Source organism: Acomys russatus, chromosome 8 (genome assembly GCF_903995435.1).
Source record: "Acomys russatus chromosome 8, mAcoRus1.1, whole genome shotgun sequence".
Lineage (NCBI taxonomy): Eukaryota > Metazoa > Chordata > Mammalia > Rodentia > Muridae > Acomys > Acomys russatus.
This window is the reverse complement of record NC_067144.1, coordinates 20,600,985-20,669,096: the sequence shown is the minus strand read 5'-3', so window position 1 is coordinate 20,669,096 and position 68,112 is coordinate 20,600,985. Positions and strand designations below refer to the sequence as shown.

Genomic DNA, 68,112 nt, shown 5'->3' with positions numbered 1-68,112 from the left:
TTTTGGATATTAGACCTCTGTCAGATGTAGGGTCTTTTCCCAGTCTGTAGGCTGTTGCTTTGTTCTGTTGACAGTGTCTCCTGCCTTACAGAAGCTTCTCAGCCTTATGAGGTCCCATTTATTAATTGTTGACCTTAAGGCCTGGGCTGTTGGTGTACTGTTCAGGAAGTTGTCTCCTGTGCCAATGTGTTTCAGGCTCTTCTCCACTTTTTCTTCTAACCGATTTAGTGCCTCTGGTTTTATGTTGAGGTCTTTGATCCACTTGGACTTGAGTTTTGTGCATGGTGACAAATATGGGTCCAATTGCATTTTTCTTTAACACATAGACATCCAGTTAGGCCAGCACCATAAAATTATTTTTATAAAATTGTGTTTATTTCTCAGTTTCTCTCCTAACCAGGCTATCACCCGAACAATTGACACTCTTTTATATTATTTCTTAGGCCAGCTTTACAGCACAACAACTGAGCAGTTTTCATTCTATTCTTAACTTTCTAGGCTAGTCTGGTTTCCTCCCTGCATAAATCCCAGAGATGCTTGTACTTTATGGCTTTCCCTGCTGAGCTTTCTCTTTCTTGATGTCTCCTGGACCTCTGCCTCTGGCTGAGTCCCCTTCTTTCTCCTCTAGGTCCTCCTTCCCTGTCTCGCAGGCAATCCAGCCCTATTCTCCCCTCTGCTCAGCCATTGGCTGTAAGATGCTTTGTCATATAAGGGGACAATTGGAGGGCAGCGTTTATACAACGTCGAGACAGGAGATTCTCAGAACAAGGATTGCAACCAGAAAAAGGGGGGTGGGGGGAGGTACAGAAATCAGCATTTGAATTACACAATAACCTTATGCCTACAGAAATGTCTCATAGAAGTTTTACAGTTGTGTTTACTGTATCCAAATCCTAGAAACATCCAGATGTTTTCCAGGCCATAAACAGTTAAGTAAAGCATATCACATATATACTTAGCAATAAAGAAGTAATTAACTGTTGTTACACACAATAACCTGAGTGCATCTCAAGAGAACTATTCTGTGTGGTAAGTACCAACCCTCAGAGGATACGTAGCAATTATTCCACTTGTAAAACAATTTCAAAAGCCAAAAACTGAAGCAGAGAGCAAACGGGAGGCTGTTAGGGCTTAAGGAGCTATAAGGAATTGTGGGCAAGCAGGAAATAGTTGCTGTAAGAGATCCAGTGATGTCATAAATCGTTGTTACTGTACCAATGTCAATACCCTAACTTTTCGTACTACACTGCAGTTTCACATAAAGATATATTAACATAAAAATATGTGCTGAGGATATATTTAACATGCGTTTTCATACAAAACAATATATTGTCTGATCTTATATTTTAAATGCAACTACAGTCACCACATCTGCCTGTGGCTTGCCTGTTACTCTCTTCAGTATAAACAGTGAGTACAACTGAAAAATGGGCAAAGTAGACAGATGGATGCTTGATCCCATAGTTAGAGACCACTACACATTGATTAAAACATTCAAAAAACAAAACCAAAAATTCAATGTCACTTACTGAGAGAACAAAGAGCAACAGAGTGTTCCTTCATTGCCCGTGAAAGAGGAAAACAGTGCAGCCGTGTTCAAGAACACTATGTCAGTTTCTTAGAAAGCTCAACTTTATAAGTATGTGCAGCACACTCATATGCATATATTAATATTCCCCATAAGTTGCCTAGTTGTCTTCTCAAGAGATAGGGAACTTGTGTTCAAAGTAAAACCCGCACATAAATGCTTATAGCAACTTTTCTTTAGCCCAAGCTGTTCCACGTCAATTGAACTGATGAACTGTGGAACTTTCATGCGGTGGAACAAATAAAAATAAGCAACCCCCCCCCCAGATTTTCATAGGGAGACATATATATTCATAACAAATAGATGAATGATAGCTGCATTCTGCTAAGCAGGAGAAGCCATACCCAAAGACTGTGTACTGTTTAGTTTGCTCCTATGATAGCTGGGAAAGGCAGAACTACAAGGTTAGGGAAAACAGATCAGTGGTTGCTAGAGGGCTGAGACAGGGGATCCTGCTGACTATAACAGAGAAGCACAAAAACCATGCTGCGGCTGATGGAATTGTTGTGTGTGATGGAAGCAGGACACTGACTACGAGCCTCACACCCCAGGCCACTAGGGCAGCAGAGTTGGACTCAGGGGGTTAAAAGTAACCAAAAAAAGCAGGGCATGAAGTTGGAAGGAATATGTACTGGGAGTTCTGAAGCAAGCTGGGCGAGCTGTAGAGGCATTGATATAATCAAGATACACTGTACGCATCTAGTACATTTTCAAAGACTAAACAGAAATATTTTTAAACCTCGGAAGGTCACACAGAGTGAATAGTAGCATGTGAAGAACAATTTAAATCAACCAAAATGTAAAAAAAGAATCAACTAGATATGGACATAAAGTACAGGCCGTTTCACAGTAAACATCAACGTCATTATAGTGAGTGTCTTAATCAGAAAGCATGACAGACTTCATCATGTACTTAGTGTTTTCTTTTTCTTTTTAGTTTCTTCCAATAAAGCTCCATAATATATTCCACAAGATCCTTTCACACATTTTCTTATGTCTCTCCCTAGGTTTTATTCCTGTCTACACTAGGGTTTAGTTTGAAATGGATTTAATAGCCGACAGTCCTATTGCGGGGTCATTAATTCATGCAAACATGTCAGCTTCCAGAACACGTTTCCAAGTGTAAGCAGGGGTGTTGGCTTCTGGCCAAGCTAGGAGATCAGGAGTTGACTTTACCACCCTGCCTCAAACAAAGCAACTAGACGGAATCCATAACACTGGATTCCAGGCAACCAGGACACTGAGACGGGGAGTAAGAGAAAAGAGCCACACAACCTCTCAAGTCTACAGTCCCTTGGCTCTGGTCCTCTGATCTATGAATTCCAGCTGCCCTGGTATTTTGGAACTCCTTATTTCAGTGTACCCACTAGGCTAATAAAGTTCTTGTCACCTTAAAAATCAAAAGCTGTCTGCTCTTTTGTAATTCTATAGAACAAAACAGAACTCTGCACCTTGTGGAATTTCATGGAGGACAAGGCTTCTAGAACTCCCTGTGAGCCCAGGCACCTCAAGACATGAATTAGTTAATCATCTTAAGCATAGTTCACAATGCTGAACAAACACATTGGTTTGCACTCAGGGCAAGTCTTTTGGCGGTTTGACAGCATACGAGCCTTCAGTTCTTCAAGCTGACTGGCAGGGAGGCAAGCAGAGACAGACACACCGGGTAGGTTACGGTCAGGTTTCATCATCTAGTAAGTTCGTCTGTCCCTGAATTAGCAAGTAAACACAGCTCTCTTCAAACAGCTAGCTCAGAAATCTACAGCTCTACCTAGATCCTATTAACAGAGGGAGAGAGAGAGAGAGAGAGAGAGAGAGAGAGAGAGAGAGAGAGAGAGAGAGAGAGAAGAGAACAGAAGAGAACAGGAGGGAAGGGAAGAGAAGAGGAAAGGAGAGAAGAGAAAGAGGGAGAGAGACAAAGAGAGAGAGAGAGAGAGAGAGAGAGAGAGAGAGAGAGAGAGAGAGAGGGAGGGAGAGAGACAGAGACAGAGAGAGACAGAGAGAGAGAGAGACAAACAGACAGACAGATAGACAGAGAGAATTACAACATAGTACCTGAATGAAAAAAATTTTTTTAGTAAAAGTTGGAAAGATGTCTCAGTAATTAAGAGTGCTTAGGCTGGAGAGATGGCTCAGAGGTTAAGCACACTGATGGCTCTTCTGGAGGTCTACAGTTCAATTCCCAGCAACTACATGGTGGCTCACAACCACCCATAGTGTGATCTGATGCCCTCTTCTGTACATGCAGGCAGAGCACTGTATACATACACACACACACACACACACACACACAAAAGAGCACTTGCTGGTGGCTTTACTTTTTAAAGATTTGTTTACTTCTATTTTGCCTGCACATATATGTGTACAACATGCACAGCAGGTATTCACATAGGTCAGAAGAAGGATCAGAATCCCTGAAATTGGAGGTATGGAGGGCTGGGGCCACCAAGTCTCTGGGTCCCCTGAAGAGCAGTGTGTGCTCTTAGCCACTGAGCCCCATCAGTGCTGGAGAGCGCAGCCCCACCAGAGCCTGCTGTTTTTCAAGAGGACCATGGTTCAGTTTTTATGCAAGCAGGGGGACTTGAGTTCAAATCCCTGGCACTGATGTGGAGACCTGGACATGGCCATGTGTGTTTGTGAACCCAGGAGGCAGTAGCACAGGTGAATCTTGAGAGATCATTGGCTGTCCAGCCAAGGCAAAAGGGTGAGCTTCTGAGATGCTCTCTCTCTTAAAGTAACATGGAAATGAGTTATAGAAAAAGGCAGCAGACATCCTCCTCTGGCATGCACATGTGTGTGTGTACACATACCCACGCTACCGTGTGTGCACTACACACATAATACACACACACACCAAAACAAAACAAAACCAAACCACTAACTATAGTATTAAAAGACATATGTACTACTCTCATTGAGAATGTGCAGAGATAATGCTTCTTAGGATATTCATCTAATGACATTTAAAATCTTCATTGAAACAGGGAGAAAAATATAAATTAAACAAACAACAACAACAACAACAACAACAAAAAAAACAGGGCTGGGAAGGTGGCTCAGTGGGTAACAGTGCTGCTCTACAAATCTGAGGACCTGAGTCTGAACCCCCAGCACCCACATAAAAAGCCAGACACGGTTACACATGCCTGTAACCCCAGCGCTGGGGGAGTAGACACAAGAGGGTCCCAATAGCCCATTGACCAAACAGCCCAGCTGAAATTGTGAGCTTCTAGTTCAGTTTGAGACCCTATATTAAAGGAATAAGGTAAAAAAAATAAATAAATAAAGGTAGATGATCCTCCTATGGCCTCTACAGGCACTGCGCCCCAACACACACACATACACACACACACACACACCACACACACACACACTCAAAGACCTCAACAATGACACTCGTTAAACTGAAGAAATTGAAGACACTAAAAATTGGAAAGACGTCTCATGTTCATGGGCCTGGAAAGTTAATATAGTTAAAAAAAAAAAAAAGTCACCTCACTGAAAACAGTTACAGTGATCACTGATACCAATGGCATTTTCACAGAAATAGGAAAAAAAAAACACTATTCTTAAATTCACATGGAAGCACAAAAGATGCTGAATAACTGAATCAATACTGAGCAAGAAAAAAAAAAAAAGAGCAATATTGCGGATATCACAAATTACACCACCAAGCCATGGTAACAAAAACACCATGAGGTTGGCACAAAACCAGGCATGGGCCCAGTGTAATAAAACATCACCTCTTTAAACCCACACAGCTATAGTCAACTGCTTCTCAGCTAAAGTGCCAATCAAGGAAAGGTGAAATGGACACGTAGTTCCCAAATGGGAACGTTCAGGCAGACAACAAATACGTGAGACTGTGCTTGGTGTCCCCATGCCTGCCATCGCAGTAACCAGGAGAAGCAAGCAGGAGCATCACCAAGACAAGGCCGGCCTAAATAGCAGGACGCTGTCTAAACACTAATTCAATCAATCACCAACTCTTTCATCAAAGAATTTACGTCTTTGTTCAGGAGAGATGTTGCAGCCTTGTTATGTCTTTTTCTGGCTTTGTTCTGGCCGGCTAATTGGGGTGAGGGATTTTTACCTGCTCTTCTGGTTTTTGCTTACTTGTCTGTTTGTTTTTGTTTTTGTTTTTGGAAGAGATTGTAGAAGGCTGTTGGTAACTCCCTCTCAAAGATTTAGCAGAATTCTTTAGGGAGACCTTCAGGGCCTGGAGATTTGGGGGAGTGTTTCAACAAAACTTTAGTCTCCTTAGTGATAAAATGGCTGTTTGGGTTATATATTTTATCTTGGTAGTCATAGTTCTCAAGGCATTGGTGCATTTCTTCTAAGTTGTCAAATTTAGAATTATATGTGGGATGTGGGATACTCTTGTTAGCTACCCGTGTGTGTGTGTGTGTGTGTGTGTGTGTGTGTGTGTGTGTGTGTGTGTGTATGCATGTTTGTCAGTGCCTGCAGAAGCCTGAGGAAATTTGAGTCTTGTTATAGGCTTGATGTGAGTGCTGGGAATCAAACTCAGGTCTTGGGAAAGGGTAGACAGTTCTCTTAACTGCAGTGACATCTCTCCAGACTCCATAATTTCCTTCTCTAATAAAAAAAAAATTCTGAGAGTTTTTTACTTTTTCATTTATTTCTAGAGAAGTTGTAGTTGATTTCTGTAGCATTTTGATCATATTTGCTTTAAAATTCTTTTCAGATAATTGCAACATGTGGTTCACCTCGGTGCTGTCATTAGCTGGTTACCTTTTTTATTCAATTTGTCACTTTCTTGCCTGTTGGTGCGTATTTTGGATATTTTGTCTGAGGCTGTGGGTCATATCGCACAGAGTCACCTTGTTCTGTTTCCTGTACTCTTTGCCTACTATCTTTTTCCAAGATCCTATAGAGTTGTTTTTGCTCAGCTTGATTTATCTATTCTGCTTTGTCTCCAACTGGCATCTGCTGGTGCTTTCTGAGAGTCTGAAAGGACTTTCTCTGGCCAAGTGTTGCATATCTCTTATGAGGGAGAGATGTGAGAGAATTTTCTTGATGGTGTCCCCTGCTGCCCTAGCCAGCAAATGGGGAGAGAATCCTGGTGCTTCAGAACATCCCCTTGATGGGGAGGCCTGGTAGCACTCAGAGGAAGGATAACAGGTCACCAAGAAGAGACTTGATACCCTATGAGCATATACAGGGGGAGGAGGTCCCCTTCAGTCACAGACATAGGGGAGGGGAGTAAGGGGAAAATGGGAGGGAGGGAGGAATGGGAGGATACAAGGGACGGGATAACAATTGAGGCATATTATGAATAAATTAATAAAATATTTTTAAAATGTCCTCTAGGACCAGGCTGGCTGGTCAGTTTTCCTGGTTATAGCCACCAGCCTCAGTGTCTCTGGGCAGGCCAAGAGTCTTTGGCTTGCAGGGACATTGACACTTTCCTGACTGGGCCTCCTGCTCTACCTATGGGCATTTCTGACTTAACCCTGTCATGTTTAGTTGTGGTCTCTTTTCTGATGGGAGATGGAGAGGGAGTGGATACCAGGAAGAAAAGAAGTGGGGAGAGGAACTGGAGGGAGTGAAAGGAGGGAAGCCTATGGTTGGGATGTATTGCATGAAAGAGAATCAAATACATATGTATGAATATACATACAAATTTATACTTTGCCAAGAGATAAGATGAAAAGTGGCCCTATGTAATTTTTCTATAATAGTGCAACCTACTTAATTTTACATATGCATTAGCTATTTTTTTCCATTTTAAAATTCAAGTTCAGATTTCAAAAATTCTGAAAATAACCTCTGCCAAACACAGGAATTTAGCCTAGTTTTTTTTTTTTTTTCACTTTTAATTATGAGTCTGGGAGAAAATGGTTGCTACAATGGGCTCTAAATTGAGCTCATGACCACACAGACACGGATATTGCTGATCGTGTACAATATCAATACTGTTGGAGCCATCTCCTTCCAGTCTACTCAAAGCCCACACATGTCACACACACACACACACACACACACACACACATCTGTAACACACACATATCTGTAACATATATATACATATATACATATATATATATATATGAAGCAACCATGTGGAAAATGGGAAGCAGATTTAGTCCTATTACAGGAAGGGCACAGATCTTTCCTCCTGGGACTCTGTGAGTGGCAAAGCCTGCCTAGGTGATAATGATTGGGACATCGCAACCCTGAACCATTCAGTTGTCCCAGGAGAATGGTAGTTTGAGATTTACTGGAAGATAGTATTAAATCAATGAAGAAAAAGGAAAAAACCCAAAGTAGAAAAGCAGATATTTATTTGAGATGGAATCTTCAGCCCATTACATTAACTTTTCTTGTTTATACTGTGTGGTGCTTGAAAGTACTTAAAGTGATTTCAGCATTATTATATTATTATATGTAAGAAAATAAATTAGGTGTAGGGAAAGGAAGAAGAAGGGAAAAAAGAATGGGGACTATGGTTGTTGAAAAACTGCTTTCCTGTGGTTTTCCAGCATTGCAATAAACAGCCTGTGAAAGGCAAAGAGCAGTAGAGCTTCCATGCTTACCCATACTGGAAACTCAGGAATGCTCAGGACCACAGGTGGGGTTGCTTAATGTGGAAAAGCCCACAAGAAGTTCTGAGAGAACAAAGAAGTTTCCATTGGAATTTTCCCATAATATTCCATAGGCTTCCTGTTCCTGAAATACGTTTGATTTCTTCTCTATGATGCCTGACTTGTCATTATGAGAGTGTCTTGGTCCTGAGCACCGTGACCTACTTGAACACTCGGGCTACTTTGTCCCCTAGGGATCGTACCCTAGCTAGGGCTCCTTCCAACTCAGAGATCATGTGATAGGCAGAGGGCAGGAACAAAGGGAAAGCTTACTACTAACCCCACAACTCCTGTTTTGAAAACTCTTCTATTTGATTCTTAGAATCTGAGCCCAAACTCCAAGGCACAGGGGTGTAGAGTCCTTGTCAAGGCAGCTGGAAATCTTGGTAATGCTGAGGACACGTGGGATCCAAGAAGCAGTCCAGTGCCTGGAAACTAAATGACCACACTCCGTCCGCTATGAGAGCTCTCTCTCTCCTGAGGAATAAGAACACAAGAGCCACGGTCAACCCAATCTCCAGCCCATAACTGTAATACCCAAGGTGAGCCGGTTCAACCCGCTAAGTGGCGGCTGCCATATTTCTTGACCTTTCAAGGTGTCGTTGCTTTTTCCTCTCAATGACCCTTCCCCGGACAACATCAATTTCTGACACTTGCTAATCTTATATTCTCTGCCCTTAATTGTTGTCTTTGTAATATCTCCAAGTCTTCAGTAGACTGAATCAAAGGCTTGCTTTTCACTTATCAGTTCATCTCTCTACTCAACAGGACAGCCCTGTTCATACTCTGCACCCATCCTCCCTAGCCCTCTCATTCAGCTTCATACTTTAGTATTCCTCTAAATATATTTTTCAGACTTTTCCTGAGCAAACTCAATGGCTTTTCTTCAAAAGACCTCTTGTTGTGACTTCATCTTTCGGTTTTGGTTGTTGTTTTAGCATCCAATGAGGCAAGAATTATGGTTTATGCTCCTCCAACCTCTCTATGCATTTCAAGGATAATTGCATTACATTTTTAAAAATTGACTGCTGGAGTTTAGGAATTAGGCCATTGTCACTTCGGTTGTAAAGGGAAGACACCTTTGCTGTAATGAACAGTCCTATAGATATTGTGTAGGTATTTGCATCATATTGCTTTAAAAATCTGTCTCTTGTTATCAGGAAAAGTGAGGTTTAAGGGCCAAGGTTTCTAATCAGAATACCCGGTGGGTGAATGTTCTCTGCCACAGACGACAACAGCAACAAAAAAAGGACAAAGGCACTCTGTTCAGCAAGACCTTGGCAATATCAAGGGATACTTAAAGCAGAAGGCTGCAGATCACAGTGCAGTAATACATTTAAGTAATAAAGAATTTAAGGCAAAGCCGTAATAGCTGATGTTCACTACAGCGCATTATAGGTGTAGCCCAGAAACAAACACTGTGGCTCTCTCCTCACTACAACGGATGTATACGGGCCAAGTTTAGAAGAATCCAGGGTGACTTGGAACTCATTCTATCGGGGCAAGATTAGAAAGAGAGATATTCTGAAGGAAGTTAGGGACACAGGGATCATTCAGTCCGAAGCTACTGGAGTAGAAAGCTTGAAGTTCCTGCTTTGTTTTGACTGAGCGAAAAGGTCACTGGTAAGCTGGTGCTTCCACAGTCAGCATAAGGCCTGTGTTTTCCTAGGCACTGAGCGGAGGGCACTTCTTACCTATTTTAAATTGCCAGAAGGGTGTGAGCACAGAAGCCCTTGCTTGTGTCTATTTATTAAACATTACTCTTGGGAGAGAAGGCTCCATGTGAGCCTAGGAATAGTTAGTTTCCTATTTCTCTGAGTATTTGATGAGATACTTTAATGCATATTTTATTTTTAAAGTTACAGTAAACCTGTTGCTGATAAAGCCTGACTTCACAGTGATACGCGTTTTAAACCCGAGGAACAGAGAAACCTCAAGTGACAGGCAAGCAAAAGTCACCCTCTAGTGGCCTGTGCACCGTGTTGAAAGCAGCAAGCTCCAGTGCCTTCAGAAACCTGTGTGGGAAGCACCCAGCGCATCACAGAGACTCTTAGTCACAGTAAAGCCACCAAGACAACAAACTGCCCTCTTTAAGTGAGGTAATCATTTGGTCCTGGGCCTCAAGCCACTGTCAGGATATAAATAAAAGGTTGAGTGCAATTCAGTGATATTTGAAGAAAACAAACTTTGACCACAGACAATGGAAATTTTAAAATTATTTTGGACAAAAATCCTTGCTTCTCAACGATAGCTTTATAAATGAAAAAATTGTGGCAGAATTAACTCTAGTGGCACATCTTTGATGATTAAAACAAAAAGGTGCTGACGCTTTGGGGGAATGGGGATGCCATCCGTAGCCACTAGGAAGCTTTATGGGTCTCAGTGGCTGCCTTCTGTCTAAGGAAACAGCACGGGGGAACTGAAAAGGCTCAGAACCAAAAGGCTTCATCTCCGTTGCCATGGGCGTTGCCATGGGTGTTGCCCTTGTCACAACCCTTCTTAGCCCTTTGAGAATGCGGCATGGTTTCCCTTCCACTAGGTGCTAAGGCTTAGACTAGCTACCTAGTTTAACTGTAGGATGAGGAAAAAAAAAAAAAAAAAAGTAACCGAGGAAATTAGGGCTCAGACCTTGGAGCCAAAAACATGAAAATCACATTTTTTTTTTTTCCTGTTAAAAGGAAGAGGCTAAAAGGTCATATGAGAAAAGTCACTATATATGATGGTGGTTCTAGACATCCGGCTTTGACTGGTTCTGTGCTTTCTTCCAGAACTCGTTCTACCGAGCATATCACCGAGAAGCAACTGTGTCACGTGTGGATGAGGTCACGCCTTAAGCTTCTGCTGAGACGGTCAAAGAGATGCATGAGGGACCAGCCCAAGGCACAGGGACAGCCGCAGCTGCTTCAATTCTCAAGGTCCTGCCTGTTTCTAATCTAGGCTGTGGAAATATGGTTGCAAAATTTAAGGCTGCAGGTGGCAGCCGAGGTCCAGCTCCCTGCCAAGGGGTGCTTAGTCATGCTGAGGCCCAGTTCCTCTGCTACATACAAGAACCTACCTCAAGGGACATAGAAAATGGCTGACATGACACTGAGGCAGAGATGGTCCTTTGTAAGCCCTGGACCTTTTCTGCATCCTGCACTGACTAGGCCCTTTTGTAAATAAAATAAAATAAAATAAAATATAATAAGATAGCATGTCCCAGCCCGCTTGGACAGTTATGCAGCACTAGAAGGGCTCTGCTAGGCCTGTGACAGCTGTGGCCAAGGCCACTGGCTCAGAGACCTTTGCCCATGCCCGACCCTCCACAGGATGCCCCAGGCTCACCAAGCGCCTCTCCACACTCCCTTTTTTGATGTTGTTCTTGCCTGGAGTGACATCCAGTGAACGGTAGCTGGGTGGCTTCTCCTCAGTCCAGTTTGGGGACTGTGAGCGGCGACGGCGGCGGTGGTGGCGCTGGGTACCCCGGTTCCTGGGCAGCGATTCTTTCTCCTCTTCAGAACTCCAAGAACTGGGGCCCGAGGGCGGAGGAGGCGAGTAGCTGCGATGCCTGCGTCTCCTGTGTCTCTGGGCACCGCCCCAGGGACCTGGCTGTCTGGGGGGCCAAGGGGCCTCACTGGACGAGGGGCCTTCGCTCAGGCTATCCCAGTCTGACCAGGGCATGGAGGACTCGCTGGGCCTAGAGCGATGGTGCCTCCAACTCCAATGGGGGTCCAGCTCCCTTCTCCCTGGGGCCCAGGGTCTGATTCCTCGGTCCTGGAGCTCTTGGAGGAAATTGGAGTGATGGCGCTGTCTCTGGCCCTCACTCAGATCCCAATGTATAGAAGATGCAACAGGGTTGAGCCGCTGCTGGTGTGAGGAGTAGCTGGTCCTGGAGGACAGCGGTTCTCTGATCAGTGGGGGCAGGCGAATGACTCTGCGTTCCACAACCTGTGCAGAGCCCAGAGAGGAGAGCATGCTGCAAGGGTGGCCAGACTTGCCTCTAAGATCTGGAGGCAGAGGCTGAGCTGGGTTGAGGTTCCGCAGTTCTTTCTCCAAATATTCCAGAACACCATTGGCCACCGGAGGGGGAGCGGCCTTCTGGGTCATCGGCATCTGTGGAAGGCTGGACCGTAAGGACAGATCTGAAGGAGACAAGGACAGAGCGCTCTGAACTGCGGGCCCCAAACATCCTCCTGACAGACAGGGCGTCAAAAATGTCACATTACTTACTAGGATTCCACTCCCTCCCACCCGCCACCGCAAGACAGCCCATTAGTGTGTGCATGCTCCTCAGCGGCAGTCTGCACTTGTGCCCTCACCCTCTGCCCTCCTCCTCCTCCCATGGCTTTCTGGCAAAGTTTACCTCGCTGCAGAAGCGGGTTCATTGCATAAGATGAAACTTGGGAGCTCCTGTCTGCCCCCCAGTACAGGGGTTTTTCCATCATCTGAGGACCTAGGGCCTGAACCTGCTTCATGTAGCGGTGGCGGGCCAGGGCTGCAGGGGAAGAAGGAGAGACGCAGACCCTTAGGCAGCGGGAGTGCCACACCTCCCACTCCACTCGGTCTGTGCTTCCAGCTTTTCACCTTGGAGCCCACTCTTAACCTATCTTGCAAGGCAAACTCAGGGCCGTGTGTTCCAAGGGGTAAAACAAGACTGTGGTGTGATGCTTACTCAGGTTTCTAGCCCGAGGTGGGAGAAAAGCGTGTGGGAGGAAGGCCAGAGATACACAAAGCTGACATGAGTGTAGAGATCCTTTTTATTCTTCTCCTTTACTAACTACTGGGGTTCCCCCCCCCCCAGAATTAGGGGTGGGACAGGTAAATGGAAGGGAAATATTCCCTTACTGGGGGGGGGTGGAGGAGTGTTAAAAAAAAAAAAAAAACAAAGCAACTATGAAATGTCTGTCACTTCAACCCTCTAGGTGCAGCTGTTTTGAAGCACGCACAATCTGCAGCAAGTGCAATTAAAAATACAAATGCTTATCTGTTTTAGTTCCCGAGTTTCCATTTGGAGGTACTTGTGGCTGAGTACTACTTCACTCCCAAAGGCTCTGCCTAGTCATGCGTGGAGCAGATGCTTGCTGCTGTAAGCGGCGATAGACCTCTACCCTGGTAGTCCCATGGACTTCAGGGTTTGCCCAGAAGAACAGGGCGGAAGGTGGGTATTCTGTACCCTGCTCCAGGGGGTCAGCTGAGGCCATTGACAGACCATCTTCCAACACAACAGGAAGTGGTTGCTACAGAGCCCCCAGAGGTTCCAGAGCCCCAGAGCCATTGAGTCATAGCCCAGCCAGGGGGAAATCAAACGCACATCGATTGGAAAAAGCTCCTGAAGTTGCCACACCTTAATACCAACCTACAGCGCTGGAGCCTCAAAGGAGACAGGAACAGGGGCTCGGCAGCCCCCTCTACTGGCCACCATCAGCACAGCAAATATTTTCTGTATGCAAACAAGCTAACCCTTCTGTCCTCTCCTAGCCCCTCTCCGGTTTTTGAAAGCAGGGTCTCACGCTACAGGCCAGGCTGACGTCAAACTTAACAATATTCCTGCCTAACCTCCCGCGTACTGAGATTACAGGCATAAGCCACCACAGCTGGCCTTGCGATGTCTTTTAATGTGGGAAGTAGATGAAGAATTTGAGATTACAGACGTTGCATTCCGAGGCAGGGTCCTTATAGCCCGCGGAACCAGGGTATGACGCCATTTCTGTGAGCTTGGAGCTGGCTCCTGAGGATTTGAGAAAATTCTGAGAAACGAGGCCATCGATAAAGGTTTTGAGGCCAGATGGACTCCAGCCAGCTAGACTATTCTAGCTGTGCGACTTGGGGTTTTCAACGTCTCTGGGCTAGACATAATAATAGGTCTTTCACAGAGTTACTGGCATTAAATGAGGCAAAACACACGGGATGCCTGCTAGGTGAGTCCATAGATAGAGACTCATTGTTATCATAACACATTGTTCATTTGCCTTAGCTTCAGGAGACGCAGACACATGTAGAGTCTAAGCTGCACGAATCTTTGTCTCCAAGGGAAAAGCCAGGACATATGTTGAAAGCATACACCAGGGACAGAAATGACAACACTGGACCCTGCTCTGAAACCCGCGCTCCTCCCCCCGCCCCCCCCCCCCCAGCTGTCCCCGGAGACCTTCCAACCTCCCTTGTTCATGACTAATACTATTCCGTGCCACCAACTCTCTACTGTCACAGAAACCCATAGCCCCTCAGTCCTTTGCTTTTTCTAACTTTCTAGTCCTGTCACCAACATCCTTAACAGCTTTTGGGAACACCATACCCTTTCATACACCATACCCTTTCGGATGCTTGCCATTTTAGCCTTAGGGAAGCACCAGCAGAGGCTTTCTGGCCCCAGCCAAGCAACGGAACCTCAAATAGTCCTCCTTGGGATGGGCTTTCCTTGGGGAACTGTTTTTAATAAAGCATGCCTTTCCTCCTACTAGGCTCCCCATTGCTCAGGTCCCCATGAACTCCCAGCCGATTGCATCTTCTACATTAAGAACAAGAACTAACCCTCACAAAGAGCCAACAGCTATGGGTCTAGATTGCCAAGGTCTATGTAACTGGAGGAATCTCTCTGGTCCTCATTCTCACCTGCTGTATAAAGATAACTCAGAGTCATGAGAAGATTCTTTAGTTCTTGTAGGAAAAAAAAAATAGGCTTGCTTCCAAGATCTTTCACCTATACATCCTATGAGGGTTGTTTGCCAGTACCAGGTGGGTTTTCCGGACCTGATAAACGTTAGTGGGCATTTTCATTATTCCCTCTAGCCCCCTGTTGTGACTCAGGAAGGCGGGAGCTGGCTGGGGAGATGGGCTGTGGTGGGAGACGTTCAAGGATCTCTGACATCCTTCCAGAGGCTTCCTTCGGCACCTTGCACATTTGTTTGTTTGTGATGTTGCGATTGAACCTGGAATTCTCATAAAAGCCACTGCGCTGTCTCCAGCACTGTACTTTGACTTGCAGAAATCGTGGCAGGCTGTGGGCTCCTTCATTTCTCCCTCACACACTGCCCATCCTCCACACGTAGTAGTGACCCCTCTTCTCAGAGGTCAGGCTGCCTACACTCTTGCCTCTTTCCTTTTTAAGGTTAGGTCTTTCCTGGTAGAGAGCAAATGCTGCTTCTAAAGCTAGCACCTTCTAACCCGTCTGTGTGATCACCTAACTACTTAAGTGGGCCTTTCATTTATTCCCTTTTGGTACTTTGCTTATAAACCTTCTTAGGGCTGTCTTGGCCTAAAAAAACAAAATAAAAACAAAAACAAAAATCAATCGAAACAAATAAAAACAGCCTCAAAACATTTCCCCTATTCAGAGATCTTTCCTTAACCATTCCTGCCCCTCACAGCAATTCATCTTGTCCCCAAATTTGTCAGGAAAGTTAAAAAGTGAGCCTGTCTGATCAAATCCAAGGGCCTTAACTTACGGCCTGCAGTTCTTATAAGTGAGCAAAATCCAGCCACTGAAGAGAAACCAAACCTTAGCTTCCTAGCTCACTGATCAAATGCGCCATCCATGCCAGCTTTGCCCCAGTACTGCCTGCATCTAATGCCCTGTGGTCTAAGGAGTTATCTTGTGGGAATTTATCTCATCTCTCATGTGACTACTCTCATGACAGTGCCTTCTCCATGGAGGATGGAAAGGTAAGAAGCTCCATAGACTCATGTGGAGTCCCCGGCTATTTCCTTCTCTTCAAAGAGTTTATATGGCCTCAGCTAGTCTGTAGAGGCCATGGCAGGCCCCAGATGGGGCACAAAGACACACATCACAGGGTTAACACTGTGCATGTGACTGCTACTCCCCAGCTGTGGGAACTCTCTGACCTGGCCCATGATACAGTGATGACGTATGGCTTTGGTGGCTGTGGTGAGGATTCGGTGAGGAAGTAAATGCAAAGGGCACACACAAGGCAGGCATCCAATGAAAGTTATTTCTCTTTTCCTGTAAGACACCAAGCAGCCTTTGAGCACAGGCCGGAAGCCAGACTCAGACCACTGACCTTGACATCATGGATTAACTTGGGTGTCTGCCATCATCATGAGTGATTGTCATGGTTTCCTTTCAAACTTTCTTCCCCCACATGGACCAAGATGACAAGAGTGGTTATCTCTGGGGACTTAGCTTAGTCTTTTTTTTTTTTTTTTTTTAATTTCTCAGATTTTCTCACCAGTATTATGTGGTACTTTACATCATCAGGAAAGGGAAATGCTACTTAAAACAAATACACAAAAAGAAAGCCTCGACTTAAAACGCTTGATTTGACTCCCATCTACTTACTAAGGAAAGAACTTTGTAGAACATTCTTCAAATTCTTTTGTCATTATCATCTATTCTGCAGCTTAAATTTTTAGGGCACAGCATGGACTTATTATATTTGTGTGTGTTTGTGTGTGTGTGTGTGCATGTGCGCATGCGTGTGCGCGCGCGCGTGTGTGTGTGTGTGTGTGTGTGTGTGTACACAGGCATGCATGTCACACAGCACACAGGTAGAGGTTAAAAGAGCACCTACAGAGTCAGTCCTTTTTTTCTACCATGTGGGCTCTCCAGGGATGGATCTTGGGTTGTCAGGCTTGATGGCAAGCACCTTACCCATTCAGCCATTTTGCTGGCCCAAATTTTCTCTTTTAGAGGATGAAATTTCAGTCCAAAGGAAGCTCATGTACAGAGCAAGATCTTCTGGCCCTCCTTTCCCTGCACAAGGTTCACGTCACCTGGGCGTGTCCTTCGGCCCCCCAGACCCATGGGGGGGTCAGGAGCTGGGGAGGGGGCAGGAATTCACTTTGACCACCAAGTCCTCCACATGATTCCAGCGCAAGCTCCAGTTTGAGAACCACAGTCTCAGTGTCTCCTCCTATGGCTCTTTTATCTCGTCTCTAAGTAGCATTGCGAAGTTGCAATAAGATACACACTCGTCTCTGTCCCTGGCTCCTGAAAGACAACTCCTGAAGTTCTTGGGACCTCAAGGATGATGAGTACCTTCCATGTCCTAATGAGATGACTGGTAGTCCCTAGAGAGCTTTAGGATGGACACAGGTTGCCTGCCGCAAAGGCCAAAGCATGGTCAGAGTGGTGGGACGTTCTCACTTCTGGGAGAGAAGAGTTGAATACAGTAAAGAGGAAATCTTCATTTAAAACAATGGAAAGAACTTTATGGGTGAACACGCTGCTGCCAGCCACCTTCCTTGTGGCCTTAGAGCTTTCCTGAGCATCATGCACAGGGCCAACTCTCATGTCTTGTGAGCCTGTGAGGGAAGAAGGCAGGGAGGAGATCCCGGAAGAGCAGGAACTTTGACCTGAGAAAGGTAAACCTATCAGCTGGGGGCATCAGACACTTGTACCATCCTGCCCAACCAATTGGACTCTGTGTTCTCTCACCTTCCTCGGGGCAGCAACAGCGGGTAGGACAGCAAGGGCAGCGGACGTAGCAGCAGCAATACTGAGGGCAACACTGGCACCAGCACACACCAATCAGCAGCAGGAGGAGGAGAGCTCCGAGGATGATGAAGATCACTGTCAGCCAGTCTACAGTAGAGGAAGCCAAAACAAGGGGAACTAAATCTTCAGAGGGACGCCGCTACGCCTGATATTCTAGACCAGTGGCCCTCAACCTTCCTAATGCTCTGACCCTTTAATATATTTTCTCATAGTGTGGTGACTCTAAACCATATAATTATTTTCGTTGCTACTTAATAACTGGAATTTTACTACTGTTATAAATCGTAATGTAAATATCTCTGTGTTTTCCAAATGGTCTTAGGCGACGCCTGTGCAAGGGCTGGTCGGTCCCAAAAGGGGTCGCGACCCACAGATTGAGAACCAATGTTCTAGGCCCTAGTAAACACAGCCATTGACCTAGATGCTTTATGTTCGAGCAAACATACTGGGGAGGGGGCGGGAGGGTTAGCTCTAGTAAGAAGCTATCAGAGGCTCCCAATCTTATGACAGTTACACAGATCTACTTGCTTCTGGCTTTGCTGCTATTGCAATATGCAATACATATTGATGGGTGGCCAGAGAGAGTTCCAGCAGCACTTACGTAGGACAATGAGCTTCACCTCCTTATCTGGGTCTCCTGATGTGTCTCCTGGGGCCTCAATGGTGCAATAGTATACTCCATGATCCCACCACATCACTTCATTAATCACAAGATCCGCTCCTGTGTCGGGCGGAAGGAAAAAGCACCCATTACCAGAGCATCGTAGCTTCGGGACCTCAGAACTGCCCTTCCTAAGAAGGCCTGTGGTAGATGAGAAAAAGGACCCAGATCCTTCCTCGGACCTTCCCTTGTTCCCAAAGATAGAGGTGATGGGATAACTTGCCATTGAACTCCACTAGTAGTTTGTAAGGATCTGGGTACATTGACTCATTCCATTTCTACTATATATCCATATATGTGGGTGAGGTGAGATCCCCACTTGTCTCCCACTGCTGTTGCTCCCTCTCCCAGTGTCATAGGATTGTTGGCTGTGTGCACAGCTGTTACAGTTTAAGCAAATGTATGTTTGTTCCCTTTAAAAGTCATTCTGAAATAAAACTGTGATTATATCAGTATTAAGGGACTAGGACCTTATAGCCTGTGTCCTGGAAGTCCTTTCTGCTCTTTGGTCTCCTGTATCCCCCATGTGAGCTCCACTCCTTATAAGCATGTCTACAGTGATGCCATGACCCGCCATGAGTCTTTATGAGGTCAAACCAATGGCACCATCTACTCTTGGACTTTCAGCATCCAACGTGACAAGTTACATAAACCTCTTTTCTTTGCAAAATTTCTTTTTAAAATAAGTCTCTTTTCTTTGCAATTTATCTATAGGCATTTTATTTTATAAACAAAAAAAAAAAAAAAAAAAAAAGGATCAATATATCTTATCCAGAAAGGAGATGACAGTCTAGATCTGAAATGAACCTGGGCCCCCAAGGATTTCATGGAACATAGTCACCACTTTAGTCCTGGGCTGTATGTTTCTGATTTTATTCATACAATCAAAACAAACTTCCTTTTGCTTATGTCACTAATATTTATGGTTTCTGCTTATTTACGATCAAATGTACCAAGTGAGAGGTGAGTAGGTTTACTTACCTGTATTTCAGGCAAGGAAAATGAAGACAAAGGTTAAGGAAGTGTACAAATAATGTGTAGCTAGTGCTGAGTGTAGGTGTGTCCACCACTGTGCCTCAGGCTGCTGCTCTTGAGCACTGAGGCAAGCTATTTTCTCCAAAATGGCTGGAAAACTTCAAAGCCTGGACCCTTTGCCAGGCAAAGAGGAGAGAGTAGCTCTGGTGCTCAAGGGCACAGCTCACGCTGAATGAGCACAGAAAATATGCACACTGTTTTCAGAATGTTACCCAAGGAAAGAATCTACATTCCCATGAGTACCCGAGGCACGGCCACCCAATAAATGATCAACAACGTTTAATCGATACTTTCAATTTCAGCGAATTTGATCAATGTTCACTAAAACCCAATGGCTCCAGTTGTTAAGTTGCACTCTGTGGGAGATTTGAACAGGGGCCAGCCCCTCTCTGTCCTGGCAGGTTTAAGAGCCAGTCAGATGCCCAGAGTGATGGCCTGCCCCTGCTAATCTCAGCATTAAGGACTTGCTATTGCCTCGTCTGTGGTCATATCTGCGACTCTTTTTTGTCTGTTCGTCAAGAGATATCTACTGAGGAACTGAAACAAAAACGTGAGGTCATGCAAGACTGGAGCAAACCTTGACTTCTGTTTCCTTTGCTTTTGCGTCAACCCTTGTAATGCTTTTTCTCCCCACAATTTTCTAAATCCACCACTTTTCCCATGAGTGAGCTAACCCCTAGAAGAGATAGGATGAGGAAGTCACTCCGTGAGCACTGCAAATCTGACCCAACATTCCCTGGGAGTCGCCAAGAGTCACAAAGAACTTCCAAGAAGTGACAGCATGGCAAGGCTATTCAAAGAGGTCAAGATTTTAGATGACCTATGGCTCTATTTGGTAGGGTCCTCTTAAACGATAGAAACTCAGCTGTGAAAGTGTCAGAAAATAAGGATTCTGGGAAGTCAGGATGAGCCTGGAAACAGAAATAAAGCCCAAGGGGGAAATACTGCTTTCCCTTAGGACTGAGAACAAGATAGGGTGTGACCCAAAAGTGGCCGGGAGGAGAGGTAGTGAAAGGCACTACTCAGAACTAGATACACACAAAAGAGCAGAGACGGTCCCCCAGGTTCTCCATGGGGACTTCTCATCCTTCAGAAGCTCTAAGGAGACTGGCTGACTAAAGATGTAAGCCCAGTGGTCATATAAGGGCGATTCTGAGGAAGCAGAGCTATCTAGGCTAAGAGTTCAAGGGCTACCTTGGGAAAATCAGAGGATGAGTGTGAAAAGATCATATTTATGTATTACAAGGTTGGAAGCAATGGTTAAATTGGCCCTTTAAAGGGTCATAATGTAATCACTAATTCCCTACCCTGTTTGGGTACCACGAGCAGCCTACTAAATGTTTCCTTCCTTAAAACCAGCAAATGTTTTTAAAAAGAATATTAACTTTTATTACTTTTATTTAAGTGTGTGTGTGTGTGTGTGTGTGTGCGTGTGTGTGTGTAAATGGGTTCACACACAGGTGCTTTATGCATGTGAATGGAATGCTGCAGAGGCCAGAAGAGGGCATGGGGCCCTGCAATTCTAGGCTGTTGAGAGCTGCCTGAAGTGGGTACTGGGAACTAAATTTGGCTTCTCTGGAAGAGCAATGAGTTATTAACTCTGAGCTCTCCAGTCCCACAAATGCTTTTTCCTCTTTAATTTTATTTTTATGTATATCGTCTATGTATATATATGCTTATATATATACATATATATGCTCACTTTTATGTATATAAGGGTGCTTTGCTACATATGTCTGTATACCACTTGCATGCACAGTGAGCCAGGAGTGGATGCTAGATTCCCTGAAAGTAGAATTACAGACTGTTGTGAGCAACCATGCAAGTGCTGGGAACCGAACTTGGGTCCTCTGAAAGAATAGGTAGTGTTCTTAACTTCTAAGCCATCTCTCCATCCCCACAAATACTTTTTAAAAAAGCAACAACAACAACACAGCATATGAAGCTCACTGCAATAGTCTCTGAGTTCTGTCACTACAACTTCACAGTAATCCAAGATGGCAGGTTAGGTAGGGCACTAGCCCATTCTAAGTATATAAAAACATCCTGGCTATATAACTTTGGTTCACTCCATGTTGACTGTTGGATAAGCAATTGTCATACACCATGTCACAATTGTCTGTGAGTTGGCCTCTACAGCCAGTCCCACTTAACAGAAACTGAGGCAAAAACAAATCAAAACCTGAAGGGGCTTGCCCAATTTCATGTTCCCTGCAGGTACAGAAGAGTCACCATGTCTGAATCTGGCTGTGGCCATTGCTTCTTGTGACAGGTACAAAGATGTGACGTGCTTTACACCCAGCTCCTAGACCATGCATGCATTTGATGTTTACTGCAGTGTGGGAGACAGATGCCAGGTATCTTAGATGATGGAGAAAAGGCAGAGAAAATGGCCAACCTGCTTCTTGGAGCTGAGCTTGTGAAAAGAAGGAAGTCCCTGCTTACCCAGGCTTGTGTCCAAGCCAGTGCCATTTCCTCTGTCAGGGCACGGCAGTGGTCTCAAAGAAACCCTTCCCCAGCAGCTCCTATTTCCATTGGACAGGCATCACGAGAGGCCAAGAGAACCTCAGGGACCTTGTGTGTGAGCGGCCCTGAGAACAATTGGTAATTGCATCAGAGGAGCCAGATCTACATCTTAGCATGAATCTCAGGAAGCAAAGGAACCAATGACACCCTGACCTTTAACCGAGACTGAGGAACATCCTCCCGTCCACAAGACCAAGTTCCAGGGAAGTGGCTTCAGAAGATGGAACCCATTCTAAGAATCTGGCACTTGCTTTAAACAACACGGTGACCAAGTCAGCCCAAGCGGCCCCAGAGGATGATGGGGATTCCCTTGCTGACTCAGCCTGCCTGCCGGGGCCTGTGTCTGCAGCCTCCTCAAACCCTAGTTCCCCTGCCACCTCCCCTGTACTCACGGTTCTGGATGGTGATCTTGCGCTGCCGGTAATCCACCCCCAGCACAGGCTCGCTCTGCCCCCGCCGCTGGGCCACGATGCGAACTTCCCTCTGCTTGTCGCTACAGTCATTGGTGGGGTCCTGGCCCAGGGATAAGGCGGCCTGGTACGCTGAAAAGACAAGCACCAAGCCACTCAGAGCATTCAGGTTCTGAGAGTCCGTCTCTTGTGAGCTCTGAGCTAACACGTCTCGGCTGGTGCCACTACTCTCGTCAAAAGCAGGTCTGCATCCTCCATCTCTCGTCGTAATTTCCCCTGATTTATTTACAAAGTGTCCTGTCCCAACTACTGCTCCAGTAGGGGTTCACTCACCTGACCTTCACAACAGAGAACTCAAAAGCTGCTAAGTGTTCTAGGGGGCCACCACTTACCACTTGCTCCCTTAACCCAAGTGATTAAGAATAACCCACAGAGCCAGGTGTGGTGGCCCAGGTCTTTAATCCCAACAGTCGGGAGGCAGAGGCATGCAAATCTTTGTGAGTTCGAGGTCAGTCTGGTCTACAAAGCGAGTCCAGGACAGCCAGGACTATAAGAGAAACCCTGTCTTGAAAGAAAAGGAAAAAAAAAAAAGAAAAAAGAAAAGAAAAGAATAACCCACAAGAAACAGTGCCTCAATCCAGAAGGATTCCTTTGGTGCCAACATCAGACTAAGTGGGGAGGCTCAGTGAAGTTATTGAGGCTTCGTCTAGCCCTACTGTAAGGCATTAACCCAGAGCTACAAGAGCCACAGCCATGCCTTTCTCCCTTTGCTTCATCTCAGGACACCTACTTCCTTCTCCCAAACAGGGTACCATCCTTGTCCTCTCAAGCTTTCTACAGGTCTAACCATCCTAGGCATGACCAGAGGCTCCAGGCTCCTCTGATGCCAGAAGTAGGTTAGAAATGAGCACCTGGGAAGGAACTAGCTCCTGGTGACGTGAGTGAGCATGAGCATGCGGAGGCAAGAACCAGCCAAGCTGTACATCACTGTAAGCCGAGATTCCCAAGGAGGATTAGGCTGCGCGGAGCCAGGGAGCTCCTCGCCTGCCGCTACAGTGAACAGTGGTCCTCCAAACAGTGGCCACTGGGTAGAGACCCCAAATGGTTCAGAGCTGGCTCGAATGAGGAGTGCGCGGAAGGAAGGATGCGCTAGGCATTTTACACATCTGAGGTGCCTGAAACGTTTTTAGAACAGCACGGGGGTAAACAAGCTAACCTCTGCCCTTGAACAACTTGTTGTGCAACCTGGGTTCGGTTTAATCTGAAAACTAAAGGGACGGGCATCACAGCAGCTTCTTCTCACGAGGACAGATTGGGATCTGTAACAGTTCCTAGACATATGCTAGGCCAAGGATGCCTGGGAGCACAGGCAGAGCAAGGGTCGAGGTACTCACAGGCCGAGAAGTAGTCAAAGATGGGGTCCTTGCAGAAGGACTTGAAGCGCCATGTCACCACCACATCCTGGAGCTGGGCCGAGGTGGTGTAGTCACATTTGAGGGTGACGGAGGCAAACAGGGTGACATAGCGTTCTGTGTCCTGGACAGTGACCAGCAAGGACAGACACCCTGAAGGCAAGAGCAGGAGACAGTGCTAAAGGTGACCTGCTGCTTCTGTTCCTGAGTAATAAAAGCCATGCAAATGAGCAAAAGCTGCACAGCCCCTGCCCGCTTGCCCACCGTTGGCTGGGAGTTCAGAGACACAGGCTCCTGCCGAGCAGTATGCAGAAGGAATGGGCCCTAAGTACAGGGGTGGGGGGTGGCGGGGGTGGATGAGGGTGGGTAAGGAAAACTTCCCAGAATTCATAGTCCATTAACACACTCAACCTCAGTCCAACAATAACATGCACACACCCACAACAATAAAAGAACTGTATTTAAATAAGGCCGGAGTTGTAGTGGAGTGATCTGGTTAAAACCAGTTTTCCCCTGTCCCTTTCTCTTCTAAAAGCGGTTTCCCATTTGTGGCCAGGCTCGGGCAGCACCGCCAGTTCATCCTAGCCCACACACAGTGCAGAGGCAGGCGGATTGCTGCGAGGTCAGCCCTATCTAACAGTGAGACCCCCTCATCTTTGGAAAGGGAGGGAGGGGAAAAAAAGAAAAGAGAAAAGTGGTTTTTCATTTTCCTAAAATTCAAACTCCATCACCTGGCCTAGCGTTTCTCAACCTTGGGGGGGGGGGGTGTCAAATGTCCCCTTTGTCACCTGAGATCATTGGAAAACACAGCTATTTACATCATGATTTGTAACAATGGAAAAATTACAGTTATGAAGTAGCAGGGGAAACAATTTTATGCTTGGGGGGTCATCACATCATGAGGAAGTGTATTAAAGGGTCACAGCATGAGGAAGGCTGGGAACCACTGATCTGATGACCCCCGCCCCCCCAAAAAAGTCAAGTTGGTCAAGCTGCCTTTCCCAGCTGTTTCATCTCATTTCACGTCCTGCTGCACACAGGCCTCGGCTACTCTGAACTTCGTTCCTCTCAGCTCCAGATCTTTTACACCATGGCATTCTTAGGCTGGGTCACTCTCTGTACCACCCACCCCCAACTCCTGTTTCCTTTGGGTCCTTTCTGCAGGTCCTTAGATGAACTCTTGTCTTCTCAGAAAGAGTCTTACGGGCAGCAGGGCTGAAAGAAGGGCCTCCCCACGCCTTGCTCAAAGTGCCCTGCCCTATGGGCAGGGAGCACTTTGCCTGCTTCTCGGTTATGGAAGTTCTCAGAGAATGTCTGGGCTTGCCTCTCACTGTTCAAACACAGCCTTGAGTTACCTACCATGTCTGCCACACAGACGGTGGCTGGAGAAACGACAGAGGCTGTAACAAGCAGTGGGCATTGAGCCGCACAGGCAGGCAGCAGCACCGCAGAGCCAATGAAACAGCCAGAAACACTTGAGGGCCCTGGGAGCTCCTCTTTCTTTTGTAAAATTCCCTCTCACTGTGCTTGAAGCCATCAGGCCTGTCCTGATGAGGAGCTAGGTGGCACAGAAGCACCAGATGGAGTGGTGGCATAGCAAGAGGTCCAGCCACAGCCAGCATCTTGGAAGGCGTCCATGGGTTCTAGGTTGCATTAGAAGCAGGAGGTTTCTCCGGAAAGGGGGTGGGGGTGGGGGGGGCTAGTGTAGAGCAACAGTACTCATGGCTGAGTTATGTCCCTGTAAGGGCTGTGACAGTCCAGATTGTTTGGCTCTATGCCAAGAGTTTCTGGTTCAGCAGGGCTTGGGTGAGGCCAACAAACTTCCCTTTCAAACAGATTTCTAGGACAGAAATAAGAAAACCTACGTCCCGGAGATATTGACACTTTTGTTCCTGGAGTTGGGGGAAGCTCGAGAAGAGCTGGAATAGACTACAGGTGAAAGGTTAACCCACGTTCTGGATCCAGACACAAACCACACTTTGTTCTTCACTCGGACACTAGGCAAACTTCTAGCTCTTAGCTTCTCTATCCTCAGCTTTTGAGTGGGAAATAACCATAACACCACAGGCTGGGCATCCTTCATCTGATAGCTCCCAAATCTGGAATGTTTTGAACTCCTAAATTTACTTTTCTTTCTTTCTTTCTTTCTTTTTTTAATGTATATGTGTGGTGTGCATATCTGTGGGCTCCATGCAGAGGCAGCATGGGAATGTCTTTTCTATGGCACTCCATCTTATTCCCTTGAGACAGTCTCTCACTGTCCCCAGAAATCACCTTTTTCCAGCATCCAACAAAGCCCAGCAAATATCTCCACCCTCCCCAGTGCTGCGTTTACAAGTGCACAGCCACACTTTGTTTTTATGTGGGTGCTGGGCATCTGAACCCAGGTCCTCATGCTTGTACAATAAGCTCTGTTGCCCACTGAGGCATCTCCCCAGCACCCCCAAATTATTCTGAGTGCCAACACGACACCTAAAACATTTCTGATTTTAGACCATCTCGGAGTTCATATTTTCAGATTAAGGATATTCAGCCAATAAAGACTATGCAAATATCCCAAAATTTGAAAATGTGAGTCTGAAACACTTCTGATCCCAAGCACTTTGGATAAGAGATATTCAGCCTGCGCTGGCTTCACCATGTCCGTGCAAAAGGACAATCAGGGACACCATTGTGCATGCTGCCCTCTTGTTCTCTCTAGCAGAGCTCTTATCCAGAAGAGCCACATCCCTTTTTGACAGGGGCAACTAACCTTATCATCAGCATCAGCATCATCATCATCAGCAGCAGCAGCATCATCATCATATCATCATCGGGGGAGGCAAGTGTGTGGGAAATAATCAGATGAATACTTCGTGAATTCAGTTTTCTCTTTCTACCTTTGGCTTACATTGTTAACCTACAAGCTTGTGCTCACTGAGCCATCCTCTTTGGCTCCTAGATGGTCCTGCCTTCTCTTCCTCCTCCTCTTCCTCCTCCTCCTCCTCTTCTTTCTCCTCCTAAGTACATTACTGCCTCCTTTAATTCTACATTATTCTCTGCTTTGTGCCATGTAATGGCATCTTATGTATTACCAGTTGGTATGTGTATCATCACATTTTAGAAAACAGATATTTTATCATGGAAACAAAATGATGTTCAGACATCTAAGATGCAGCTTACTGGGCCATGTGCAGCTGACACAATGTTCCCTTAGAAACTGCAGTTTATGAAGAAGAGGCTGCTGGGAGTCAGCCCTGTAACTTGACTTTCCACAAAAGACTCAAAGGTCATGTTCTAGACCTAGCTGTGGGCTTTCCAGTGAGCAAAGCACCTTTGACCCCGGAGGAACCAGAGACCCCTCATAGATGGGCCTGTCTTGAAGGCTACAGCCACACCACTCTGGTTTGAATGCTTCGTCTTTGGCCACGGGTCTCCTGAGAGCCCTCAGCTTAGCTTTATAACACACACCTGCTGCTTTTCTCATGTCTCTGAGAAGGCAGCAGAATGCTGCTCAGGGCAGCCTCTGGCACTCAGAAATGACCTGGCTAGTGTCCAGGACAGGGATGTGGATCAGGATGCCCTGTGACAGGCTTGAGAGAACCTCTTTAGCAGTGAAAGCTGTGTACGAAGACTGTACAGAAACAAGACATTTAAGGCAAACCTAAAGGCTCAGGTGGGTTTCAGAGCACATCACTATCAGAAGCAGCGAGGAGGCAGGGAAGCTGATTCAGGAGGGAAGAAGATGGAGCATCCAAACCTCTCATCTAGAAGGCTTGCTGTTTAGGGAACCGGGAGAGAGGGAACCGATTTGGCTGCAGCCTAAGGGAGGAAGGTAATTAGGCAGGGTGGGTGGTGAGTGGGTGATGGGAGTGTAAGATGGAGTCAAGGCATAGCCATTGTCTAATTTAAGGATAACCGCTGATAGCATCCCATAAGAGCAATGGGGGAGGGGGAGGGTGTGCTTGGGTGTATCACTCAACTGTGTGTGAATGGAAGAAGAACGTTTTCAGAATAAACCTTCAAGAGTTTGGTAGGAAAAGAGCCACTGGCTTTACCAGCTGCACGATTCTGAGAACTCAGGCCAAGCAGAATGGAGCTGCTATGGCCTTTGATGGATGACAACACACACAACGCTGTTCTTACATACAATGACTCCTGCTCCTCCTTACTCGCCGTCGGTGCTTGAACGTGAACTGTCTCTCCCAGGCACGTGTGTTTTGTCCCCTTGGGTGCTGTTATGGGAAAGTCTAAGACCTTTAGGGGGTGGGGCTTTGCTAGAGGAGGTGGTTCACTAGTGGGGGGACGGGGCTTGAAGTTTTGTAGAACAGCTCTACTGTGTTTCTGCTCACTGCTTCTTCACTGGGGACACAGTGTGACCAGCTGCCTCACCCTGTGCCACCATGACTGCACTATCATGATGCACCCTGAAGGGACACTAGAGCACATGGCTCTGGCAAGCCTTGCCCATCCCAATTCCCGCCACTGTAAAAGTAATTTTATTCTCCTGGCTCAATTGTTGTCTGGGAGGCTTACTGTCTCCTGCTGCTAACCTAGGCCTAGTCCTGGAAGCTTCTAGCCTCCGTACAATCTAACCTAGGCCTAGAATGTTTTCAGCCTCTGAGACTTTCTGCTTAATAAGCTCACCCTTACTTGTTCTGTCTGAGCTCTGGGCTGGCTGGTTCAACTCAGCTGTTCTGGCTTAATCTGACTTAATCTGGAATTGTTCTGATTGGCCTCAAACTAACTCAGCAATCTGCTCTAATCTTCCGGCTTCTTCTCGTTCTCTGCCTCGTCCCATCTTCACCTGAGTTCTCTCTCTGCAACCCATCTCTCTATTACTGTCCTGGTAAAACTGCATCCTCTCTTTGGAAAAAAAAAAAAGCGGCCTCTTAAGTAGCTTCCCTTTCCTCTCTCTTCTCATGTGACTTGGGTAGATCCTATTCTGACAAACCTCTGATTCGTCACCTTTTCCGCCCCTCAACTAAATATCCCTTTCAAACATGGGTGCTTCTTTCTACAAACTAACTTTACCTTCGTTTGGGATTAAAGGCATGTATCACCACACCTGGACCCAAGCTTTTCTTTACCTGAAACTTGCTCTATACCAGGCTGATCTTTAACTCAGATCTGTTTGCATCTGTCACCTGGATTAAAGGTATGCTTGTGTTCCAGCAGTATCTCACAGACATAGAAGATCTTTGGGTGTGATCTCTTGCCAGAACAGTCATGTTCTGAACTAGCACTCCTCTACACTCTACCTTTAAAAAAAAAAAAAAAAAAAAAAAGGTCCTTTATTTGGCCACTTCTTCCCTCCTGAGGCAGACTACCAAGGTCCAGCCCCCTTTGGCTCACCTAATTAGCATGCCTAATTAAAAATTAAACACCTCGGGGCTGGAGAGATGGTTCAGAGGTTAAGAGCACTGTCTGCCCTTCCAAAGGTCCTGAGTTCAGTTCCCAGCAACCATATGGTGCCTCACAGCCATCTATAATAAGACCTGGTGTCCTCTTCTGGTGTGCAGACAGAACACCGTATACAAAATAAATAAATAAATCTTTAAAATTAAACACCTCATCCTAACAGGAGGTTCCTCCTTTTACCTTTAACTACTGCTATTTGCCAGTTGGCCATGTCTGTCTCCTCTCTATCCAGAGGCAGTCCTGTGTCCCCCAGGGACTAATACTCCTGTCCCTCTCCCTTGTTCATTTCCCTTTTCTCTTGTCCTCTATCTCCTGTCTTTGTCTCTTGTTCTCTGCCCTTTGTTCCTCTAGGGCAAATAAGTCTCCTTTATACTGAGAACTTGGTCTTGGGGGATCCCGAGCCAGTACTTTTTCTCTCATACTCTATTGTTCTTAAACTATAAGCCAATTTCCCTCCTAAATATCTTCCTAAATATTAGATATTTAGTCACAGCAAGGACAAAGGTTAATAATTTTTACTTTTTGCTTTGTTTTTTGTTTTTCCCCATAATGGACCTAAATTGTCCTTGAAGCATTCTTTCGTCACAGCTGTAACACAGCTGTAAACACAGCTAACAGAGAAGACGTTGACAATGAATGGAGTGCCCTTGCCAACACCTGTTTCCTCACCGCTGTGACAAAATTCCTGGCAAGCGCACATTAGGGAAAGCTTCATGTTTGCTCACAGTCTTTATGGCAGAGGACAGTATTTGTCGGGTGGGGGCATGTGGGTGGTGCTCCTCACTTCCCTGCGAGACCAGGAAGCAGATAAAGGCAAATAATCGTGTCCCAGTGGCTTTCACCTTTGTATTCCGTCTGGGACTGTGGCCTGAGAGAAGGGACCACCCACATTCAGGGCAGGTCCCCAGTTAAACCTCTCTGGCATCTGGCAGCACCTTGGAGGACACCCCCAAAGGTCGACAATGAATAACACCCATTGCACACAGTAATTACGATCTATAGAAAGCCTGTTTGGTTCTAAACAAAGCCTTTGCTTCACACAGCACCCTCGGAAGCATTCTTTCACACAGTAAGTGTGGTCCTGGAAGGAGACAAGCTGCCTGGCTTGACATGCACGTAGACACAAGGCGCTTGCCCTCGGTCTCTCTAAGGGGCTCATGGTTGAGAGTCTCTCTCTGCCCGGCATTCCTGCTGTTCTTCCTGGCTCTCCTTCAGTTATCGGAGAAGGCCCTGACAACCCCTAACTTACGGTGTTGTGGTCTCTGTTTGGCTGAAGGGTCATTTGGTCTGAGAAGCTTTACTCAAGTTCCAGTCAGCTTTTGTGAACTTGAGAGGAAAGAATGTGTCTTTGCTGTGGGTCGGGAAAGGGAATTTGGCGGCAGCCAGGAGGTGCTCTGAGGCGAGCTTTGAAGACTGCTCACTCAACCCCTGGAGGGAGGAGAATGAGATCTGGGGCGATGGCTTTGGTTACGAAATGCACATGTAGCTCCTCTTACGTGAGTGAATGCCCTTATTACAGGCAAGCCATAGCTGGAGTGACCAAGTCACCTTTACCAACGTCAGTGGCTGGCTTGGCTGCGTGGGGACCCAGCCTCTGGGTCATTTCCATCCCTTGTAATCTCAGAGCTTAAAACACCTCAGGTCTTCATGGGTTCTGAGTGTTAATCTTGTTTGTGCTTCCTGCAGAGATCCACCAACCCCACCACAGCCTGCACAGATCACACACCTTCACCTCTGCTCTCCCACACACACTCAGGGATGGTGAGGGGGTACAGGGAGAGTGGGTACCAGAACACTCTGGTGCCTTCGTATACTTGCTGCTGGGCCTCAGAATCTACTAGGTACCAGGTGATGGTAGAGATTAGCTCTGTTCAGTCATGTGGACAGAAGTTCAGAGGGTATAAACGGAGACCCCATGTGCCTAGCAGCACGTAGCTAATTTACTAAGTACCAGCGTTGGAATCAAACTCAAAACTACAGGGTTTCCTAAACAGGTGATGGTCCTCTTCCAAGTGGACATCAGACACTAGACTGCTACAAGCAGTAGTTTTCCGACTTGGGTGGAGGGAAAGGAAGTAGCAACTAGCCCATCTCAAAAGCAAGATCACCCTCATCTTCCTCTTTCTCTAGCTTCTAACTTTTACTCGGCACAATGAACCACACTGGACACCCACAGTGATGGACGCATGAGGTTTTGAGGAAGAGGCATGAAGAACCGCAGAATCTGGGCTGGAAAAGTTCAAATCCAAAGGAGTGCTACTCTGAGTATGGATGACCTCATGGCTTGTTTGTTCTTTCGAACTTCGCACTGAAAGTTTTCAAATTCTTTTTTGTTTGCTTCTTGGTTTTTTATTTTTATTTTTTTTTTTTTATTGTTTGTTTTGCTTTCATTTGGTTTGGTTTTTTGGGGTCTTTGGTTTTTTTCAAGACAGGGTTTCTCTGTGTAGCCTTGGCTGTCCTTGGAACTCAATCTGTAGACCAGGCTAGCCTCAAATTCACAGATATCTGCCTGCCTCTGCCTCCCTAGTGTTGGGGTTAAAGGTGTGCCCCCACCATTCCTGGCTAAATTTTCAAATTCTTGAGCTCCCTTCATCTTACAAGCCATCCTATGCCAAGACTGACTGTCACCAATGCCCTAACTGTGTCTATCATTTTCTCTTGAAAGTGTTAAAGTCTAGGGAATGTAGGATTGCCTACATCCCAAACCTAACACCCTCTTCCCCATTCTGAAGATCTGGTGAGTTATTTCCAACGGCAGTATCTGTCTCATCGTGGAATGATAAATATGCCCAAAGAACTGGGCACATCGCAGACATTTGGTGAGCATTAGCTATCCGCCGTGTCCTGTGCATTTATTTCATCTAAACTAAGAGGTTTAAGGTCAACTAAGACCAGAATGTTGAAGACAGTCCTGCTGAAAGAGTTGAAACAATACAAGAGCAAGCTCTCACGATAGCCTCTGCCCTGCAAGAGCAGTCAGGGAGCTGAGTGCTTTACAGCTCCTTACCCCAGCAAGCTCATTCATACTCTGCCTCTTCTGTGAAAGAGGAAGGGAGCGGAGCCCTACAGGGTAGAATGGAAACTTCAAATGAGCTATGAGAAAACACATGGAAAGGAGGGAAGGGGAGGGAGATTCTTGGTTTCCCGCCACCAGGTACTTTCCGAGACCAGTTTGTTGTGCCAAGTGGGGACTGCCATCTTATGCCAAAGTAGAAGGAAAACAGACCAATGGAGGCACGGTATCTCACCAGCCAAAGGCCATATTTTCCCATTTGCGTGCGGAACCTACCACATTTCTTAATTCAGTGTGGTAGCAGATGGGAAAAGATGGAAAAGTTTCTAGAAGATGCCATCCATACAGAATAGAGATGCCAATATTTTTTCTTTGAGTCAAGCCTTTTTGGTGGGGATGCAAGCGCGGGGGGGGGGTGTCTAGGTGGTATTTCCCCTTCCATCCTATGTAAAGTTCTGCTTAAAGGACAGAAGGTATAGTTTGTATGTACTTGGGATGTCCCGAAGGGCCTGGGTATTAAAGGCTGGGCCCCCGAGATGGTGAAACCTCTAAGAGGGGGAACCAAATAAGGTTTTCCACCACTGGGCCATGCTATCAAAGAAAAGGCTGCTGGCCTTCCTCACTTCTGAACCAACCGCTGCCGTGAGATGAGCTACTTGGCTCTACCATAGACCCCAAAGCTTGCGCTGAAACCTCCAGGAGCCAATACAAACCTGTCCCCTTCCCAAGCTGAATTTCTCTTGTTACAGCAAGGCAAAGCTGACGGGCAGAAGGTGGTAAACGGGGACACAGAGCAGAGCTGGGGAGTATGAGGCCCCCGGTGCCCCACTAACGGGGAGTTAGGTCTGTTGAGTGTTTGCAAACGCGCCGCTCCGCTCCTCAGGTTAACAAAAAGTACACGGGTTCAGTCTTATCAGAGTTTATGTCGGAGCAAGCTATCTCTTTAAGCCTATTTACCGCCAGGCCTCGCTACATTCCCTTAGATAACAGAGCAAACAGGAGAGAAGTTAAAAGGAAAGCAGAGCTGGCAATGGACAAGAAGGGACACGGCACACTGGGAGCCGGTGCTGGTGAGGAAAGTGGGTGGAGGACGAATTAGGACCAAGCACGCGGAGCTGGGCTGAAGGGGAGAAGCTAAGCGCCCGCTTTCAAGAGGGCACTGAAAGAGACTGAGAGTCTCCTGCAGCTCGGTACTTGGTGCATTATCTCAGTCTACCTTTGAAGAGGGGGAAAAAGGGAAAGAGAACGTCTTTTGTATTTTTCTCAAGTTTATCCGTGGCAATCAATCCTCAAAGGCATGCTTTAACCTGGCATAAAGCTCGTGAACCACAAAGGTATGTTTTAACCGAAACCTCCTAAAATCCCAAGGCCTGCACTGTTCTTATTACACTACCCTATTTGGCTTGGTGGATATAGACTTGCTGCTCGCCCAGAGGCAGAGAGTTTAGTTCCTAGCATCCACTCTGGGTGAATCATAACACTTGTACGTTTAGCTCCAGGGGATACGATACCCTCCTTTGGCCTCCACTGGTCCCCAGACACACAAATAAAAATAAATTTTTAAAGGAAAAAAATATTCTTGACATTGTCAAACTTATTCTAACATTGTGCATAGAAACTCTTTACCCTATTTTTTAAAAATAAAATAAATAAGGTGCTTCATACAACACAAAGGGTAAAAGCAAAATTATCTCCCTGTTTGCCATTAACTGCATCCTGTGGAAGTGTCACTGTTGCCAGTCTGGTGTGTGTCCTTCCCACATCTTCTCCCTCACCTTTTTGGGGGAAGTGGTGGTTTCGAGACAGGATTTCTCTGTGTAGCCTTGGCTGTCCTGGACTCACTTTGTACACCAGGCTGGCCTTGAACTCACAGCCATCTGCCTGCCTCTGCCTCTCTGAGTTCTGGAATTAAAGGCATGAGCCACCACACCCAGCCCTTTCCTTTACTTTAAAAAATGAATTATATGCACATTAATTTGCACCTATGTTTTATCTTCAATTGACCGGTATATTCTATTTAAGTATATACATATCGATGTGTTTCCAGCGACCACTTGAAAAATCAATCTGTGAAGTATAACTTCACAGCTTTCCCAGCATTTGGGAGGCAAAGGTAGGAGGATCACTGTGAGTTCAAGGCCAGTCTGGCTGGTAGAGGGAGTCTAGGACAGCCAACGCTACACAGAAAAACCTTGGGAGGCAGGAAAAACAACAAAACCCAACTTTCCTAATAATGGGAGTTGGGGTTGCTTTTGATTTTTCAATATTAGAATTGGTGTGAATTGTTGGAATGGATATTTTAATATATTATCTGTTCATCTGCACATTTTTTTTTTCATGGTGCTTGTCAAGTCAGAGGGAATAAAGTTTTTTTTATTTTTTTTAATTGAACATTTTTTACATATACACTTATATTATTACACATATGAAGGATTTTTATGTTTTACTAGCTACTTCAGAAATTAAATTTATATTCCCATAAACAGTAAATGACATTACTATGCTTTACCACAATCTGTCCAAAAGGGGAAGCTTGCAATATTAAGAAGAACAAAAAAAAAAAAAAAAAAAAAAGAAAAAAAAAAAAAAAGTAAAAATAAAATAAACCTAACCAAAGAAAAAAAGATGAAAAACTACTAGTGGAAAAAAATTTAAAACGTACCCACTCACTCAGGTAACTTGAACTTGACACTCCTTTGGCTACTAGTCGGAAAGGACAAGACCTGTTTCAGGGACAAATGCTTGGGGTTTCCCAATGTCATCTGCCCAGGTTGGTGACTCATGCCCCCACATGCTAATCTCAGCGCATATGCAAATTTGGGCCCCACCAGAGTGCACACATACTTTTAGTTTTGAGCGCTTACTTTGAGCCAGACACTGTTCCAGAAGACAAGGTCTGTGCTCTTGGAACTCATCCTCCTGGTGGGGGCGTAACAGTAATAAACAGTAAAACACAGAGGTGAAATAATCTGTTATGAGCAAGTCTGGCAGGGCTCTCAGAGCTTTAGGCCAACTCATTCATATGTGTATGTATATATGTATACACACACACACACACACACACACACACACACACACACACACACACACTAAGGGACTGGTAGATACATGTACCAAATACTACTGGTGGTTCTTCTTTGGTGTTTCAAGTTCCAAATCAAGCCCAATTCCTAAATCAACATCCTCTGTATAAACTCGGGCCTCTTTCATGTTCCCATTTTTGCGTATGAGTAAGAGCAAGCGTCAGGAACCACCTGAATGTCTCTTTCTCCTCCGTTACTCATACACAGCCTCGCTGCATTGGGTTAACGTATCCATTAAGGACCCCAAGGATCTCTGTTCTTCACGGCCAGCTCAGTACCCGCTGCCATCACCTCCAGCCTGCACATTGCCTTCGTGCAGCTGTTACAGTAAACCTCTGTGGTTCCCCAATGTACGGGATTCCACCGTGCTGTTCATCTCCCAACTCAGTCTCCGTAAGGTCCTCCATTGTTCTACACACACACACACACACACACACACACACACACACACACACACACACTCCTTCCCACCATGATCCATGAAGCTATTTGGATTGGGTCCTCACTGCCCTCTATCTTTCTCCACTCAGCCTCACTGCACTGTTTCCTGCCTCACCCTCACTGAGCTTCTATCCTGTGACCTGGTACATGCCATTCCTTTGACTTCAGATGACCATTCCTCAACTCAAACGCGTCTTTAGGGGAGGGCCTCCTGCTTGGGAAAAAAAAATCCAATCCTTATGTGCTCTCCTGGTGCCTTAACCCAGGCTTTTTAGCCTTAGCCACAGTTCTGTATCTTCATCGGTGTGCAGGGCCATGGCTGCTTTTGTTTGCCAGTACGGGAGCCTTATGTAAAACGATGCATTAAACATGTGCTGGTTAAAAAAAAAAAATGGACTAACTCCTATACACTAAATTACTTGGGACAAATTGTAAGCATTCGAAAAAGTTCATGAAATGAACTCAGAGTTAACCATTAGTAATGCAGCCACAGAAAAGAAACAAAAAGCGACTTGATACGGTGTATATTAGGCCATATCAGTGGAGACACAGCTGCCTGTCAGTGATCCCTGACATTAGAGGGCCCTGAATTCACACACAGTTTATAAGCTTCTTGAATGGAGGGTGAAGGTGAAGATAAAAAAAAAAAAAAAAAGATTAACCGAGGCAGGTTACTGGCCATTCTGTGGGTAGAGGATGGCCGATAAAAAGACCGCAGGGCTACAGGCAAGGAGACAGTGCTGACAGGAGGGTAGGGTGAGCAGTGGCTCCTAGAATAGGAAAGAAGCCACGCCTGGAACTAAGAAGTAGAGCCTGGTGGTTGAAAATGGGAAATGAATAAAGTATAACAGCTACCATCCCTGAACCTTGCCTTACCCACCAACATTTGAAAACTAAAAAGTCTGCAAGTAATTAGAGACAGGAAGAGGTCACCCCCCCCCCCCCCCGCCCCGCGCACCCTCGGCCCCGCCCCGGTCTCTGAGGACTTCAAAAACAAAATAAATTACTATGCTAAAATAAATCCAGGTAGAAGGTAGGTTAATTGCCCATCATCTCTCTCCGTTGCCTTGCATCTGGGGCTCGATGTTTAGATGGTATCTACTAAGACACTGAAGGCCAATCCCCGGCTCCAGTTCTGTGTATCAGGGTTCAACTACACCAAACCCACCTGCTCTGTCCTGTGTAGTGGGAGGAGGAGGAAGAGTGCCAGCTCTCCTGCGTGGCGGTGTCTCCACACAGGGGTTCCCTGGATCCAGATGTTTGGAAGTGTACTAACAGCTGGGGGGTGAAGGGGGATGAGGTAAAACAGGAGCTGGGATTATTTCTCCATGTGTGTAACAGGGTATGAGAATTCAGGAAGGGGTTTCAGGAGCCATGGAGGACACGGGGAAGTTCCAGGTGGGCAACTGCTCAGCACACATAGCCAGCTCACCCTGAGAGGCTCCACGGAACTGCCATATTGGGGATTTTATAATACTTCACTAGTTCTAAGTTTAATCTACCCCTCCACTCCCAGCACCTAGCGGGAGCCACTGATGCTTTTGTCTAAGGATTGTGTCCCTCGTGTGTGAGCTGTCCGATTTCCCAAAGCGTAAGAATATAGTTGCATTACTGATGGTAAAGTAATTCAACTCTTCTACAGGTTGGGCATGGTGGCGCATGTCTTTCATCCCAGTACTCTGGTGACAGAGGCAGGTGGGTCCCTATAAGAGGGCAGCCTAGTTTATATAGAGTTCCAGGACCGCCAGGGTTACATAGAGAGAGCTTGCTTGTCTCAAACAAACGAACAAACAACTTTAACAAAAGCACAAATGACATGAACCCTTTTAGACTCAGAAGCTAAACTTCACCCCCAAAATGAACTCAAGAGTGTGGACAAAAGCAAACAAGGCTCTAAGCCAATAATGTCAAATGCCAAAATGCTTATTTTAGCCTCACTTGTATTTTACATTAAGGAACAAGAATTCAGATACCAGTTATGTGATAAAAAAAATTTTTTTTTCTTCCTAAAAAAAAAAAAATTACTTCTAAGAATAGAAAAAGAACCCAGAGCTGGCGAGTGATCTTTACAGAGCTCAGAGCACGGTGACGGGAACTTCACAGGACTCTTCAGCACCTTCCTCCGGGACTTCACAATTCTATCACCGGCCTACCCTTCACAACTGTGGAAACCCAGATGCTAATCAGGGAGCTGAGTTGACTCTTCTTAACAAGAAAAATGCAACAAGGTGCTAGACCACAAAGGAGCACACTTAAGTATAGGGTTTCCCAATAAAGGCAGTGCAATTGGAATAGGCCTTCAGAAGACAGACCTAACAGAGTTTCCTATCCAACAGTGCTAATATAGGGATCGCTGTCTCTGAGTTTTAACAGCAGTAGCATTGCCTGCCAACTATCATTTTATCTGACACAGTAACAGATTTGGTGACCCTTTTGTTCCTAGGTTATGCCTTGCATGTGAACATACAATTGCATATGCAATACACGTATGTACTGCTACTGCAAGCTGTGGGGCAGTTTTTGGTAAGCATTGTTTCGAGAGCTACTGCAAATGTATAATGTCTCTATAGCTGTATTTGAGGAGAGATTTGTGGTGTCTGGTTTAAAAATAAGGAACATAGTAAAAGCTGGGAGGTGGGCAAATTCCCAGGGCTGCTTGGATGAATACGATGCTTGAATGTAGCCCACTCAAAAAGAGATAGCCTGGCTGGGTGTATGGGCAGCAACAGTGGGAAGGATTTAGTTCACCTATTTTGTACATGAAAAGAGTTGAAGTAACTCACCCGAAGTTCTGAGTGTTAAGCGGAGTCTGGATTCTAACTCCACAGTCACTGCTAGAGTTTGGCCTTGGAGTGTCTCCCAAAGGCACTCCAAAGATGTTAACGATTTGGTCTCAGTTTGGCACCATTCAGAGGTGGAAGGTAATTGAAAACAGGTCTTTCAGGGATATATTAGAACCTGGCCCTATCCTGTTTCTCTATCTCTATTCCTAGCTAGCTACCTTGAGGAAGGCATCTTCTTCTACCATGCCTTCCCACCTTCATGCGCTGCTCAGCCACAGGCCCAAAAGCAATGAAGCCAACCAACCATGAACTGAAAACCTCAGGACCGTCGGCCAAAATAAGCCATTCCTCTTTTCAACTTAATTGTCTCAGTTATTTCGTTAGTAACAGGCATCTCACTGTTCCTTCCGTTTCCTAGCAACAAGGGAAGGAGGAGTTGGTTTCTTAGCTTCAAACAGTCCTACTTCATAATCCAAATCATAGCTGCCATTATCACCATGGCTAATATTTATCAACCCTCCTTCACGTTACACGCTCAATATATAAAGTACTTTAAAGCCTTCATTTTAATGAATCCTTATAAAAAAAAACTTTATGAAATGTATATTATTATCCTTGTTTACTGCAGCTCAGCAAATCAGAGTCACACAAACATCAGCTTTACAAGCCCCAAAATCATCATTTCGACCAGTGGTTCTCAACCTCCTTAATACCGAGACACTTCAGTATAAGTCTGCATGTTGTAGTGACCCCACCCCCACCTCCATCTCACCCCCTGAAACCATAAAATAACTTGTCGCTACTTCATAACTGTAATTTTGCTACTTTTATGAGTCACAGTGTAAATATCTGTGTTTTCCGATGGTCTTAGGTCACCCCTGTGAAAGGGTCACTCAACGCCCCCAAAGGCCATAAGACCCACTGGCTGAGAACATGATGCAGTATTAAGGACATCTCTCTCTCTCTCTCTCTCTCTCTCTCTCTCTCTCTATATATATATATATATATATATATATATATATATATATATATATATATATATATTTGGGGGAAATATCTGTCAAAGTAGCTATTTCCCCTCAGAGTGCTGGGGTCTCAGTTTCTCATCTATGAAATGAAAGTGAACCTACATAATCTCAGAAGACTTCAGTTTCTACACTCTTGTAAAACACTGGCTGGCTTCCACGTAAGGAAGGCCGAACTAGCACCACGCCCTGCCTTGTCTCAGGGTCCTAGCTACTAACATCGTCATGTGGCTAGCTTAGAGACTTGGGGCCATGCTTTCTGAAGTCTGTATACAATGAACAAGTTCTATATGCTCTAGGATATATTTGGCTATCGTGGCTGTATTTTTTAAATGCCCACTGACAATATTCATCACTAAAGAAACAAACAAACAATCAAAAAGCGGACAGTTCAAACATTTAAGGCACCATGGACCAGAGTTTCCATCTGCAAGTATTCTTGTTCTATCCAGAACAATGCTACGCCAGAAGTTCCAGTTTGGGATCTAGGATGTAAGGAATGTTGGAAACAGACCTCTACTTTCCTAAGACAGTTCAGACAGGACTTTTGTCCCCAGCTGCCACAGACTTGGAGAAGAAAAAGACTGCAGATGACTCTAGGATTCTTAAAAGTTTGCATGTAGGGTCTAAGCTGGTTAACGAGTGGCTAGTTAACTAGGGTTAAATTAAGCTGGTTAACTAGCTCTAGTGGCAATTGGAGTGCCTAAACTCAGGTGAGGCTTTGTATGTTTCGTGTGTGCTGTGAACATCTGGCATCCAATCTTGTTAGGTCTAGACAGCTTATAAAACCCACATCTGGCGGAAGAAGCTGAAAGGCTGCATGCCTTAGGAGCACTGGTTCCCTGGTTGCCTACAGTTCGGCAACCCTCTATCTGTTTACTCTCAGCATTAAGCTTAGTTCTTGTAGACTCAAAGTGGGACGTGGTTACATCTGAGCGACTTTTTAATCAGCTCACAAAGGGGAAATTCTGCCTCCATCTTTGTATTACATCTGCTCATTCAAAAGTTACACAAGCTTCCGACTGGTCTGTGAGCGAGCCGAAGGGGGGCCTTCCACAGACAACCCGGGGAGGTTGAGGGCAGCAATTCTCAAAGGGGAGCAAGTGATAAGCAGCAAGACGACATGAAACTGGGTGGAACAGCCAAAGGAAATTAAAAGCCTTGTTTGCAGAGTCACAGCTACATGCTAATGTGAACAGGCCTGAGAGAGCCTTCCCTTCGCTCTCCTTTTCCTACTCCCGCTTCTCTCGCAACAGAACCGCTGCCGTGTTTCCAAGTCATGTCCAAGTAAGGGGCTTACGGTGGAGTTTGAAACAAAGCTGCGGGCGACCAGGTGCCTGGAGGGGACGAATAATGAGGGGAAAGATGGACACAAAAAGTAGAAACATGACAGGTGCCAGTGGGGGCCCTGTAAAAGAGACTCGGAATTATGCCCAACACTCCTTTATACACTAACGACGCAATCTAACTTGTTAGAACAGAATAAAAGCACTCCGGGCCAATATGGTTGTGGCTGTCCTCTCCCTATCTACACTCTGAAAGCAAGTACAACGGGGTGGGGGGGGGGGGGGGGGGGGGGGCGGGGCTTGGAGTATTAGGAAGTTTAAGGATGGTGATTTCGCCTCTAACAATTAAATTTTAGCCGTCAAAGTGTCTAATACCTGTCGGAGCAGAAATCAAAAGGCAGAGGTTTTCTTTTCAGTTTCACACGTTTCAGAAAGCCCTAGGCTAATAAGAAAACAAGATGTTCCCACTGGCAGACACTCGATCCGGCCCCTGCACCTCCAGGTGCCAAGAGCTACCGGAGTGGAGCCTAGGCCTGCACCGCCCAGAAGGTGGCCGGCTCTGCAAGGCCAGGCAATAATGGCTTCCTGTTGCAAGGCCCAGGATGGGTCTTTCCCCCCCCCCCCCAGGGCTCACCTGCTGGGAGCCAGGTGAGGAGGAGCAGACAAGGTACTTGCAGCCCGCGGCCCATGCTGACTCCCTCTCTGGCCGCCTGAGGCTCAAGGGCCTCGGGGAACCGTGTCTTTCTTCATCACCCGCAAGCCCGGGAAATGCATCTCCGAGGAGCCCGCAGGTAGCTGCTGCGACAGGAGCGTCCCCGCGGGTTCCCAGAGGTTACCAGCACCTGAGGCTGTCCTAGCTCCGCCCCAGCCCTGGGCCGCCGCGGTTTCCTGCTCCGCCCAGGCTTGGGGGCCGCAAGCCTCCGCCCTACCTGTCGCTGCCAGGTGAATAGTCTGGCAGGAAAGGGAGCCTCTAGTCACCGGCCCTGCCTGTCACTGTCTACATCAACTTCTACCTCTCACCCCTTGCAATTTCTCCTCCATGGTTCTAGAATTATTGGCTATAACTTCTCTTGGGGTTTTTCTCGAGGTCTATATCTGCCCCTGTCCCTCACCTCCACACACACATTGAAACTATACTTCCGATGTTTACACATAATGTCGATCAGGTCTTTCTTTTCTCCTTTCCTTCTTTCTTTCTTCAAACTAAATATTCTAAAAAGTAGAGCATGAAGCAGAGACCATAAATGATTTTTTTCACACCTATAAAATTAACAGGTGCTCATAGGAAAACAGGAAAAGGATGGGCGAAAAAGAAAATCCCTCTCTCACTGTACATAGATGCAGTTACAGTTGATGTGTTTTCCCCCTTAGGTTTTCCACCCGTCTATCCTTGTAGCTCAGCCACTGCGCACAAACCTCATCCAGCTCAAGACCAAGACCTTTGACCTTGTGAGGACTGGTTCTCACAGCCACGGTACCCAGGATACAATCCCAGCCTTCAGTCTTCCTTAGCAGAAGTGGGTGGGGACATGGGAATCTGGAGCTACAAAAGGAAAAGGGAGGAAGCCACACAGGTCTTCTGGAGCCAGTCAAGACATTGGCTCAGAAAGTCGCATGCAATCTGGGCGATGTAAACGTATTGTAAGGCCGTTCACACACCCTGGCCTTATGGGGGATTTTCGTTGGCTCTGCTTTCCTGTCCCGCTGGAGTATTGTCCTTCCTCCCACCGCTCCCACCTCTAGCCTCCCCCTGCCCGTGCCATTAAACACAGCTTGGATGGCCCCCACCCTGGTCACTGACCTAGGCGCCACCATTAGCTCTCATAAGGACCTCTCTCGACCTGCTTTGCTTTCAAGGACATTCTCTTCACTGGTGCTGCTAGTGTCCTTCAACTCATGCCACCCAAAGAAGCATGCTTGTCCTGGATCCATCAAAACACTCCCCCATGCACACCCGCAACACACACACACACACACACACACACACACACACACACACACACACACACACACACACTCCTGGGTTACCCCTTGGGTCTCCCCCAATGGGACTCTTTCCCTTTAAATGTTTTTCTTGTAGTCTCTTCTCTTCCAGAAAATAGGAAGTAAATTCAGGAACTATGTGGCCAAAGGCAGTTGGTGAAGCCTGTGTGGGAGCCCTTAGATCTTTCAGGGTGGAGGCCATCATGGCACAAGGGGGCCGAGCGCCATTCTCTCCAGAGACCTTCAGCATGTTCCTAAGGAACACTGGTCAAGCCAGATGTCTGTGACAGAGGGATTTTGTGTGGTTTCTGGGCTTTGGCATTGTCCTTAACAAATTTTCAACACCAGGCTATAGAGGATGTGCAGCAGCATATGAATATGGACAGATTTCATTGTAAATTTATTGTGGGCGATAAGGAGTCGGGGAGGGAGGGGTGCCTCAGGGGAACAGAGACAGGGAGTTTTAAATATGAAAAGTAAAATATGAAATATGCATTATGTGCCACGCAACAAATATGATATGGAGAAGTTTATTATATGGGAGGATGGAAGAGCAGGGAAGTGGGAGGGGCACCCCAGAGAGAAAGAGAGAAGGGAGGGAGAGAAGAGAGGTGAGAGAGAGGAAGAAAAAGATATGAGAGAGAGACAGAGACAGAGACAGAGACACAAGATGGGTTTGTCGTTTTATATACTCCTTGGGCAGGGGCACACCTACTGGCAGGTAGATAATGACATCATAGGTTGCTAGGCAGACTAGGGCAGTATGCTAACAGAGAGAGAAAGAGTGAGAGAGTGCAAGAGTAAGAGAGACAAAGTAAAACAGAGATGGGTGGGTTTGTCCTCCTCCTCTTCCTCCTCCTCCTCTTCCTCTTCCTCTTCCTCCTCCTCTTCCTTCTTGTTCTTCTTTTGGTTTTTCGAGACAGGGTTTCTCTGTGTAGCCCTGGCTATCCTGGACTCACTTTGTAGACCAGGCTAGCCTCGAACTCACAGTGATCTATCTGCTTCTGCCTCCACAGTGTTGGGATTATAGGCGCATGCCACCACACCTGGCAGGCTTGTCCTTTTTATTCTGGCCCCCCGTGGCGGCAGCAGGTGATGCTGACAGAGATCACATCTTCCCCAATCGCCTCCTAAAGCCCTCAGCCCCTACTACTTTGGTAGAAGGACCATTTTAGTGCTTATCTAACCAATCGTTTCTCCATGGTTGTTCCACAGGATTTTAATAAGTGGGCATAGGGCTGACTGAGCCATGGTCTAACTACCAAAGTCTGAACTGAGACCTCATCTTTCTCCGAAACTTTGCCCATAAATCATTCTGAAATTCATGTGTTGCCTGAACAGTGAGCACCTACCTCCATATTTAAAACAATGCAGCATTTGTTTTCAAACTTACTTATCGAGAATGACAATGGTGTGACCCACATTTAAAAACAGATGCTTAGGGCCAAAGGAGTTCATCGATACCAGCATACAGACTGCACCTTCCGCGGCATTGCGTAGCCAGACCTAGCATGACACCTGCCAGAAAGCTAGCACTTAACAAATATTTGCTTAGTTCTATCTGTGGGTCCCAGAGGAAATGACAGCTGGGCCTGGGATTAAATGAATACAACATTGCCAGAGACAGCAGAATGACCAGAATCCATGGCATGAGGAAACAGCAGGACTGGGCTGCAGGAGCTTCCCTTTCACTAGGCTACTAGGTTAGAAACCCAGTCACACCGCGTAAAAGGCTTCACTTGGGCAGCTAAAGAGCCAGAGCTTTAGGCAGTAGACAATGAGCACAGTGTCTTAAGTAGGGTGAGGCACCATTGGGAGAGGGTTTTAGGAAGGGAAACTTGGCAGCAGCGATGAGAGGACCAGCAGGTAGGCAGGCGGGAGCTGCCACCTAAAATAAGGAGACTCATTAGGAACCTGTTACTGTAGTTATGATAGGAGATGCTGACAGAAACACTCAGGCTCTCAACCAATCATTGCTCTTTAAAATGTAGGCGAGAGAATAGTCCAGCAGATAAAGGAAGGGAGAACCCATAAGATCAAGCCGTACGGACACCAAGAAAGGAGCACAGGTTTCTACCAGTCATTCTGGGTAGGTAGTGACATAGCTAAAGACTCCAGATAGAAAGGAAGAATAACAAGGTTTTAATTACTCAGACACACTGCCCTAAACAGAGCTGTGGAGTGTCAAAATAAAAGTCCTATGGATTGGACACCTTCATTAAGTGGAATGGTGTGACTGAAGTTGGCCTGAGCTTTGTAGATGACCAGGAAGGTCTGAGTCAGTAGGGGGCTGAGGCACCTCATTACTGGATGTTCAAAGTCTAAAGGTGATGAGACCCAGTGAACGAAATTTTAGAACAAGTATGTGAACTATTTTCACTCTTATTTAGTATCTTACTGGACGGTAGAACAGTGATAAAGAGTAAGAACCCTGAGAATGGAGAATGAAGGCGTTAGTTACAGTTTCATGCTTATTCATGTAGAGGAACAAAATGAATTGCACACTCACTGTTGTTGTCTTCAACACAGGTTTTCTCTGTGTGTATATATAATATATACATATATAAATAACACACACACACACACACTGTTGTTGTTTGTGAGACAGGTTTTCTCTGTGTAACCCTGGCTGTTCTGGAACTTGCTCTGTAGAGCAGGCTGGCTTCGAACTCAGAAATCTGCCTGCCTCTGCCTCCCAAGTGCTGGGATTAAAGGTGTGCATCACCCCTGCCCAGCAAGAATCTGTATATTGTATATGAAGCTGACAAGAGAGGTTTCTAGAACAAGACCAATATAGTAATGCTATTGAAGTTTAGATATGCCAACGAAATATATTTGGATGATAATATTTTAAAATGTACATTTACAGTAGAAAACAACTTAAAGGCAACTAGAAATAAAATTAACAAGTATGTGGAATATCTTAATTAAAATCTTTAGCAGCCGATGAAAATGTTTTTGAAGAGAAGTAACTTCAAACAAGTGTCTTGTTCTTAGGGCAGAGCACTCTGCATGGCCATGGATGACTAGTTCAGTCAGTTCTATAGCTTTCTAGTAAAGTATCTGAAAGCAATTTTAACAATTTTATAAAATGTTTCTAAAATCTAATAGAAATTAGAGGGGGTTAGCTAGCCAACATGTTTTTTTTTTTTCACCAACATGTATTTTAAGATGGAGAAAGTAGGAAAATTTTCTCCTATCAGACATCAAAGCTAAAAAGTCTGACCAATGAGAACAGTATGATATTGGACAAAGGGGACATAAAAGATTCCAGAAGTATACAACCATGTGATAGAGACTTGCAATAGATACTCAGGTGTCTGAGCCCTTGGTCCCTAGTTGGTTAGGAGAGAGTATGGAGGAGGTGCAGTTTCCTGAAGCCTGCTTGTCATGCCTGTCGCTGTCATACCTCTCCACCAGGATGGGCTCGTATTCTTCTGGAACCATAAATCCAAATAGCCTTTCCTTCCACAAGCTGCTTTGATCATTTATTTTATCACAGTGACATATACATATATGTAACATATATGTATGTGTGTATCCAAAGGTGATATTATAATTCAGTCAGAACACTATAAACTGTCCAATAAGTGATGTCAGAACAAATAGCTTTTTATGTGCTAAGAGAAAACAAAATGTACCTTTCATTCATACTGCATGAAAAATTAATTTTCAATTGATTAATATCCAAAGGCTAAAATAAAACATTTCGAGATTTAAGAATAAAATATGATAGAATAAAATGTGACCCCCCCCAAAGGAAAGCATTATGGTTAGGATGCCAAGTGTACCCCAAAAAGACACTTATGATATAGGCTTAGTACCCAGGAAAGGAAGAGAGGAAGGAAGGAAGGAAGGAAGCTGACTAACATAGGAAATCAGTGGAAGGAGCTAAGCTGTCGCTGTGAACAGCTGTAAACATTTCTGGTCACCAGAAGCCTTTGGAACTGGTTTCTGGAAAGAAACTGGTAAAGTTTAGGGAAGTATGCAAAAAAACCCAAAAAGTTTAAAACCCTATTGGCAGAGCTTACAGACTGATTCTGGCATGAGCACAGAAGACCAAGTCACTAACAGGAATGGAGACAATAAAGATTGTCATCAGGTTTCAGGCAGAATAAGTGGCCCCGCTGAGAACTGGAGTCCAGGCCATGGGTGCCACATTCTGGCAAAGAATGTGTGTGCATCTTGTCAATGCCCTGAGCCTTGCAAAAGATGATGTACTAATGACTCTGGTAGAGGACATTTCCAGGCAGTGAAGTGTACAGGCAGTAGCATGGGCTTTACTGCTTACTTTTAGCAGATTTCTGGTGAGAATAGAAGCAAAAACACAGCAGGGAGTTTTGAAAAACTTAACGTTATTTTCCAGAAAAGAAGTGTGTTTCAAATTGAAGCCAAGGAGGCCATGGATGTTAAAGAGATTAACACTAAGATAGATAGATAGATAGATAGATAGATAGATAGATAGATAGACAGACAGATAGCTATAGATACACACACACATGTGCGCACACATATGCCAAGTGCTTTGTACTAGACAGTAAGAGGGATGCTCTGAGAGCTGTTGAAAATTAGCAAGACACTGTCCACCTCGGGCTCAAGGGAAAAGTTTCCTTTAGAAGACAGCACCTCTCGGGGACTCTGTTGGTTCAGGAATCCCTAGGAGGCTATAGATTATCACCCTGTGATTCATTTAATTTGTTCAGCCATTCAGACACTCACAGGCCACTACAACCATGACCCGAGAAGATCTGGCTATCCCTTGAGCTGGAACCATCCCTGTGATGCTGGTTTTATAGGCAGGCAGAGGCCAAGAGTTGTGGAGTCCTCAAGGCTTCCACCTAGCCTTCAAAGGAAAGCCAAGCACTGTGCAGCAAGGACAGTGTCCCCGCAGGGCACCCGTGAAAGGGTGATGTATGAAGCTGGAAGCGTGAAGCCAAGCTGCAATGGAGACCCCAGAAACTGGAAATGCCAGGACATAGAATCTCTCCCGAAGAAAGGTAAGGCCGCAGATAGAGCCGTACCAACTGAGTAGCTGGGTCCCAAAGGAGATAGACAGGAAGACCCTGAAAGTTTTCACTTTCACTTTTGTGTCATGAGTTAACCTCTTTGTGCCACTGTGTGCTCCCTCCATGATGCGCTGTGCCACCTGAAGGCCCAAATAACGGAGCATTCAGCCTTGGACTGAGATCTCCAAAACTGTGAGTCAAAACAGAGAGTTCCTTTTTTTAAGTGGTTGCTTTATCTCAGTGACAGTCATGGAAACCTGTTCATCATACTGTGGCTGAGTGACAGATGTTCTCAGGTTACAGCAGAAAAGACAGAGATCACACACACACACACGCACGCACGCACGCACGCACACACACACACACACACACACACACACACACACAGAGAGAGAGAGAGAGAGAGAGAGAGAGAGAGAGAGAGACAAACAGACAGACAGAGATAGACAGAGAGAGACAGAGACAGGGAGACAGAGAGAGAGACAGACAGACAGACAGGCAGTGGGACAGAGAGACAGTCAGGGAGACAGAGAGAGAGACAGACAGACAGACAGGCAGACAGGGGCATAGAGAGACAGTCAGGGAGACAGAGAGAGCAAGAACACAGAGAATATAAAGATAGTGGAGAAGAAAATGCCACCCAAGTGTTTCTCTGCTCCCCTGACTGTGTGTCAGCATCCTCTCCTGGACCAAAACAGAAGATGTAATTAGCGAACATAAACTCTTCCCATTCGATCTTGGCACCACTCACTGCAACCATGAGTGTTCTAATGGTCCCCTTTCCAGTGTCTACGAGCTTATCCCTGGAACAAGGGATTGAGGAGGATGTCTGCCTCCTCCACCACCACTATCCTTGTGCCTCTTACTTCTCCAGCAGAGCCCCGTTTGCCGTCTAGCCCTTTTGATAGGCAGCCACTGTACCAACAGTCAGACCAGCCAGACCCTCCAGCCAGCTTCAGAGCATAAATGAGTCAGTCTACGGGAAGGCCCAGGTGAGTGTGCTTTAAAATGCCCCCAGGTGGTTCCAATGTTCAGAGTTGAGAATCACAGTGAAGGGTGAACTGCATCAGAGAATGTCCCACATAATCTGCATCCGAATAGGGCATTCCCCAGGGCAGTCCAACACTCACACTGGTAGCCACGCTGCCAACTTCTATGCTGACAGAATAGAATTTCTACTCCTAAGATCAAGACGTGTAGTATTTCTCATCTTTCTTCCTTCTCTACCGGAACAACATGACATCCTCTTCCCATACTCAGATGGGAGCGAATCTCAGGATGTTTGTATAATCCAACCCAACTAAGCAAGTCTCTCCCTGTTTGTAACACTGGGTGCTTAGGTACATCAGTGGCTTTCACACTATGTTCCAGCACTTCTGAATTCTTGCAGGAAGATTGTTTTGAAAAAAAAAAAATCACTGGACCAAATGATTCAATGGTCTCTTCTTGAAGCAGCACTCTACAGTTGTAAAATATAGGTGGGCAGATTAATTCCACTAGAGTTTGCTGTCAACCGTATGCCTCAATGTCCACCAAAGACTATTTACCTATCGCCATTAACAGGATGTTTGTATCTCTAGAACATTCATGTGTGTGTGTGTGTGTGTGTGTGTGTGTGTGTGTGTGTGTTGTATTTTTACATTGGAGATGCAGTCATGGGGGTGAGTTTGTGGGGAGATTGTTAGATCATGAGATGACCACCTCACAAATGAGACTAGTGCCTTTTAAGGAGATGCCCCAGAGAGCTCCTTTTTCATCTCTTGTCATGGAAAGAGTCATCAAGAAGGTAGGCAACCACATACCTGCCCTCAGCCTTTATCACAGCTGCCATCATCTAGACCTTGGATTTCCTGGCCCTCAAAACTTCAATAACTATGTTTTTGGTGTTTATAAATACCTGCTCTATAATAGATTTAAATAAGTCTTTGCATTTATTTGTTTACTGATGTGGGCAGGGGGAGGGTGCACATGCAGAGGACAATTTAAGGGAAACAAAGAAACCCTGTCTCAGGGAAGAAAATTAAAAAGTATTTAGATGTATTAGTTTATTTTGATTTCTGAATAGGGATCCATTATATTAGATTATGCTAAAACATTTTAGCAATGCTATTATTGACAGATGTTGGTGTTGTTTCTACTATTTGCCTTTTGTGAATGATGCCATAATATTTTGTACCTATTTCCAGGTACACACTATTTTTTTTCTTCTGTGGCTAAAGCTTAAAAAAATGGGTCATTGGATATGTGTGGCAATTATAAGGTAAGTCCATAAATTCTTCAGTCCTCCTCCCTTTGGAAGAAAGAGGCTCAACCATACCTCTCACATGTGAGCTATAGTGAACAGAAGAGAAGTTCTGGTGTGTTCCATACAGTGCTACATCAAAGAGGGATTGCAGCTGTGGGAAACCATTTGTCATTTCAGAAGAACATCTGAGCTGGTCTTTAGAGAAATCTATACGGTGAGAAGCTAAGGCCTTCTGGGGGTAGTCACGTGACTGAGTCATAGTGAAAGCAAGCTCTCCAGCTACACTCAAGTCTGCTGGAAAGCTGAGATCTACAGTATGAAAACTCATACAGCTGAGCTTCTTTCACAGCCCTGACACACAGAAACAGCGAGGACATATATGTATTGCTTCCAGTCACTAAGCCCAGACTCATTGCTACTCACATGTTTATTATGCACTTGTTAACCTTAGCAGACATACCAAATTTTTTTGTTGTTTTTTTTCAAACCAGTTGTGTTTGAGATTCCTTGTTGTTCTAAATACGTAGCAACATTTAGAATAAACAGAATTTTCAGTTTTTGCTCCACTGAGTGGAGTAGCTAACTTCACTGTGGTTTAATTTGCATTTTCCTGATGACTAAGGAGGTCCACTGCTTGTGTGTGTTTGTGTGTGTGTGTTAACTGCTTTTTTTGTGGTAACTGGACTTTTGGACTTTTAGATATAAATTTTGAGATTTGAACATTTGGATGTCATTTGCTGCAGTCTTTCCTATTCAGTTTTCTATCTTCATATAAGGATTTGTAGGATGCCCATAGGCATAAAGTAAAAATAATCCTATTTTTAAAGACCTTCAGTTTTGTGGCTTGCCTCTTTGTTCTCTTACCAATACTGGCTGATGAGCTGACATTTTTTTTTTATTTTAGTGACAGTTAACATTTTTTCTTGTGTGTGTGAAAACGTCTTATTATATGTATTGACCTTGTATCTTGTGTCAGAATATATTTTTTGTCTTTTTTTTTTTTTTTTTTTTTTTTTTTTTTTTTTTTTTTTGGCATGGTCTCACCAGCTAGCCTCACTATGTAGACAAGGCTGGTCTTAGACGTCAGGATATCCATATCATGTTTAGCAAAATCTTAGAAAATACATATGGAAAAATAGGGAAGTTAATTCTGGCTTTATCTTAAAGATATAGAGAGCGAGAAAGAGTTTATCCCACCCTTATTCTTTAAAAAATGTTGGATAAAATGCAAGCTAATTAAACTTTTTTGAGCCCTTAAGAGAACTGAGGTCACAGAACAAAAAGTTTGACAAGCTGTGGGAAGGCACTGGCTCCTATCTGGGAACCTTGGCATGGGCTCCTGCAACGTCATCTAAACTAGAGACAATCATCTCCTGGAAATCTATTTATTTCTAATGATTTACTTATTTATTTTTATGTGTGGAGTATTGGCCAAAAGAGAGTAAGAGAGTATCAGATCCTCTGGAACTGGAGTTACAAGTGATTGTGAGCCTCCACGTGGCAGCTGGGAATTGGACCCGAGTTCTCTGTAAGGCCAGCAAGCGAGTGCCCTTAACCCCTGAGCCATCTCCCCGCTATTCACATGAAAACATAGAATTAATTGCTAAAGGCCAAGGGTGGCCTGTGATACGGTGACTTCACTGGTGCCTGCACCGTTTTTTGCAGAGTTTTGTTTGTAAGAATTCTAATAAGAGCTCACAAGGAAAGTCTAAGTAACCCTGAGAAAGTTTTTCCTCATTTAGCCCCACAACTTTTCTTGGCTGGGTGAGGAGAATGCTAACTGCCATCCTTGCCAAGAAGCCACCTCTCCCATTTGTCCTGTCTTATTCTGTCCCTCTGGAAAGAATGCTTTAGTGGCAAACACGGGTGGAAACAAGCATTGTATCCCTCAGCAGTTTAGAGATCCACTGCTACTGGGAGGAGAAAAATAGGGGGGAAAGTGTTTGTGCCTGGGAGAAAGGCAAGAACAGAGTCTACAATTACCGGTAAGTGTGGAGGAGGGGTGGGAACACCAGTGAAGGCTTCTAAGAAGAGGTGTCTGATTAGTGGGAGCCTAATTAGAATATGGGAGACCCTCCCCTTGCTGTGCAGGGTGCAGCTGCAGCAGGCTACATGGCTAGGTGGGAGCGTTCTCTCTGTGTTAGTTTCATTTTCTGTTTCTGACGCAAAGAAACCTAACAATAGCAACTTTGAAGAAATGCAGTTTGAGCTTACAGTTTGGAGGGACACAGAACCATGCACGAGGCAGATAATTAGATCCGTTGGTAGCTGAAAAGCAGAGGGGGCATGAATGCTTGCGCTCAGCTTGCTTGCTCTTTGCTGTTTAGTCTAGGACCCCACCCCGTGCAATGGTGCTGTACACAGTGAAGGGGGTTCTTCCCACCCCAGTTAAACTAACAAGCCCGTACAACCAAGTCCAAGAGCTCACTGAATCTACATGATCTCCCAGGTGCGTCTACTGGGCTTGCCTGCTACAGTGATTCTCGATCCACTCAAGTTGGCCGTGGAGGTTAACCACTAGAGCTTCTATTGGGAAGGATCGGAACAAAGAAGACCCTCCATGCTGCAGGATCTAAAGTACAGCGATGGTGAGGCGGAGGATGCAGAGCACAGAGCTGCACAGTGGCCCTTACAAAGAAGGGAAGGAAACACACAGCAGTCACTGCTCCACCTTCGAAGTCAGGATCGAGCCTGAAGCAAAAGGGATTTTTCTAATGGAACACTTGAAGTAGCTGCTTTGGGAGAGGCCTGCTGCCCTCATAGGCCCCTTGCCAAGTAAGGGGAGCTGCCAGGGGCGGAGCATAAGCTACAGTGTGGCCACCCCTACGCCAGGCCCCTACTGCAGTGTCATCTTAAGAGCCTGCCCTACGCATAGTCCTCTGAAACCGTGGGCTGTCCCAGAGGCTCTGTCAGCACTGTCTACCGCCTAGGTGGACCTGCCCAAGCCCTTACCGCTGAGAAGAAGCCAGGAAGGCCACCCACCCTGAAGATCTTGGTCTCTGAAAAGCAGCTCGGTAGCCGTGCTCACCATCCTCAGCCAAGGGAAGGAGCTGGGAAAGACTGGATCTAGCATAAAGCCTTGCAAAGGCATCCAAGTGGCCTTTGGACAGAAAGCTCCCCTGTAAGTGGTCCCTAACACTACACGGCCAATGTGAATTTGTTCTTACCCTTGTGAGTGCTGCACTACTCCTGTCTGGGCGCCCTGGAATGACCGGTCGGTGGGTGAGTGTCCTCTTTCTGGTGCTGTAGGTACCGCCCCATTGGAGTGATGCTATCCCTGTGTGACCCATGGAGACTGACGGCCTCCTCCGTCCTACTACTACACGAAGTGCACCCGGTGCCAGAAACTGCAGCTAAAGAAGCCACACAGAGGTGACAGGTAGAGCCCAAATCAGGGCGACCAACCAAAATGATCCCCTAAGATGCATCTCCAGGAGAAAGTCATTTGCTATGAAAGCCACCCCGTATAAAAGCCGCATAGATGACAGATCAGCCAGACGTCCAAACGCTAATCCATTCACACTAGAACCATAAAAGAGCAATTATGAAAGGGCCTCAAAAGGACCACAATAACAAAACAAAAGAAAACAAAACAAAAAACAAACAAACAACAACAAAAAAAAAACAGACAAAAGGAAAGGGACACTGACCAAATGCCTGGAAATAGCTCAAAATAAAAAATCAGAAGAAACATTTTAAGATTCAAAGGAATAGACAATTCAACACCAGAAAATACAACTCATGATCTGAATTTAAAAAACTAATCACAGAGTAGAAATCACAAGAAAGAACCAGATTGAAATATCAGAGCTGAAGAATTCAGTAGAACATCTATTTCTTTTTTTTTTTTTTAAAGATTTTATTTATTTTATGTATATGAGTGCTCCACTTGCATGTACACCTGCACACCAGAAGAGGGCACTAGATCACATATAGATGGTTGTGGGTTACCATGTGGGTGCTAGGAATTGAACTCAGGACCTCTGGAACAGCAGACAGTACTCTTAACCTCTGAGCCATCTCTCCAGCCCCTAAACATCTATTTCTTTAAAAGTATAGCTGACAACTTCAGCAAAAGCCTAAAAATTAGGCAGAAGGGTCTCTGAGCCTAAATACTGGTTCTTTGAAATACTACACTGGGTCAGATAACCACCCTAAAGAGGCCAAGGAAGAACGGGGTGCAGTTAGAATCATTATGGGATTCAAATTCTTTCTGGGTAGCACTGCAAATTGGGGACTCAGAAAAAAATCTGCAGAGGAGCTCAGAGCCAAGCAGACATTCAGAGAACAGCCCGGGCTGGAAACCTGTACACCAGCACTGGCATTGCCACAGTGGTGCTTGGTTTATCATTAACTCGGGTTAACCACAGCAGCAGCAAACTTAGAAGCCAATTTGAATGTGAAGCTGACAGAAATCCCTCTGCTGCGGTAATAATGAGAGACTCTAATCCATTACTGAGGGAAGCATTTTAAATCAGCCGAGGAGAAAGCCAGAAGTAAACAGATGATATCGGAACGACTTCTCCAGAACTTAATTATCTCTTAACCTGCTTATCTCGGCCAAGGTTGGGAAGTCACAGTGTCACAGGAGCTAGGCCACACGTTGAGCCGCAGTCTCAGAAAGAGAAAAGTTACATTACTAACCAGAAACTAAGATCCTGTCAGACTAAGTGGGTTGTGGGAAAATGTCTGAATTTCAACGGCAACAGATTTGGAAAAGACCGTATAAAGGTGAGTATGTTACCATATTGCTGTTTATTTTAAGAAGTTCTGGGAGTATTCGGAGGTGAGGTATGGAGAAGCAGCTCATGGTGTGGGGGGTGGGAGTTGGGGTGGTGTTGGGAGGGGGAAAGGGGGCAGGAGGAGGGTGGTGCTGAGAGACTGCATCTTTTCCCAGGTTCCTCTCCCTCGCTGGTTTTGCTTCCTGTTGCCGTGACTTGAGGAAACTCGCACCGCCCTATCCCCCCACCCTGCCACCCCCCAGGCTCCGCGACGCTGCCACGTGTTCCTCCTACCCCTGCAATGCTCTATGTACACAGCCCCGAGAGCACACAGCCTAAACTCTGACCCTAAATAATAATTCTCCTTCTTCAAATTGTTTTGTCCCCTAGTTCACACCGAAGCATACAGTAACCAACACAGAAAACAGTCACCAGAGGAGCAGGTGATTATTACAGCAATCCCCCAGTCAGACGTAAGGAATTTCAGAAAAATGATCGCGATCCCAGAAGCCCTCCAAGGTGAGGAATAAAACGCTGAGGGACTGGTAATTTATTGGTTGCTAAGGGACGCGAGCATCTTTAGGGGAAATGCTAACTTGCCTTTGAAGTATCCTGTCATTTTTGTTTCAGCTCAAACTTTTTTTGTCAGGGAGGGCCAGAGGGCTGAGGGAAAGAAAAAGTCAGGAGTAGAAAGAAAGAAATTAAGATGTAAAGGAACTGTGAGTGTGTTTTAAAAGGGATTTCCCTCTTCAATGTCTGCTTCAACTGCTTGCTAATGCATCTGTTTCTTCTCACCTTTCCTGTACAATGATGGTGTTTTCCCTCTATGTTGGTAGTATGTGTGTGTGTGTGTGTGTATGTATATTATTATTATTATTATTATTATTATTATTATTATTATTATTATTATTATTATTTTACAGAGGATCACAGATAAAAGTTGTTTTTGAATCTCTGAGGAGACTTTGAACCTGGCATTTTGAGAAAAGATGGAGCTGTGTGTTTATGGGGATTCATAGGCTAAACCGAATACATTTTTGCTGAATGAGATGAACATGAGCCTTTAGGGTCAGGGATGGAGTGTTATGGTTTGAATATGAGATAGCACCTAACAGACCCTCATACAGGGGGCTCCATACCGGCTGGTGAGCTTTTGGACAGTGACTAGATCCTGAGGGCTCTGATCAGCTCACTGGATCATAATATTAAAAAAGGTAAGAGGCAGCATCCAATACCAAGACACAGGAAGTAGGCCTACTTAGAAGGCAAACATCTTTATATGAACACACTGCCTTCATGCCCACCAGCAGAGGGCGCCAGACCATATTACAGATGGTTGTGAGCCACCATGTGGTTGCTGGGAATTGAACTCAGGACCTCTGGAAGAGCGGCAAGTGTTCTTAACCGCTGAGCAGAAGGCAGACATGTTGACCCCTGTCTTCCTTCTGTCTGTGTTGCCAAGTGCTCTCACTGCCACAATGTCCTGCCTTAATTCATGACTCAAAAGTGGGCCAGCCACCCTGACCTGACATTGCTGGAAGAGTGGGCCCAAATAAATCTTTCCCCCTTTAAATTATTCCTTTCAGGTGTTCGCCACAGCATTGGAAATTCTGATGAGCACAGTCCCTCTGATGTCAACTGACCTGTGTCATGTGGAGTAATAACACACCAGGTAGCGTTTTGGCTCATAACAGCCTTTGGTCATGTGGAGCATGTTATGCCGGGTCACTGCCTGATCTTGGATTGTACAGAAACAAGTGCCTTATGGGTTACTATTAATTAACTCAACTTGATTGGATTGAGATTGTGTCTGGGAGGGCATTTCCAGAAATGGTTATGCTCATGAGCATCTTGACCTAATAGGCAGGTTAATGCTTTCATGGGTCCATAGTATGATGCCGTTGCTGGGAGACCCTGAGGGTGTAGTTTAGAGGTATATCTTGCCCCAGCCTCTTTCTATATCATCCTTCACTCTGTTTTCTGTCCCTTGTGAGATGAACATCTTTCCCCACTTGCTCTCCCACAGCCACGGTGTTCTACTCAAGTGCACGAGGCTAAGGAGTCAAAGACTGAGCCACGAGTCAGGCGTAAATTACTCTTCCTTGAAGTTTTTCCCTCTGGCACTTTGGTAAGAATAATAAGAAAAGTAATTAACGCAAAGTTCTTTGGCAGGACTCTTTTTTTAAAAAAAAAAATCAGAATACTCAACACACACTTCTTTCTTATTTCCCCAAAGGAGGGGTCACCGAGCTGTACTGCCCCCTGCTGGACTCCAACTCTTCAGGCGCAGCACCCACCCATTTATTTTTTCTCAGCAAGTATCTGCACTATGGTAGGTCCTGTCGATGCACTAAGGCACCCATGAAGGAAACCAAAACCTTATATATACCCCTCCCCCGCAAAATAGGAACATTAGATGCTTGCTCCAACCTTCTCCCTGAGGGCGAGTCTGTTGCAATGCCTGTCTGTGTCTGGTGGGCTGAGGGCACTCTGGGGCAGCGGACATCGCTCTGCCAGTTAATGTTCCCAGCGTTTCCAGTCATTTTAAGTATTTCAGGTCCCCTCAGATCTGTGAGATGGACAGGACAGAAGCCATTTCCTCACACAGCCATTTCCCCCAAATTACAGCTCTGCATGCATGATCCACCTTTGTTTCTCCCCAGGGAGTATCCAAGTATTAGGAATTCTCTCCATCTGAGTGGTGCTGGACGAAGGGAAAAGGTCCTCTGGCTTTGATCTAGCTGAGTTTGTGCTCATCTGCTGTGAAGGGGCCCCTTAACTGACTTCCAGATTTCTCACACAGAGAACTGTGAACCATGGTTTATAATTATTGTGTCTACAAAGTGAGTCCAGGACATCCAAGACTACACAGAAAAACCCTGTCTCAAAAAAATTAAATAAAAACAATAAATAAATTTATTGTCGTCATCATCGTTCTCGTCAGTGTGTGTGTGTGTGTGTGTGTGTGTGAGAGAGAGAGAGAGAGAGAGAGAGAGAGAGAGAGAGAGAGAGAGAGTGAGAGAGTGAGTGAGAGAGAGAGAGAGAGAGAGAGAGAGAGAGAGAGAGAGAGAGAGAGATGCATATACTTTGGCATTTTGTGTGGAGGTCAGAAGACAGCTTTCAGGAGTTGCTTCTCTCCTTCCACACAAAATCACTTTTACTTTCTGAGCCATCTCCTGAATGGGCATCTTTGTGAGAGGCGGGAGGGGCAGAGGTTTCTTAGTCTGCCATCTTCCTGACGCTCTTCCTGTGGTTATGGTTTACGCTTCCCCAATGACAAGTAGTTTGGAAACATATTTTCCATGTGCTTATTGGCTATTTGTACACCTTCCTTAGAGAAACATCTTCTATTCAAGTTCTTTGTTTTAAAACTGGACTTATTCTAGATGTCAATTTTAAGCGTTACTGGTTTTAAGCAAAAAACCTTTTAGGATAATCTGCTTATGTAGCAATCGACAACCAGTAAATACTGCAAGTTCATATATGAATATCTTAATATAAAATTGTTAACATGGAAAAATATGGAAAGCTATATACTGCCTGACATTGGAGAATGATTTTACTGTAATATTTCTATACGATATACAGTTGTCTTAGTTAGTTTTCTGTTGCTGTGATAAAACACCATGACCAAAGCAACTTATAGAAGAAAGAGTTTATTTTGGCTTATGGTTCCACATGGGTAAGAATCCACCCTGGCTCAGAGGCATGGCAGCGAGCGCAGGTGTAGAGGCAAACATGGCGGCAGGAGGAGGAAGCTGTGATATCCTGTACTCAACCACAATTATAAAACATAGAGCATGAACTAGAAATGGGACCAGACTATCAACTCTCAAGGCTGGATCCAGTGAGCTATTTCCTCCACCTGTTTAGGCTGTTCCTCCTCCTAAATGTCTCCAATCTGGGGACCAAGAATTCAAATACATGAGCCTGTGGAGGTCAGTTCATGTTGTACCACAAATATTAATATAACATTTCAAAAATGCCAAGAGGTCGCTAATAGGTATAAGAAGATCTTTATTCAGGGGGCTGGAGAGATGGCTCAGAGGTTAAGGGCATTGGTTGCTCTTCCGAAGGTCCTGAGTTCAATTCCCAGCATCCACATGGAAAGCCCATTTGCCTGTCACTCCAGGTTACCCTCTGGAGTGCCTTCTGGAGAATTTCAGGTCCCTTTGCCTAGCACCCACTTTAGGGGCTTCTAAGCTTACACACCTCTGCAACCAAACTTGGCCTCAGTATCCCTTAGAAAGCAGATCCAAAATGGGACCTCTTTAATTATTGCCCGCAGTCGGGCGAATGGAAGAAGGTTCTTTGTATTCAAGCTTTTTCTCTTCTTCACTCCAAACCTTCCCTTTCTGTTTGCTCTCCCAAAAGTTTCAACTGTGCACCTAAAAAGAGTTTTCTTCCTAACCTACTGAACTTTGTCTTCTGTGCATATATGTGTCCCAGTATCCTGCCAGATTTCCTACATCCAAGACAGCGCCAAACCAGCTACCCACAGGTGCTGCAGTCCAACCTCACAGATCATGTCAGCTGGACCTGCATTGCCCCTCCTAGCTGCAAGTGTTCTCAGACCCTGGGCAGCAAACACAACAGCCTGTTCTTCCTGGACTTGGCCAACATTTCAGCCATTTGGTCTCCCTGTCACCACACCAATCTCAGCAGGAAGTAGCCAAATACAATTGATTTCTTCACCCTTTATCCATTTATGATTTATGCATCATGCTTCAGACCCGGGACAAACAGCTCCAGGTTCTCCCAGCATTCCTCAGGCCCTGTCTGCTGCAGGGCATGGCTGGCTTACCCCATCCTCTACCCTGAACTTTCCAGGGCAGGGGCTTTCACTTCCTCTTCACCAAATAATCTGGACATTTTGGGGCTCCTCCCCCTTCTTCTTCTTCTTCTTCTTCTTCTTCTTCTTCTTCTTCTTCTCTTCTTCTTCTTCTTCTTCTTTTCTCTCTCTCTCTCTGTCTCTCTCTCTGTCTCTCTCTCTCTCTCTCTCTGTCTCTCTCTCTCTCTTTGTCTCTCTCTCTCTAGCTCTCTCTCTCTGTCTCTCTCTCTCTCTCTTTCTCTCTCTCTCTCTCTCTGGTACTCTCTCTGGCACTTCCTCTTATTCCTCCCCCTCCCTTTCTCTGTCTCCCTGTCTCTGTTTCTCCCTCTCTCTTGACCTTTACACAATAAACCTCTTCGTAGCAGATCTGTTGCGTGGCATCATTTTTTATATATTACAACAGTATGTTGTCCTCTAAGATTCATGACCTCACCAACCTCGTGGAGTTGCCTGGGTTTCCAGTTCCAGGCACGACTTCTCTTCTGATGACATCATAGAAACAAATACCAACTTGGCCTTTCATTCAACCCCAACTGGCAGGGAAAAAAAAAAAAGAAAGAAAGAAAGAAAAAGACCTATAGTTCTGAATTATGGATTCTTTACCAAGATAAAATGCCAGGCAAGCTGGTAAAAAACAAAACAAAACCAAAACAAAACAACCAAAAATACTGTTGCCAATATTCTTCCTAAATCATTTAAGGGCATTTTTTCTTCACGAGTGCTGAGTGTGGGGATAAATCTGTGTAATGCCAGCACTCAGGAAGTGGAGGCTGGAAAGACTGGGGTTCACAGTCCTCCTCAGCTACACAGCAAGGCCAAGGCCTGCCTCAGCCCAGCTGAGATACTGTCTTTAAGAAAAGAAAGTATTTTAGTATAGCAAAATATATGCCCTTCCCCACAGTGAGAATTCACTCCACACGCTCAAGAAAAAAATGAGGAGAAAGCTCATTAATGACGGCATGGGCCTGGGTCAAACTCAGTGGTTCTCAGCCTTCCTAACACTGCGCCCTTCCATACAAATTCCTCATGTTGTGGTGACCCCAACATTGCTGCTGCTTAATAACCATAATTTTTGTTAATGTTATGAATCTTAACATAAATATATGCTATGCAGGATATCTGATATGTGACCCCTGTGAAAGGGTCTGTCCACTCATCTCAAAAGGGGTCATGACCCACAGATTGAGACCCACTGATCTAGCTAACACCCAAAGAGGAGCAGTCACAAATAAAAGACTTTAAAGACTTACACACATACACCTAAGGACTGTGCATTCACATATACTGCCCTCCAAAAACCTCTTTCAGGTCCTGTCCGTAATTAATACTGTGAACAAATTAAACAGAGACAAGAGACTGTAAGTCTAGCCACTTGGAGGGATGGGAGGTTACACAGCAAAGGTATTGAATGTTGCCAGAATCGTGTTAAGTACATTAATGTTACTTTCTTTCAAATAGTTGTTGCCCTGGGTCATCTTACCCGCCTAGCAGCCTTATGGTTTTCTCAAGAAGAGAATTGGGGCTTTGTGATGATTCTCAGCCTGCGCTGCCCCATGGAGTTGCCTGCTGGAGGCTTGTTCTCAGGTAGAGAAATGGGGGTAAAGGCTGAAGTCAGGCTTGTCTCCTTTTGTTATGGGAATGGATCCTAATGGCTGGTGAAGCCTGTTGGAGAAACGCTATCATCCTAACACCCTAAGTTTCTCTTTCTTCTGGTTAGCAGACTACTTACTCTTTGGGTATTTTAGAGGCGGTGCTCCTTAACCTACACTCTAGTGTGACTTAACAACTCTTAAGCAAATCCACCAGTGTCCTTTATAACACCCACTCTATTACTTCCAGCCTCTGCTGCGCCACCAGAACCACACTAAGGGAATTAAAATTGAAAGCTTTAAGATGAAGAAGCCAGAGTGGAAAAGAAATAAAACTGAAACGATGCTAAGTCTTAAAGTCGCGGGTAGGGGAAATAATTATTGTAAACTTAATGGAAAGTGCCAAAAAATTGTTAGAAGTGAATTATCTATATTGTTTTAATGAAGTTTAAAAATCAGCGCGGTGGCACACGCCTTTAATCCCGGCACTCAGGAGGCAGAGGCAGGCAGATGGCTGTGAGTTCAAGGACAGCCTGGTCTACAAAGAGAGTCCAGGACAGCCAAGGCTAACATGGAGAAACCCTGTCTCGAAAAAGAAAAAGAAAAAAAAAAGAAAGAAAGAAAGAAAGATCCTTGTTAGCTGGGACAAAGAAGCAAACATTTGTTTTCTTCAAATAACTATGTAGGGAAGTTATCATCTCAATGTGATAATTTCATCTAGATTTAAACCTAATTTTAAAAATATGAAGGTAGTGAAATGCATTTTAAATATATTAAGAAACCACAGCATTATTTATTTACCTATAATTATATACATGTAAATGTGTGTGTGTGAAAGCCGTGGGTTAGAGGAATAGTTACTGTAAATTTAATCTAGAATGTTAAGAATATGTTAGAAGTGAATTATCAACATCATTTTAATGAAATTTAAACACACACACACCACACACACATACATATTTGAAGTTAGTCCACTTGTGCTGACTATACTCCTCGAAAGAACCATAAAGTACCTAACCCTTATCCCATACATGAGAACCTATTTCTACTTAGTCGAAGCAGCCCAAGAAACCCCCAAACAATGTCAGCTGTTGCTTTCGCTCTGGGTGGTCTCAGAGATTGATGGTAAGTCCCCATTGGTGAAAACAAGCACTTTAGACACAAGGCTTGAAAGACTTTCCCAGGATCTGGCCTGAAAGCCTGATTTCTGAGGACTGGCTCTCATGGTTCCAGAGGCATGCTTTCAAGGAGGGAAGCAATCAGTAGCCTATGCGTCACAACAGTCACATGGCCAACTGAGCAACTCTGCCTAGATAAGACTCCACTCATAGAGTTCTCAAGAGAGGAATCTCAAACGGCTGAGAAGCACTTAAAGAAATGCTCGGTGTCCTTATCCATCAGGGAAGTGCAAATGAAAATACTCCAAAATTACACCTTACACCTTTCAGAATGGCTAAGATAAAAAACTCAAGTGACAGCACACGTCGGCGAGGATGTGGAGAAAGGGGGACACTCCTCCATTGCTGGTGGAAGTGGAAATTTGTACAGACACTATGGAAATCAATATGGCAGCTTCTCAGAAAATAGAGAATCGATCTACCTCAAGACCCAGCTATACCATTCTTGGCCATATATGCAAAGGGCACTCCATCCTACCACAAGCTCAACAATGTCCATCACAGCTTTATTCATAATAACCAGAAACTGGAAACAACCTAGATGTCCCTCAACCAAAGAATGGATAAAGAAAATGTGGTGCGTTTACACAATGGCGTATTACTCAGCTATTAGGGAAAAATGACATCATATAATTTTCAGGCAAATGGATGGAAGTTAAAAATATATATATATCATTCCGAGTGAGGAAACCCAGACCCTGAAAGACAAACATGATAAGTACTCACTCATAAGTGGATATTAGCTTTAAGTAAAGGCTAACCACACTACAGTCCATAGACCCAGAGAGGCTAAGTAACAAGGAAGGCTCGAGAGGGACGCATGGATCTCCCCGGAAAAAAAAGAAAATACAATAGATTTTGCCGGTGGGCTGGAGTCAGGTGAGAGTATAAGGAGACGTGACAGGAATGGGGGGAGGGGCAGCTTTTGGGTGTCCGTGTGGAAACCTAGTGCAGTGGGAACTTCTGGAATCCTATCAAGGACTCTTAGTAACTGAGGACACAGAGCCTGAACTGCTCATCTTCTGTAACCAGGCAAGGTTTCCAGTGGTGGGACTGGGACCCCAGCCCAGGCACAAAACCTTTGACTCACACCCGTCCGGCCTGCAAGGTATGTGCTGAGACAATGCTGGCTCAGAGCTTATGGGAGTGGCCAACCAATGAGTGGTCTAACTTGAGGTCCACACCAGGAGAGGGAGAGCCCATGCCTGGATGGCCAGAAACCCGAAGCTGCATAGCTCATAGACCTAGGGTACAACCAAACATGACTGAACAAGAATAAATAAACAACAAATAAAAAAACAAATAAATAAAAAAAGATTAGTGAAATGATTTCTAATGATAGATCAGTGACTTGCCCAATCATCATCAGAGAGGCTTCCTCCGGCAGCTGATGGGAGCAGATGCAGAGACCACCCAAACTTTTGGCCAAGCTCAGGGAACCCCTTTACAAGAGGAGAAGGAAGGATTCTCGAAGCCAGAGGGATCAAGGGTACCAGGAGAACGTGGCCCCACAGAAATCAGCCAAGTTCGTTCGTCTCATGGCTCATAGGAGCTCATAGAGGATAAAGAGGCAAACGCGGAGCCTGCTTGAGTCTGTAGGAGGCCCACTGCATACATGCCGTGGCTGCTTAGCTTGGGGGCTTTGTGGGACTCCTAACAGTGGGCGTGGGGTTGTCTCTGGCTCATTCCCTTGTTTACGGGACCTTTTTCTTCTTACTGGGTTCCCTCATCCAGGCTCGGTATGAGGGTTTGTGCCTGGTCTTATTGCATCTTGCTCTGTTCTTCTCTGAAGGGAAACCAAGGAGTAGTGGGTTGGAGGGAAGAATGGGGGGGGGGGGGGCTAGGATGGAGGGGAGACAGGAGGGCAGCTGGGAGGAGTGGAGTGAGGGGAGACTTTAGTCAGGGTGTATTGTATGAGAGAAGAATACATAAAAATCGAAAGAAAACATTATAAACCATTAAAAAAAAAAAAAAAAAAAAAAAGAATCCATAGCTGCCGTGAGAGGGCACACCTGTTATCCCAGCACTCGGGAGGCAGAAGGAAGTGGATCTCTGTGAGTTCGAGGCCAGCCTGATCTACAAAGAGAGTCTAGGACAGCCAAGGCTACACAGAGAAACCCTGTCTTGAAAAAAAACAAAACAAAAAAAAACAAAAAAAAACAAAAAAAAAAAAAAAGAAAGAAAGAAAGAAAGAAAAAAAAGAAAAAGAAATCCACCTCATAAATTTTGCTTTGGCAATATTGAATTATGAGTTTCTTGCAGCCAAATTAGCAGAGCTATTGTATCCGCCATGAGTCCCACAGTGATGGCTTCTGGGCTTCAAAGTAGCCTTTTTGCAAATGGTCACTGATTGTTGTTATTTGAAGCTTATGGAGTTGCTTTTTCTGAAGGATTCTCAGAGCCTTTGCATAACTTAGCCCCTAGACATACCTGGCAAACCAGGAAGCCTTGGGTGGCTGAGAACTGCTTGGGTGCTGGTTCCTTCAGACAACACCCAGATCAGATAAGAGGTTTTAGTATGTGAAAAACGTCTTACTAAAAGTACCTTTAGTGTAAAAATATGGAGGTCTCTGCAAGGAGGTTGGTTCTGGAGTTCAGTCCATCAGAACTGTTCCACCCTGCTGCCAAGAAGCCTATTGTGTCTCTTTGTCGTCCAGACGAGGAAATTTCACCGTATGTGGTCTCTGCTTTTTTTCTTTTTTCCTGTACATCTACTGATTTCACAGCGTTGCTTGTTTTGGCTTTTTTAGTTTCCTTTTAACATCGCGTGTGGACACTCAAGGCACTGAATTGTTTTTTTTTTTTTTTTTTAAAACTCAAGATTTAGACCCAACTCAAATATTCTACAAAGCGAGTTAAGGGTTAAAAGTATCTTCCTCAAGTCTAAGAAAAGAGGAACAACTCTTAAGAAGAAAAAGTCTACTTGGGCACACAGTCATTGCCGAGGAAGACAGGGGAGTGAGCAGATGCGTAAGGGTGGCTCCTTGCGGGCAGCACAGGCTTGAACGACCAGACTCGTGGTGGAACTTGTTCTAGGACTTTCAGAAACACCCAAGATGGATTCCAGACGGTGAGCAATGGCTTCTGTTCTTTGCAGTGTGGCTTATGGGCTGCAGCCTCAGTGGAGGCTGAGACTAGTGACTGTGCTCTCATTTCTGTCCTTTGGGTGAGCTGCACAGAAGGCTTTTGTGCAACGTCTCTAGTTAATTGACCCTAAATGAGAGAGAGAGCCCGGAAAAGGGAGAGTGCTATTTGTATCCACAGCGGGAAGCTTTTCTTTTTTTCTTTTTCCTACAATGGCTATTCTTTATTTTATTTTATTATTTTATTTATTGTCCCTTTCTCATGTGGGTAAGACTTATCTGATGAGCCAAAGGCAGTTGTATTGCAGATATTGAATACCTACAGTCATTGATTTTAAGTCTGGAATTTTCACATTTTAAATGTCTATATAAATATGAGAAACGAGAGGAGGCACTTATTTTTTTGGTATGCCAGAGTTAGTTTGGTCAAAAGGTGAAGAAATCAAATAGAGAGCAGGCAAAAGAAGAGAGGCCAAAGAAAATGCAGAGAAGGGGTCTGGCCAGTTCTTTGAATGCAAGGGTTCCACGCGCAGGGACTCCGAATGTGAGCATCTTTCCATTTAAGACAGAAGTGCAGCCAGCCTACAGATGTGCCTGTACCTGAACAGGCACTGCTGTCATTCATTTACATTGTGTCGGCATCATATGTAATCTAGGGATAACTTAAAGTATGTGGGAGTATGCAAATTACTACCCCACTTTATATTGGGAACTTTGGCACCCGAGATTCTGGTATTTGTGTAGGTTCTCAGGGGTGACTGTGTGTAAGGCAAAAGAAAAGAAAGGAAAACACACAAGCTAAGACACAAACAGGCATTGGGAGTGATTCAGTTACCCGGTGTCTGTGGGATGCCTGGCTCCCTGTGCATTTCACTAACGTCATCTCGTTAGTGTCACACTTCCCAGTGGTGTCCAGACAGACAGTATCATTGTGTTAATTAACAGCTGAGCTGAGAGAAGGTGGATGTCACTCAAGGCTACAGGGCTCCTGAGGATGGAAGTAAAATCCTTCTTGCCAATTCTGCTGTGGCAGGTCCCCAGGGCCCAGGCTTCCTAGAGACAGCCATGCCTTTCTTTCTTTCTTTCTTGTTTTCTTTCTTTCTTTCTTACTTAAGATTTATTTAATTATTATTTATACATATTCTGCCTGCATGTGAGCCAGCAGGCCAGAAAAGGGCACTAGATCTCATTGTAGATGGTTGTGAGCCACCATGTGGTTGCTGGGAATTGAACTCAGGACCTCTGGAAGAACAGACAGTGCTCTTAACCTCTGAGCCATCTCTCCAGCCCCGCCTACCCTTCTTTTGCTTGGGCGGGTGGAGGCAGCATCATTCATTAGCCTGTGTTATGTCACTGCACTGTGAGATACCCTCACGTACCCAGCACTCACTGGTTTGAGAAAGGCCCTTGCTGCTTTCATATCAGAAGATCAGAGATTAGTTCCCAAGGAAAAAGTTCTTTCCTCTCTGGAATACTTTTAAAACTTCATGTCTATGTGTGTGGGGGGGGGGGCGGATTTTCAGGATTTAGAGTCGTAATGGAGCTGTAGAAGCGATGCTACCGCGCTGGGCTGGCATTGCCTGCGGATGTCTATAGGTGACCTATGTGACCTGATAGGCCTGTGCATGCTGCGGGGAGAGTGGGTGCAGCCAGAGAAACCAAGAAGAACATCTGAGAGATGGGACAGAAACTAAGGACCTAAGGTCCTTGGTTCTTGTCTGAGAGGGTCTCTGTCTCATTGTTATACCCAGTTATGAGCAATAAATAGCAACAAACAATGTCGCACGTTAGCAGAAATAAACGTGATGCCAATCATAAGGGTAAATGATCATTTTTCTTGGTCAAAGTGGCAAATGTTAACTTCAAAACAAACAAACAACAAAACAACAACAAAAACCAGGCAAGAATTTCCCATGCTACTAAGGAGAGAGGGAATTATACTTATATGCCCCTGGTGGCTACGCACTCCTTCTGGGTGACAGTCTGCTGAAGTATACTAGCTATCCTTTAAGTTCACGCTGCTTAACAGAAACAGTTCATCTTTTAGTACAAAAGTACATATTAGTAAGGGTTTGATGGTGGAAATATTTTTCTTGCCATTATTTTTTATATACCGAGGAAAATCTTAGACACAATTGTTTAAAAATAGATGACTGGTTACTTATGAAACACCCATAATGGAATATCATGAAATTGTTTTTATTTTTTTAAACTCTCTATCAAAGAGCAATCTCTACTGTGCTTAGCTTATGGGAAAAAGAGGACACGTGGTGTCCTTTGTAAACGATGACACGTATGTGCACACTAGTCACCAGGGGCGTGCGTGAGTGGTTTTACTTTTCATTGTGTGCGTTTGAGCTTTGAAACATGTCTGTGGGAAGAAACTTAGAAGTTGATCTTTAAAAAGGAAATCAGTATCCACACTGGCTTTCCTGTGTCTGTCTGTGATTGCCCACATTCTGTAGGACTCCACTGCCAGGGATTTCAGCCTTTTGTTACAAATTATGCTTTTTTGGTTTTGGTGGTTGCTGTGTATTTGAATACCAGACCCCGACATAAACACGTTTTCTAGCTGTGAACCTTGGGCAAGCTTCTGAAACATTCTAGTCATCAGTGTCCTGCCTGTCAAACGTGGCTGGCAGTGAAGCCATATGTGGTTGTGAGGTTTTAACGTGTCAAACGTGGCTGGCAGTGAAGCCATATGTGGTTGTGAGGTTTTAACGTGTCAAACGTGGCTGGCAGTGAAGCCATATGTGGTTGTGAGGTTTTAACGTG

At 45.2% G+C, this 68,112-nt stretch overlaps 1 protein-coding gene and 1 long non-coding RNA gene across 2 annotated transcripts; one reads left to right on the top strand and one right to left on the bottom strand.

The window, feature by feature from the left end:
• Positions 1 to 7,708: 7,708 nt before the first annotated feature.
• On the bottom strand, positions 7,709 to 41,442 carry Ildr1 (immunoglobulin like domain containing receptor 1). The gene is made up of 8 exons (XM_051149874.1): positions 41,336 to 41,442; positions 23,653 to 23,823; positions 22,241 to 22,390; positions 18,228 to 18,347; positions 17,567 to 17,713; positions 12,536 to 12,667; positions 11,518 to 12,314; positions 7,709 to 8,670 (listed from the first exon to the last, which is right to left on the bottom strand). Exons 1-8 carry the CDS (start codon positions 41,388 to 41,390, stop codon positions 8,629 to 8,631), a joined length of 1,614 nt encoding a protein of 537 aa, XP_051005831.1. The 5' UTR covers positions 41,391 to 41,442; the 3' UTR covers positions 7,709 to 8,628.
• A 14,798-nt stretch (positions 41,443 to 56,240) lies between these two features.
• LOC127192665 (uncharacterized) lies at positions 56,241 to 57,003 on the top strand. The gene is made up of 3 exons (XR_007831068.1): positions 56,241 to 56,328; positions 56,683 to 56,784; positions 56,893 to 57,003. It is a non-coding gene; the product is annotated as an uncharacterized LOC127192665 (long non-coding RNA).
• The last annotated feature ends 11,109 nt before the right edge of the window (positions 57,004 to 68,112 follow it).

Bases quoted from the DNA above. Each gene is read 5' to 3' on its own strand.
- Ildr1 (XM_051149874.1), bottom strand. From the start codon at position 41,390: ATGGGCCGCGGGCTGCAAGTACCTTGTCTGCTCCTCCTCACCTGGCTC. The intron at 23,824-41,335 runs GTGAGCCCTGGG...TCTTGCCTTCAG, and splicing joins CCTCACCTGGCTCCCAGCAG to GGTGTCTGTCCTTGCTGGTC. The intron at 12,668-17,566 runs GTGAGAGAACAC...CTTCCCCTGCAG, and splicing joins CTGTTGCTGCCCCGAGGAAG to CCCTGGCCCGCCACCGCTAC.